The 69,307-nt window shown below is 33.7% G+C and overlaps 8 protein-coding genes across 14 annotated transcripts in view; 6 read left to right on the forward strand and 2 right to left on the reverse strand.

Moving 5' to 3' along the window:
- Positions 1–7,307, forward strand: part of LOC110668685 (50S ribosomal protein L17, chloroplastic-like) — a 12,059-nt gene extending 4,752 nt beyond the window's left edge. The window contains exon 3 of the mRNA XM_058144226.1: positions 6,854–7,307. The gene's annotated coding sequence lies outside the window, so the exon portion shown is untranslated. The remainder of the gene's footprint in view (positions 1–6,853) is intronic.
- Positions 7,308–9,218: 1,911 nt separating this feature from the next.
- Positions 9,219–10,433, forward strand: LOC110668673 (protein LURP-one-related 8). Its single transcript, XM_021829993.2, has 2 exons — positions 9,219–9,599; positions 9,694–10,433. The coding sequence occupies exons 1-2, from the start codon at positions 9,330–9,332 to the stop codon at positions 10,063–10,065; spliced, it is 642 nt and encodes a 213-aa protein (XP_021685685.2). The 5' UTR covers positions 9,219–9,329; the 3' UTR covers positions 10,066–10,433.
- Positions 10,434–13,057: 2,624 nt separating this feature from the next.
- On the forward strand, positions 13,058–14,497 carry LOC110668681 (protein LURP-one-related 8). The gene is made up of 2 exons (XM_021830002.2): positions 13,058–13,424; positions 13,514–14,497. The coding sequence occupies exons 1-2, from the start codon at positions 13,161–13,163 to the stop codon at positions 13,892–13,894; spliced, it is 645 nt and encodes a 214-aa protein (XP_021685694.2). The 5' UTR covers positions 13,058–13,160; the 3' UTR covers positions 13,895–14,497.
- Positions 14,498–17,221: 2,724 nt separating this feature from the next.
- Positions 17,222–22,569, forward strand: LOC110668731 (2,3-bisphosphoglycerate-independent phosphoglycerate mutase). 3 transcript variants are annotated; one of them, XM_021830072.2, is made up of 10 exons: positions 17,222–17,384; positions 17,521–17,694; positions 17,863–17,990; positions 18,537–18,687; positions 18,783–18,986; positions 20,313–20,737; positions 21,022–21,214; positions 21,309–21,404; positions 21,670–21,825; positions 22,170–22,569. In XM_021830072.2, exons 2-10 carry the CDS (start codon positions 17,530–17,532, stop codon positions 22,332–22,334), a joined length of 1,683 nt encoding a protein of 560 aa, XP_021685764.2. In that variant the 5' UTR covers positions 17,222–17,384; positions 17,521–17,529; the 3' UTR covers positions 22,335–22,569. The 3 variants fall into 3 exon arrangements, with proteins under 3 accessions (XP_021685764.2, XP_021685765.2, XP_021685767.2); XM_021830073.2 differs by having other exon boundaries at positions 17,247–17,384; positions 17,504–17,694; XM_021830075.2 differs by having other exon boundaries at positions 17,257–17,384; positions 17,528–17,694.
- Positions 22,570–23,872: 1,303 nt separating this feature from the next.
- LOC110668679 (cell division control protein 2 homolog C) lies at positions 23,873–26,374 on the forward strand. The gene is made up of 4 exons (XM_021830000.2): positions 23,873–24,662; positions 24,886–24,955; positions 25,273–25,411; positions 26,099–26,374. Exons 1-4 carry the CDS (start codon positions 24,011–24,013, stop codon positions 26,189–26,191), a joined length of 954 nt encoding a protein of 317 aa, XP_021685692.2. The 5' UTR covers positions 23,873–24,010; the 3' UTR covers positions 26,192–26,374.
- Positions 26,375–28,544: 2,170 nt separating this feature from the next.
- Positions 28,545–30,934, forward strand: LOC110668676 (serine/threonine-protein phosphatase PP1 isozyme 1). Its single transcript, XM_058144225.1, has 3 exons — positions 28,545–29,150; positions 29,811–30,370; positions 30,527–30,934. The coding sequence occupies exons 1-3, from the start codon at positions 28,982–28,984 to the stop codon at positions 30,701–30,703; spliced, it is 906 nt and encodes a 301-aa protein (XP_058000208.1). The 5' UTR covers positions 28,545–28,981; the 3' UTR covers positions 30,704–30,934.
- Positions 30,935–31,548: 614 nt separating this feature from the next.
- On the reverse strand, positions 31,549–35,425 carry LOC110668743 (uncharacterized). Its single transcript, XM_058144223.1, has 8 exons — positions 34,867–35,425; positions 34,289–34,436; positions 34,013–34,163; positions 33,771–33,896; positions 33,606–33,686; positions 32,982–33,174; positions 32,626–32,896; positions 31,549–32,223 (listed from the first exon to the last, which is right to left on the reverse strand). Exons 1-8 carry the CDS (start codon positions 35,056–35,058, stop codon positions 31,985–31,987), a joined length of 1,401 nt encoding a protein of 466 aa, XP_058000206.1. The 5' UTR covers positions 35,059–35,425; the 3' UTR covers positions 31,549–31,984.
- Positions 35,426–40,218: 4,793 nt separating this feature from the next.
- On the reverse strand, positions 40,219–55,405 carry LOC110668732 (mediator of RNA polymerase II transcription subunit 33A). 5 transcript variants are annotated; one of them, XM_021830077.2, is made up of 12 exons: positions 54,873–55,405; positions 54,668–54,778; positions 54,018–54,371; positions 52,732–53,048; positions 52,480–52,571; positions 52,017–52,386; positions 50,754–50,967; positions 50,548–50,662; positions 44,077–44,238; positions 42,855–43,524; positions 42,414–42,620; positions 40,219–41,739 (listed from the first exon to the last, which is right to left on the reverse strand). In XM_021830077.2, the coding sequence occupies exons 1-12, from the start codon at positions 55,151–55,153 to the stop codon at positions 40,646–40,648; spliced, it is 3,987 nt and encodes a 1,328-aa protein (XP_021685769.2). In that variant the 5' UTR covers positions 55,154–55,405; the 3' UTR covers positions 40,219–40,645. The 5 variants fall into 5 exon arrangements, with proteins under 5 accessions (XP_021685769.2, XP_021685768.2, XP_021685771.2 ...); XM_021830076.2 differs by having other exon boundaries at positions 40,219–41,745; XM_021830079.2 differs by lacking the exon at positions 54,873–55,405 and adding an exon at positions 54,442–54,511 and having other exon boundaries at positions 40,219–41,745; positions 54,018–54,340.
- Positions 55,406–69,307: the final 13,902 nt, after the last annotated feature.

Below are 69,307 nucleotides of genomic sequence, written 5' to 3' on the forward strand. Positions count from 1 at the left end.
TCCAAATTTCACCTCTCTAAGTTTTTCTCTCCAAGTTTCTTTCTTTTCTTCAATGGATCTAAGAATCCTTATTTGATCTTCATGCACTTGAGCTGGTGTCATAGGAAGCAATGAGTATGTTCGACCTTCCTTAGTGACCGTGTACTGTTCTTCCTACCATCATGCACAACACTTCTATCATACTGCCATGGACGGCCCAACAAAAGATGCGTAGCAACCATAGGTACAACATCACAAAGTACCTCATCATTATACTTGCCAATGGTGAATGGCACCACCACCTGTTTTGTAACCCTCAACTTCCCACAATCATTTAACTATTGCAAGCCATATGGTTTTGGATGTGTAGTAGTAGGCAAACCCAACTTGTCCACCAAGAGTGAACTAGCCACATTACAACAGCTCCCACCATCTACAATCAGACTACACAACTTGTCATTCACCAAGCACCTAGTATGGAAGATGTTCTCCCTTTGCATTTCATCACCAAACTCCATACTCACTTGTGCACTAAGTGTGCGCATGGTGACAAGGATATTGCCATCCATAGGTGGCTGATCTCCCTCATCGTAGCAATCATCCTCATGCTCATCAACATTATCAGATTCTTCCTCCCTTTCCTCTTCACTTTCTAACTCTCCATTTTCCCTAACAACCATCACTCTTTTATTTGGACATTGTGAGGCATAATGTCCATTTCCCAAACACTTAAAACACTTCAATTCTCTAGTCCTAGTAGGAACTCCCTTGTTCTTCTCCTCTACTTTCTCCTTTCCTTTCCATTCTTCTTTCTTGAATTTGGGAACTTCTTTCTCCACCCTTAAAGGAGCAGACCAATTTGACTTCCAATTACTCCTAGGAGCCGAATGGTTGGCTGGTGCATATCTAGCCACATTTTTCCTTTTTAGTTGCTTCTCCACTTTAAGTGCCATTTGTAGCATATCCTCCACCTCCACACAAGGTTGCAGCTCCACAATATTAGCAATTTCAGGATTTAACCCATTTAAAAAGCGAACCATTGTAGCTTCCCGATCCTCCTCAACATCAGCTCTAATCAACGCTATCTCCATGGCCTTGTAGTATTCTTCGACACTTTTAGTACCTTGAGTGAGTTTTTGTAACCTTTGAAGCGACTCTGTGGTAGTAAGGTGGCACAAACCTGTTTCTCAAGATTCCCTTCATTTCGTCCCATGTCTCCACGGTTCGTTGCCCATTTCTCCTCCTCCTACTCAACAACTGATCCCACCATACAATTGCATACTCTTTGAATTCTACAGCTGCTAACTTCACTTTCTTTTCTTCAGAATAATGGTGGCACTCAAAAATCAACTCCACCTGTCTCTCCCACTCCAAATAAACTTCTGGATTATCCTGCCCATGAAAAGGTGGAATTTGCATTTTTATACTAGCTAAATTCCCATCAACTCTCTCCTCATTCCCATCTCTATCCCAATGATCACCGAACCTAAAATTTCTGCCACCCCTTCTTCCCCTAGGCCCTCTACCCCTAGGTGGTCTATGCCCTCTTCCACCATAATGGTAGTTGCCATAGTCATAAGCTTCATCATACTCATCATCATTCCATTTAGCTTATTCATACCCTTCATTCCTATGTTCTGCCCGAAATCTACCTTCATTTCTATTCTGATTTCCCACATTTGCTTCCCCATCATTCCTCCTATTTCTATCTTCTCTGTCCCTTCTCATCTCTTCCATAAATCTGGTCATCTCATTTCTCATTCCCCTCAATACATCCAATTCATCTCTGAAGTCATTCATTTGCAAATTCATCCTTTCAAATCTTTGTGCTACGGATTCTTTAAAAATTCGATCATCAGGAAACTCCCTTTTTTCTTCATTACCTCCACTACTACCACCTGTCTCTTGGAATTGAGACATGATTTGGCTGCAAGAAAACGAAGTTAGTAGAAATGGCTCACCCTCTCAAGTGTTTAGCTCAAGTGTTTTCGCACAAATTTCAGGCTCTTACCCTCTTTTGGCACTCACACACTCTTGCCTTTTACCACTCAACAGTTTGCTTCCCTTGTTCCTTTGGGAACTAAAATTCACGAACAAGCACAAATACTTGCTAATTTTATAAAAAAAACAATCAACAAACGAAACTGGAAGAAACGAAATAGCAATAACCAGAAAGTGTGACACTAGAGCCAAAGAAATGGAAGACACCAAAAGTAGAAGCAAATGTGAACTAAATGGTATGATTTTTGAAAACTGTGTGAGAGACAACCCAATAGAATGATATCAAGCTCAAACTTTCAATTTCATAGCCAACTTTGCACAAATACCAGCAGTTCACTCAATTAACCAAAAATATGCAACAATTTTGGTTCACCACACAAACGATTATATTTTGATCTGAAATTTGGTAGACATAGGCATCCCAATACCGACTAACTCTTGGTAAAATTTCAGAGTTTCGGATGAGTTTACTAGGTGAACGAAATTTGACTAGGTCTGCAAAATTTTGGTTTGGTAGGCAAATAATGTCACAAAACCACGAAAATTGACACAAAAGCTCTTGAGATGGAGTATAATCAGCCGCAAAATTTCGGAGCTTTCAGGTTGGTTTGGTGCGTTAACTCAATTTGATCAGTTTGCCGCAAATTTTGGTTCGATAGGCAACAAGGGAATTTTCACATCAAATATGGCATGTGATGTGTCTAGTAATACCCAAAGTTGTTGGTAGATTATCAGGCTCAAATTTTATGTTTAACTCCACAATTCACAATTTCATCACTTATGTCAGCTTGTCAATTTTTTTTTTCAGCACAACACAACTCAGCTTACAATCCAATCTCCTTTTCTTTTTTTTTTTTTTTTTTTTTTTTTTTTTTAAAGATGCAAAGGATAAAATTGCGTAATCAAATCGATACCACTCAAGTATTTTGGCAATCCAAATCAAGCTCTACCCACTAGCACACAGGCACATCCCAAGCATTAATTACCCAATTTAACATACTCAGACTTGATATCATATAACTCAAGAGGCAAATAGCTAGTGTCAAAGATAGGTTTCAGCTTGATTAACTCTAATCCTACAGACAAACTCAAAGAAAACAAGATGAACAAGAGATTTAATCTAAGATTAAGCAAAATCCTACACTAAAATTAAGACTACCAATTTTCAGCCAGCAAGAGTTCAAACAAAAAAAAAGAAGAAAAATCAGTACCCTAAAATGCAGATTTGATTTGGCTACAAAGAACAAGGTACTAGATGATGAAACTAATAGATATCTAAAGGTTCTACAATGGCTGACTATTATAGTTAACCAAACAGAAAAGAAAAAGAAGTTTTAATGGATAAATACCTTGTTAGATGCCAAGGCTCTGATACCAAAATGATGAGCACTCCTAGGATGCCAAGAAACACAACATCTAAATATTGGAACCAAGATCTTTAATCATCCAAACAAGGCAGAATTTCAGATTGAAAACCCAAGTGTCAATACACAAATAGTAACAAGCTAAAGCATATTGATCATCAAAATAAGACTAGCAAGGGGTTCATGCTGCTAGAATCCAAGTTCTTTCAAGAAACATGGAAGAAACATAGAACTAACTCAAGCTCCAGCAATGGAGTTCTCTCCCTAATGCTCACACTTAAACTAGAAAAAATGAAGGCTGCCATACAATCTGAATATCTTGGGTTATATATAGCATCTCTAAAACCCTAAAAGTGTGCCAACATGGCTAAAAAGACAAAAATGCAAGGCTCATCCATCAGATGGGGCGTCTCCATAGGGGGGGGACCATTTGGGACCACTTGCTTTATGGCAGCCCTTTATGTAGTGGGGACCATAAGGTGGCAGCAACACTTTAGGTGGTAGCAACCTTTTTTTAATGTAGTGGGGACCAATAAAAGGTGTCAGCACATGGCAAATCCAAATAAGCATAAGAAGCTCCTCCAATCCACTTGGCCGAATGGTCTTGTGGCGAAGTCACGCTGATGTGGCGAAGTCACGCTGATGTGGCACCACTTGTCAAGTCTCCCATGCCAACTTGTGTGAGAACGATCCACCTAGATTCCAACAATATGCAAGAAAGTCCAACATGACAATTTTGATCCCCCTTGTGCTCACAATGCTCCAACACCAATGCTTGCAGCTCTCTAGCTTTGGCTCTGGTGATGGGTCCTCTAAATAATGGCATAGGCACTGGTGCTTCTTCATCAAGCTGATATGTTACTTGTTTGACTACTTCCGCATTACCTATACCAACATTCTCCGATGGCTGGATATATTGCCATCTCACTGCATTTCTGTTCTGTGTGCTAGGCCATCTCTTTCTTGAGTGCAAATAGTCTTTTCTTCTCTCAATTATATGCTTATTTCTCCAAGCATTTCTAACAATTTCTATATGTGAAAATATCAGTCAATAAATGGAACTATATTTATTTTACTGTTTTGATTTAGTTCTAGTTATTAACTAAGAATCGTACTGGAAGTATACTGAATATGTATTAAACTAAAGTCAAATTGAAAATTATTATTATATATATGACTTAATATTATCTTTTTATTACTTTACTTTTTAAAATAATTTTAGTTAAAAACTATATAATTAAGAAATTGCTAAAAATTATATCATATATGTGTATTAACAACTAATTTAAAGTTTGAATGATAATTCATATATGATTTTCCATGAAAGCAATTACATGAAATTGTTTCGGTAATCGAAATTTGAATCAAATTGAAATGTCAAGAACTAAACCGAACCAAAATTGAAACATTAAAGAATAAAATTTCCTAAATCAAAATTGTAAGTATCAAGAATTGAACCAAACCAGAATTGAAACATCAAAGAATCAAATTAAATTTGTAATGAGAATTTAATTTAATTCTAATTCCAATACCCTTTTGATACCCTTTATGACCATGGACATGGCTTCTTTACAGTGCCAGAGGATGACAATGAGCATTTAATTTCCTCTAGGACATTTTATGCTGAGAAAATTCCATTTAGCATATCACTCACTAGTACCATGTAACCACCATCTAAATCTTCTAAACAGCTTTCATGAAAAAGACAAAATGTTTTTGATATAAAAGTTAATCTAAAGACAATAAAATGGACTATGTCTTACTGTACAAAGCTGCTAGCTTGCAAGAGAAATACTACTGAACCCTACTTCTGAGAATCAAACTCTGGAGGGTCACCACAAAATTCGCTTCCACTAAGTGCCTTTTAGTCTTCTGGATTATTAATTTTTTTTAATTACTTAATTTGATTTGCTGGGGTATCTCGGCCACCACTAGGTTCAATTAATTTGAGCTTTCTTGTGATTTCCTCCTCTTCAGCACATTGAATGCTTTTCTAATTTCAAACGCCCTGCTTTCTTCTTTTTCAGTAAGTTGAATCTTAATTCAGTGGCACCTCTCAACTACTTTTGAGAACCATTGATTATTTTAGGCTTCTCTATACCGCTTTTCAATGCTGTATGATGCTGCCACCTAGCCTTCTTTCCTTGGGCTTTCTCTAATAAGGGGCAGCTTTATGTTCAACTTATTTTCAAAAATCATGCTTTACCACAATTAATCTTCTCATTAATGCTCTCCTGAAATAATTGTAAGTTGGGCGGCTCTTGATTGTGTATATACCATGTAGGTGCTGCCTACTATCAACTCTTAGTACATATCATTTTGCATCTTTCATTTCAAAATGTGATGAGCATTTGCATGGTTGTGACTTGTGAGTGATATGTGTTGATTGATTGCAAACTGCATATAAACCATTACCTCAAATTGCAGCAGCTTTCATTTGCTTAGTAATTTCTTACTCTTAGAACATTATTGGTTTTGTGATCCTTTGAAGGATGCTAGATGGATTTTTTTTTTTTTGGATGCAAATTGCAGTTTCTTTTTCTCTTCTGGTTCAAAGTAATAAGAATTGTGTTCTGTATTATTCGGGAAAACAAGGATTATCATTATTGACTGTCATCATGGTTACTTTCTTCTATATAGATTGTGTTGAGACATTACTATGATAATAATTAAGCTTTCAACATCCTTGCCTTTTTATTCCCATTTTGCGTGTAAAAGTTATCCTTTTTTTTTGTCATTTGCCTGACAAACTTGTGCTTATTATGATGTTTTCTTCTATTGTGTTTTACTGTGTTTCAAGACATGCTTATTTAGTGTTCTATAGGTCAATGACATGTTACTAAGAGCTAAATGATTAGTAGAATTTTATAGAACTTGCATATCTTCTTAATCTCAAACAATCTTGATGGTTTTCAGTCTCTATCAAAGCCATATTGCTCCTATCTTCTCATGATCTATGTCCTGTGACTCGCTTTTACTTTCTATAGTTTACTATTACACAATGAGTTTGGTGCCACGTGTTGGTTTTTTCAACTCACACTTCTAATTCAGATTTTTTGCTGCATATGCTTTGCATTTTGCTAATCTTTCTATTCATGTCTCTATATGGTATATATTGTCCATCACTCCATTGTTCAATTTAAGGAAGTAGTTCCTTAGATATTTGATACCTCAGAGTCAGAGTCCTCTTTCTCCTTGCTTTGCGTGGACTTTTTATCAAACCCGCAAATAGCTGTCTTTTGCTTACTGAAATATCTAGTGGCTTTCGTGTCTTCTTGCTTTCAAGAATCAATCTCTTTCATTCTCATTTTCAAGAGTTGAAACATTCAAATCTTCTTTCTCTAACAACTAGTGCAAGTTGTATTCATATTGAATACGGAACACACACACACACACACACACTATTTTGCTTCTAGTTCTTGAGGGGCTATGTGACTACTTTAAAAAAATTCTGTGGATGATGTGCAAGGACTTTTAAGACGTGTTTGTTGATTGTTTTCATCTTTTAGTTGCAAAAGGCTTTCTGCACATGGGAAAACAAATGGGTCGGTCCACCACATCAATGCTTTACAGATTTACTGCTTCCCAATTCATTATATAGTCAAAAGTAGAACTGTAGAGTCAAAAAAAGACTGGTCTGATATTTTATGTATGAATGTAATGTTATATTTCCACCTTTATCATTTCTCTAATGCATCTACATTTCCAAGGTCGGCTGCTTCTGTTTCTTGTTTGACTCTTGAAAATTGAACTTTTTTGGATGTGTTATTGGAAGTTTGACACATTTTGTAATATGGGTGTATAGGATTGAAAAGAAAGATTCCTTCTTTTAGGTGTGCGTAAACTCGGTTTAACGTCTACGAGGAATAGAGGAAAGGTGAATCTAATTTTTATGCTTTCTGTGCTGTCTTCTCAAGTACAACTAATAATTTCTCATACTATAAAATAATTTTCTTTTCTTTATATTCTTTATAGTAAATATTTTTAAATTTTTTTATATAGAGTTTGATATTACTATCGAAATTGCTGTTGAAAAAAATTATTTTTTTAAATATATTAATTATAAAATATTAAAAAATAATTTAAAATTAAATTTGATAAAATTTAATCATAAAAATATTAAAATAATAAAATATTTTTTAAAATTATTTTTTCAGCAGCATTACTTTTATTTAGAAAAATAATTTTTACCCTCTAAACTTCCAATTGGAATTCAAATTTAATACTTTACAGGTTTTCATAAAGTTGATCGGTAAATGTTTCCAAACTTTGTTGTGAATATGAATATTTTTTTACCATGTCCACTATTGCATTGGATGTGATGAGATTTTTTGAGCCGCCGTCCATGTGTTGGGCCAATTGCAATTAATCCACTGTGTTTGCATCATGAAGAAGAAAACCTTCACTACATGCGTTAATAATAAGTTTTAGCAGATAGAAAAGTAATTAGAGGATTTAATAAGGGTTACGTTGATTAAGACAATTAATTAGAAATTATAAACATAACGAGTTTTCAAGGAAGGAGGAGATGAAATATTGAAGAGAAAGGTGGTGCAGTTGCTTGTTTGATTATAATTAATTAAGCCAATGGAAGTATAAATTTAAATAGAATCATCTTTTCTTCATATAGGGAGAGGAGAGGACGTGCGTGGTGGTGGGATATCTTATCATTAATGAGAGAATATGAATATCAGTCTCTTTCCACTCGCAAATTCACCACTAATCAAATGCTTTTGTAGGTGGCTGTCTCTATCAGCTTGAGCACGTCTCCACCTCCTTCCTCCATTTCAAAGCCTCCCTCCACTCCTTTTATTCTTTAATCATCACTCAATTTCTTGAGCTTCCATTCCTCTCCCAACCCACCCTGCCTATCTATTGTCTACTTCATCAATGGACTGAACCGGATTTGGAAAATTGTTTTGGTATAATTTAAAGTATGCATTCGAGGTCATCAATAGGCAATGCAATGATATTTGGTACAAAACATCGATGGGGGGTTTGGGTCCATCAAGCCAGAAAATGATGTGATAAATTTTGTATGTACTTAGTAAATCACAAGGTATTATTTTGTCTTTGCCTTATTGCCTCGTAGTATGTGAAATGGAATCAAAATATCCTCATATTATTTTCATTTTCAATTGCACCTTCATTATTCTCACCAACGATTATGACATTTCATTATTATTATTATTATTCTTTATTAACTTCTACTTAATGCTTTGTACTTTCTAGAACTGTGTCACATGTTTTATTTTATTTTAATTATTATAAAAAAAATTTCATATCATTTTAATTAATAAAATTTATTCAATGCTATTATTAAGTTATAAATTTGAGTCTTATCAATTCTTAATAAGCATAAAGAAATTAATAGTTTAACTATGCCATATATTGCCAAGCATCTCATTAATTTATTAAAGATATCTATCAATGGACCAACCAATGAATGGGTAATCAGAAAATATAAAAATACCAATAAAATCGAGTCAGAGTCCTCCCACATAATTAAAAACTTGATCCACCATAATTTATTTTTTATTTTGTTGCCAAAATTAGCAAGCCAATCATAACTAAGAATGTGATTAAAATAATATGTATGCCAAAATATCGAAAGCAAATCTCCACCACGAACTGGCCTTCAGCCACATGATTTTACTTTTGATTTTATTTATTTTAAGTCTTTTTAATGTCATCCAAATAAACTCTCCTTCCTGACGTCATAATTAGGGAGGCGCATTTGGCATTGGCTTGGAGTTTCTAACGTCGTGGGCCAATGTGCGTCGTTTGCTATTGTCTAGGTATAATTTGATTAATTCCATAATTCTGGACCCCACCCCCAGAGCCTCCTCTGCCATATATATGTAAGCTCCGGGTGCTCTTGACTTCATCACCAAAACTATTCAATAAAAAACTAGAGAGATTACTCCCTCTCCTCCTCCCTCTTAGGTTGTGAGCCTGGTAACTGTACCGCGTCGAACTCCCAAAATGACCAAGGTATACCCTAACATCGGCGCCACAGTCGTCGCTGCTGAGCAGACGACGCTCAAGTCATATGCTAAATTAGAGGCATCTGATGCTGTTGTGTTAACTGTGTGGAAGAAGTCTTTGCTTTTCAACTGCAACGGCTTTACTGTGTTCGATGCCAAAGGGAACCTCGTTTTTAGAGTTGATAATTACATGGCAGGCTCCCGTAGTAATGGAGAGATCGTTCTCATGGACGGCGGCGGCAAGCCTCTCTTCACCATCCGCCGCAAGGTAGTTATATAGGATTCAATGAATCCACCTTCAATTTGAATTTTATTCCCATGTCTGATTTGTTCTTATTTTATTTGTTTGCTGGATGTATTAGAGGCTGAGCCTGGCGGATAACTGGCTGGTATACGACGGAGAAACGGTGGTGAATCCACTGTTCTCGGTGAAGAAGCACGTGAACATCCTTAATAAAAAGTGTTTGGCTCACGTGAGCTCAGGCAGTTGCAGAACTAGTAGCAATGGAAAGAACGTCGTGTACGAAATAGAGGGATCGTACGCCCAAAGGAGCTGCGCGGTGTACGATGAGAACAGGAGGAGGGTGGCGGAGATCAAACAGAAGGAGGCAGTGGGTGGTGTGGCTTTTGGAGTCGACGTGTTCCGGCTCATTATAGAGCCAAAAATGGAGACGTCGGTGGCCATGGCTATCGTCATCCTCCTTGATCAAATGTTTGGTTCTTCTAGACGCTAACAAAAATCAAAATTTCGCTGTCTATTAGATACAGATATGAAATATATAAGATCTAGTACAGTATGATGGTGAATAGATCCTTGCATTCTTGAGGGTCGCTGTGGGAATCGAGAAGTTGTAGCAGCATCTGCTTCGCCACCACCCCCGCAAAGAGACCGTCAAAGGTGCTTTTTACATGCAAATCCCCACCCATTTTTCCTTTTCTTTTTTTTTTTTCTGTTTTTGTATTTGGAGCTTGGTTTTTTCCTTTTAAATAAAAAACCAAGTTCCAAGTGGGGATGTATAAATATTTTAGTATATTTTACCATTGAGGTGTATATATGTTTGTAAACAGCGTGATTGTATTAATGAACTATCTCCTTATTCTACTTCCTTTCCCTCTATGTCTTGACTTTCGTCAGATCATAACCAATGGCATGATATATCGATCAGGCAGAAGCTTTGAGCTTCGAAACTCACAAACCATGGTGCTTCTCTGTGCTGGACCCCATCTACTTTGCTCGGTCGAGGCGCTTATGAATGTGTGATTAATTGATTCTGCAACCATCCATGGTGGTCAATGACTGATAATGGTCCCAATCTTTAATTTTAGACATGTTTTGTTTGGTGATTGTTTTCTTCTTTTAGTTGCAAAAGGTTTCCTGCACATGGGAAAACAAATGGGTCGGTCGACCTGCATCAATGCTTCACAGACTTACTGCTTCCCAATTCATTATGTAGTCAAAAGTAGAACTTTGGAATCAAAAAAACGTATGCGTGAAAGTAAGGTTGTGCTTCCACCTTTATCATTTCCCTAATGTATCTACTTTTCCAAGGTCGGCTGCTTCTGTTTATTGTTTGTGACTCCTGAAAATTAAACTTTATTAATGTGTGAAGGAAAATTCTAGCATGCACTTGAAGCATTAAAATATAATGTTCTCATAAATATATAATTATAACTATTCTCTGAATTAAAGAGTCAGAAGAAGTATATATTCTATGAACACACAATAATATCTCATATAATAGAAATTTTAAATATTTACGTACAAAATTTGAGTAAAAAGTAATGTGAAAGCTGAAAAAATCTTTGATCCGTAAATTAATTATATATGAAAAAAGATTTTTGATACATAAAAATTAATAAATTAAAGAAAATTTGAAGGATGAGAATATAATTATTAATTTCACGTACTACAAAACAATTTCTCACCCTTATATTCTTCCAAAAAAAAAATGTTACCAATTTTTTTGATTATGAGTTTTTTTTTTTTTTTTCACAAAGTCCACTATTGCATTGGATGATATTTTTTGAGTTGCCGTCCATATATCAGGCCAATTAGAATTAATCTACTGTGTTTGCATCATGAAGAAGGAAACAATCACTACTTGTGTTAATAATAATTTTTCACCAAGTAAAGAAGTAATTAGAGGATTTAATAAGGATTACGTTGATTAAGACAATTAAGTAGACTTTTTCGAATGAAGGAGGCGATGACAAGAAAAGAAATTAAGATGCTAGCAGTTTATATTATATTGAAGAGAAAGGTGGTGCAGTTGCTTGTTTGATTATAATTAATTAAGCCAATAGAAGTATAAATTCAGGGAATAGAATCATCTTTTCTTCATACAGGGAGAGGAGAGGACGTACGTGTGGTGGGATATCATATCATTAAGGAGAGAATATGAATATCAGTCTCTTTCCACTTACAAATTCACCACTAATCAAATGCTTTTGTAGGTGGCTGTCTCTATCAGCTTGAGCACGTCTCCACCTCCTTCCTCCATTTCAACGCCTCCCTCCATTCCTTTTATTCTTTAATCATCACTCAATTTCTTGAGCATCCATTCCTCTCCCAACCCTGCCTATCTACTGTCTACTTCATCAATAGACTGAACCGGGTTTGGAAAATTTTTTTGGTATAATTTAAAGTATGTATTCGAGGTCATCAATAGGCAATGCAATGATATTTGGTACAAAAGGATGGATGGAGGGTTTGGGTCCATCAAGCCAGAAAATGATGTGAAAAATTTTGTATGTACTCAGTAAATCACAAGGTTATTATTTTGTCTTGGCTTATTGCCTTTGTAGTATGTGGAAGGGAATCAAAATATCCTAATCTTATTTTCATTTTCAATTGCACCTCCTAATTATTCTAATGATTAACATTTCATTTTTATTAATATCTATTAGCTTCTACCTTAGTATGTACCTTCTGCACTCAAGAACTGTGCCGCGTGCCCTCTGATTTTCTTTTGTTGACCCCATTGGTTACATCTGTGTCCAGTTAAAATCGAGGACGCCTCAACAATGCCATATATTGCTAAGCATCTCATTAATTTATTGAAGTTATCTATGAACCAACCAATGAATGGGTAATCAGACAATATAAAAATAACAACAAAATCAAGTCAGAGTCCTCCCACTTAATTAAAAACTTAATCCAGGGCTCCAACCACATAATTAACCATGATTAATTTTATTAATTATGTGATTATGAATAATATTATTTTTTATAATAAAATTAATTAGTTAGCCTATCTTCACTAAGAATGCGATTAAAATACTGGGAAATATCTACACCAAGAGTGGCAGCCACTCGCTTCTCCACCACGAATTGGTCCATAGCCACAAGATTTTACTTTAATTTTTTATTGCCTTACAAGTAAAGATAGGGTTTCCGTTTGCTTTAATTTTATAAGGTTGCGGTTTCTTAATTATAATTGTACCTATCTTTAATTATTCATTTTTAATCAATTTATCCCATCTTTGTCGGCTCTAGTTATTAATTTAATAATAATTAAATGACATTGTAACATTAACTATTTCAGTTCAATAAATGTAATTTTATTAAATTTTAAAAAATTTATATTTTAAAATTTTAAGTACAAAATAAATTATATAATATAAAATAATTTACATGAGATGATAAGCATTCCCTTCAAATTTTGTTTTTTCTAGCGCCTGTATGCGTCCTTTGTTATTGTCAAGGTATATATATATAAGCTCCAGGTGCACTGATTTTATCATCAAAACTATTAAATAAAAAACAAGAGAGATTACTCCCTCCTCTCCTCCCTCTCTGGTTGTGAGCCTAGAAGGTGGGACTCCCATAATGATCAAGATACACCCTAACGTCAGCGCCATCCCTTCCGAGAAGACGACGCTTAAGTCCTCTTCTAATTTAGAGGCAGCTGATGCTGTTGTATTAACTGTGTGGAAGAAGTCTTTGCTTTTCAACTGTAATGGCTTTACTGTGTTCGATGCCAAAGGGAATCTCGTTTTTAGAGTTGATAATTACATGGCCGGCTCTGGTAGTAACGGCGAGATCGTTCTCATGGACGCCGGCGGCAAGCCTCTCTTCACCATCCGCCGCAAGGTAGTTATATAAGATTTCAATGAATCCGAATTTTATTTCCATTTTTTATTTATTCTTAAACTTTTTTTTTTGCTGAACGTATGTATCAGAGGCTGAGCCTGGCGGATAACTGGCTGGTGTACGACGGAGAAACAGTGGTGAATCCATTGTTCTCGGTGAAGAAGCACATGAACATCCTTAATACAAAGTGTTTAGCTCACGTGAGCTCAGGTACAACTGGCAGTGGTAGTAATGGAAAAAATATCGTGTACGAAATAGAGGGATCATACTCCCAACGAAGCTGCGCGGTGTACGACGAGAACAGAAGGAGGGTGGCAGAGATCAAACAGAAGGAGGCAGTGGGCGGTGTGGCTTTTGGAGTCGACGTGTTCCGGCTTATTGTAGAGCCGAATATGGAGATGTCGGTGGCCATGGCTATTGTCATCCTCCTTGATCAAATGTTTGGTTCTTCTAGACGCTTCTCCACCTAACAAACAAAAATAAAAATTTCGCTGTCTATTAGATAGAGATATGAAATATATATAAACTAGTACGGTATGATAGTGAATAGATCCTTGCATTCTTGAGGATCGCTGGGAATCAAGAAGTTGTAGCAGCATTAGCTCAGCCGCCGCACCGATGCTGTAGGAAGTCCTTTTCACATTCATATCCCCACCTATTTTGCTGCTTTTTTTTCTGTTTTTTTATTTGGAGCTTGGTTTTTTCCTTTTAAATAAAAAACCAAGTTTCCAAGCGGGGATGTATAAATATTTTCGTGTATTTTTCTCCCTTTCATTCTCATTCTAGCTCCTCGCCATTGGAATGATATGTCGACCAGGACTTATAAAGACTGAAGCTTTAAGCTTCGAAACTCTCAAACCATACAACTTGTTTGTGCATGGGCCAATCTACTTTGCTCAGTTGGTCAAGGCACATATGAAGGTGTGATTGATTTGATTCCGACACCATCCATGGTGGTGAATTACTGATGATGGTGCCACTGTTTAATTTTCTTTAGATATGAGATTTAGAAAAGATTTCATGTTTGCATTTGATATTGAGATGTGAAATTTATTGATATGTGTTTGTGAATATTTTTGGCTGTAAAATTTTTGGATTTGTGAGTTTTGGTTGTTGATTTTGTTGAGAGAGAGAGAGAGAGAGAGAGAGAGAGAGAGAGATTAGAAAGAGGGAAGGAGAGACGGGATGACAAAGGAGGATGGGGGAAAAGGAAAGGTATTGTTTTTTTTTTCATTGCCTCTTATGTTAGATCCATGGTTAAACTATTTAATTAGCTTCTAATTATTCTCTCATACGGGAATCTATTACGGAGACAAAGTGAGTCTCCAAAAGATCGTAAGTACGAACTATCAACAATAGGTAGAAATAATACTTAGTCTCAATAAAAATGTCGGAAATCGAATTATTAATCAGGTGGGAAAATAGAGAGAGATAATAGATAAATGTTAATATATAAGTATTTAATTTTAATGATTATTTTATATATTTTTTGTTAATTTTTATAGAGAGTGAAAAATGATATTTTAAAAAAAAATTTTAAAAATTTAATTTTTCTTTTGATTAAAAAAATATTTTTTAATTTATCTTAAAAATTAAAAAATATAAAAAATATGTTAATGGAGTGTAAACAATAAAATAACCATATATTTATATAAACAAAATAAAAAAATACCCATATATTTATAACTTCACTTTCATATAATTAATAATGTCATATGGCAGTTGATATAGTAGGTGACAATGGCATATATGTATTTATTTATAAAACTTAAGAGAACAAAATTCGATTCTCTCTTTCTTTCTTACGTATATAATAAATAAAAATCATATTATGTCTTATATATGAATCAAATTTCCATTAATTAGATATATTTTGCTAGACTTTATGTAATGGATAAAATTTAGATTTTAAGTTATTCTGATTAATACATAATTACATAAATTGTCATTTTTATATATTATAATTCATAAAAGATAATGGTATTAATAAAATTAATTTTTTAATCTTTTTACGTTATATATAACATAAACCAGGTACTCAATGCAAGATATGATATGTGACGAACAGATTCGAGCAAATGAATTATTTTCTTCTCCGATCTTTAAGTTGGAAGCATTCCCTTTGAATAATTGGATAATTCTATCTTTTTGTCGTATAACAAATTATTATTATTATTATTATTATTTAATAGAGGAATTGGGAAAGCAAAACTTAAACTTGGCACTTGTCAAGTGTTAAGTGAGTGAGATATTTTTAATTATTATATCAAATCAAATTAGATATTCATAATATTAATAATAATTATTATTAGTATTATGTTAAAAGCAGTTAAAATATATATTTTTAAAATATAGTGATTAATTAATAAAATTTTTAAAATAAAATAATAAAATAATAATTTAAATAATATAATAAAAAATTTAATGAAGTGATTAAATAATTTAATGAAAGTAAAATATTCAGACTAAATAATATATTTTTTAAAATATATTATTAAATAGTTAATTTTATTAAAATATAAAATTTAAATAATAATTTTTTTATAAATTTTTACTCTTAAAATTTTTTTACATATCAGTCGCCTATATAAAAGATAAGAAGGGCACCTACCAACACTAGTTAGGGGGGATGATTTTTTTTTTTAATAAGTCGTATAAAAATATTTGTATTTAAAAATATTAAATTAATTATAATTAAATAAAATTAAAATTTTTAAAAATTGTGAAATATTAATTTTAAAATATTAATCAAAATTAAATAAGAAAATATTACACAATATTTATTGGGACTAAATCAAAATGGATGAAGAAGTGAAAATTTTGAAGAAAAGGATGATAATAATGCAAATTGTGAATTTATAATGCCTTTTTATTTCACAAGGAAATTTCAATCATACTTTTATCCAATAAACCAACAAATAGAGGTGATTTCATTAATTAATTAAAAAAAATTGATAGATAACAGTCATATCAAACAGGAAATAATCGTTATGTAAATTAAATAAAAAATTAAATCAAAACATTTTAATTTATTTTTTTTATTATTATCAAATCTCAAAATTTTAAATAATTCATATTGATTTGATTATATAATTTATAAATGTTTCAAAAATTATATTATAAATTAAATTTTTATTTAAATTAATTGTTTCAAAAATTAAAAATAAAATTTTAATTTAAAACATAATTTATTTAAAATACAATAGAGAAAAAGAAACTTAAGACATTAATGGCACGAAAAATTTTCAAAAATAGAAAGTAGTGATTACTGATATGAATTATACTGTCATTATTAAGATAATTTTATTTAAATATCATTCTCAATTTAAATATAATTAATATAATTAAAATAATAAATTTTATTTTTTTAATATGCATTCCATTTATATTACTACATTAAAAATTATATAACTCATAAATTTTACTCTTTTAATGTATATAAAATAGAAATTAATAAATAAATTATTATTATAATATATATATATATAATTGAGACATAAAAAAAAATAAAAGTAAATTTATTTTCCGGGCCGGAGTATATAAAATACTTGTTATTTTTAATGCTTAACGGTGTGGAAAAAACGGTTAGAAGGTATGGCGTCGCCGTGACCCTTGAGGGGCATTGAAGTGAGAAAATAGGATAAACAGGAATATTCGTTCCTTGATGATCAAAATAATCACGTGAATACAAGAAAAAGAGAACATTTTCTAGAAATGTCACGTGGGAAGCACGACATGGGTAGTTACTAGTTACAGTTTGGGAAAAGCCAAGTGTACCCTTAACCATAGCAGGACTATAAAAATCCATCGGCGAAAGGGCCTTGATTTTGCACTTAATTAACCCACAGATCCACAAAGCTAGTGGTTTTCGGTTCTCTCGGTATTGTTTTCGCTGGTTTTCGGTTCTTTCTATATTAGTCCCAGGATTTGGTTTCGTTTTCTTCGGTCAATTCTATTCAGGTAAAGTTTATAATGCCATTGGGTTTTGGATTTTGCTCTGAATATTATGTGGTTTTCATTTGATTTATCGTTGTGAATATCCGGTGGAGTGGACTTGGTTTTTTTGATTTTGTTGATAGATCTGTTTTTGAGGTAGATAACAGAAATGAGGAGCTCTGGAGAATTCACATGGAAGCTCGCGGATCATCCAAAGCTTCCCAAGGGGAAGATTATTGCAATGGTGGTTTTGGATGGTTGGGGTGAGGCTAAACCCGATCAATATAATTGTATCCATGTCGCTGATACTCCGACCATGGACTCCTTCAAAAAGGTCTTTCAGATCATTTTTCAAAACCTTTCAATTTATTGAATAGTTCATTTGTTTCCTGCCTTTCAGAATTCAGATTGATTTGCATGTTTTTTATTTGGGGGCTTTTGAACTTTTTTGTATTTGTGGAAAACAATTGTTTGACATTTATTCTTTATCCTTGTTTTATAGACTGCCCCAGAGAAATGGAGGTTGATTAGGGCTCATGGAACTGCTGTGGGTCTCCCAACTGAAGATGATATGGGCAACAGTGAAGTTGGTCACAATGCTCTTGGCGCTGGACGCATTTATGCTCAAGGGTCAGTTTCTCTACCCCTTTTTTCGTATGCCATTGGATCTAATGCATCTCTTAAGTAAAAATTGTGCACTCTATCCTTATTGTGTTAATAGTGTATTAAAAAAGAATGCTTACTTTGGGTTATTGCGTTTTCACTTGGGCTAGATTGTGCAACTTGGTCAAAGTTTGAGATATCTGAATGTCAATTTAAATTCATTATGGGTGAATCTTTTCTTATTAGATTCTTCTGATTCTAAAAGGAATAATGAAAGCTTCTTAGTTGATTTCTTTCTATACTATGCGATTTCTCTTTTCACCTTCTTATTTTCTGAAAGTGCTGCAGGAGCATCGGCTGCTTTCTTCATTTGTCCTTTGGAAATGCTTATTTTATCTGTCCAACTTGATGTGTTAGCAGCTAGTCAGTTTCTTATACAGATTTATTTATTTATTTATTTAAATTCTTAAGAGTCATAAACTACATGAGTGGACTTCTAAAGATTTTGTCAGTGATGTAAATGTCTTCATCAACTAAGCTTAAAGTTTGAAAGTTATTTTCTTCTGAATGCAGTGCAAAGCTTGTTGACCATGCTCTTGCCTCTGGAAAAATCTATGATGGCGAGGGATTTAAATACATACAGGAATCATTTGCAACTGGTACTCTACACCTTATTGGCTTACTGAGTGATGGTGGAGTTCACTCCAGGCTTGATCAATTGCAGGTGAGTTTTGTAGTTGAGGACTTTTTGTGATCTTACTCTTGCCAGAAATTTTCCCAAACTCTATTTTTCCTCACTTGTTTTCTATTTCTTTGCAGTTGTTGCTAAAAGGTGCTGCTGAACATGGCGCTAAAAGAATCCGAGTTCATGTTCTTACTGATGGACGAGATGTTATAGATGGTACAAGTGTTGGCTTTGTTGAAACTCTTGAGAAAGACCTGGCAAATTTACGCGAGAAAGGTTTTGACGCACAGATTGCATCTGGTGGAGGCCGCATGTATGTTACAATGGATCGCTATGAGGTATTTAGTCTAGATTTTAAGGAGCTTGTTCGCACAATATTTTCCTTTTTAAAGTTGTCTGTTTCTTAAGTCTTGCTTTTGCCTTGTCAACCCCATCCCAGAAAAGGAAATGGGGTGGCTAATGTAAAAGGAAGTTGGTTACCTGGGATCTACTGAATAGTAACTTTTGGGTAAGATTGTGTTCCTTTTGCAATGGTTCAACTGCAGATATTAGCCTTGGTTACTTTGGTCACCTGGGCTAGGATCTAACTGAAAGTTATGGCATGTAGTCAAGCTTGTCTTATGGTATAAATGGACATGATCATGATACATGTAAAGTTGGAGAGGTGATTAGGAAACACCCAGGAGATAATTATAATAAGAATTTTACCTAATTCTCAACAAACCTTCGTGGCTTACTGTTGTTATAAGTGTTGGTTTGTGTCTTCCTTCAATGTTATTGATTTAACAATATAATTATTGTTAAAATCCCATGTTTTGCTTGTATGATTTTATTACTTTACAATCTAGAAGCCATGTTGAAAATTCAAAATATATACAAACACGTTGTCAATTACCGTCGAAAACACTTTTTTCTAATAGTAAAATGGTTATGATCTAGCATGTTACCATGTAAAATTGTATGAACTTATCGCATTGAATTTTGCAATTTGTTCCATGCCTGTAACTTACGCACACGCATTTCCTTTTTGCTTTTAGACTTTAATTTTAAAACGTTAAATTATTTGCCTTAGTATTATCAAATTGCATCTTCGGTTACTGGCACCATGATGCTGTGGTGAGTGTACATGCTTATGTAAAATTTCCTCCTTTGTGTGTGTGTGTGTGTGTGTGTGAGCATTATGATAGACGTGAACCCATATTTAATTTATTGTTTTTCAAAATGAATAATGTACTCATTGTAATACTTTCTTTCTTTGTTATATTTTATTTTTAAACTTTATATTAATAAATATAAATTTGAACAAATATTAAATTGTTGAATTGTTGTGGTTAAGTTATTCTCACATTAACATAGTGATCAAGACATTACTCTCAAATATAGAATAGTTTAATTCTCATACTTAATAAAGCATTAAAAAGTTTATGTTCAGCTTTTTATGAGTATAATTATATTTTTAAAGTATTTTCTATAGTTTGTAAAATGTTACAATTTGACAATCTGGGTTTATAGACCCTCAACCTTTTCTATTAATTTATTTTTAAAAAGAAAGAGTTTAAATTCTTTTGGAGGGTACATAAATTTTATGAGTATTCTTTATTTTAAAAAGAAATAGTTTAAATTCCATCAACTTACGTGTAAATTCTTTCTCTGATCTTTTGAAGAATGACTGGAATGTTGTGAAACGAGGATGGGATGCTCAGGTTCTTGGTGAAGCCCCACATAAGTTTAGGAATGCCGTTGAAGCTGTCAAGAAACTAAGAGAAGATCCCAAAGCCAATGACCAGTACTTAACTTCCTTTGTAATTGTCGATGAAAATGGGAAGCCTGTAGGCCCAATTGTGGATGGTGATGCTGTTGTAACATTCAACTTCCGTGCAGATCGTATGGTTATGCTTGCCAAGGCGCTTGAATATGAGAATTTTGACAAATTTGATAGAGTCCGATTCCCTAAAATCCATTATGCTGGAATGCTCCAGTATGATGGTGAGTTGAAGCTTCCAAGCCATTACCTTGTATCTCCTCCTGAGATAGAAAGGACATCTGGTGAATATTTAGTCCATAATGGTGTTCGTACCTTCGCTTGCAGGTGAGCCAGAAACAGCAATATCTTATTTTATAATTCCATGCCACATGTTCCCTTGTTTGTTATTTAAAATGTTGTTTGGATTACAACTGCATACCATATAGCTTATCCCAGAGCCATTTTGGTGGGCTAGTAAAAAATTCAGTGCTTTAATTCAAATGACATGTTAGCACATGTGTGAGTGTAGTTGGTTATACCATTTATTTGCCTGATCTCATCTGACTATATTCTGCATAATGTTTAGGCCTCCTATTTTTATTTTAACCAATGAATTTGTTTATTTACAGTGAGACTGTCAAATTTGGTCATGTCACTTTCTTCTGGAATGGAAATCGTTCTGGATATTTTAACGCAGAAATGGAGGAATATGTTGAAATTTCCAGTGATGTTGGTATTACATTCAACATCCAACCTAAGATGAAGGCAATAGAGATTGCAGAGAAGGCAAGGGACGCTATCCTCAGCCGCAAATTCAACCAGGTAATTAGTGTACTATTATGTGCTAAACTAGCAGTTGGTACCACAGTTCTAAGTTGAACCACTGAAAAACCTGTTTTTTTGCATATCTATTTAGGTTCGTGTTAACCTACCAAATGGGGACATGGTTGGACATACAGGAGACATTGATGCCACAATTGTGGCATGCAAGGCTGCAGATGATGCTGTCAAGGTATACCTGATCTTTATTAATTTTATGTTGTCATTATTTAGAGTTTAATTGTTCAATCGATCGGATATTGCATTTAGGCTGTATATGATTTGCTTGTTTGGTTAAAAGAACTCTGATTTGGGATAAAATTGTATTACGTATTGGGCTTTTTGATAATTTTGCAAGCACTTCTCCAAATAGCTCCTATTGGAATGCTAATTATGCTTGAAAGTAGACAGAAGTTTGCCACTGGCTTTCTGCTGACTGAAGATTATTTTGATTGCAGATGATCATTGATGCTGTAGAGCAAGTTGGTGGAATATATGTTGTTACTGCAGATCATGGCAATGCTGAGGACATGGTGAAGAGGGACAAGTCTGGGAAACCTGTTGTTGATAAGAGTGGCAAAATTCAGATACTCACGTCTCACACTCTTCAGCCAGTAAGTTTATTTAGGCCTTTTTTTTTCAATAAATTTAATGGAAATAGATTAAATGAAATGTAGTTGTCCTCGGTGATGTTATGCATGCATTGATGAGGGGCTAGAGTACATGCACATGATGTAATCTAATGAACCTAATGCTGTTGTTTACCTGGTGGCAATTCAAGTATATTGGAACACTCACCAGGGAAGGAAACATGTAGAGAGACTGTGTGTCTGTAGTACCGTGGCATCCTTTGAATGTCCAAATTACTTGTGCTGCATTATTAATCTCTTACTTTGTTAGTTATCCATCATGCTGTGCTGATTGATTTGATCTTACCAATTTGAATTTCTCTCTTTAGGTGCCTATTGCAATTGGAGGTCCTGGATTGGCACCTGGTGTCAGGTTCCGCAATGATGTTCCCAGTGGAGGACTTGCTAATGTGGCTGCAACTGTGATGAATCTCCATGGATTTGAGGCTCCTAATGACTATGAGCCTACCCTGATTGAAGTAGTCGATAACTAGGATTAAAGAAAACGTATAAATTCACATAGTTTTGCTTAAATTTTGATCAGCAACTGTGCAATGCAAAAGCCTGTCATGTTCAGCATTAATCTGGTTAAATAAATTGTTTTTGGGTCTACTCGTGGGGGTGTTGGGCTCCCAATTTTGGATTCGGGACACAAATATCAATTCATCTGTTTGAAAGTGAATGAGCACAGTATTTTAAATCTATTTTTGTTATTTTCTTGTTCCCTTATTTCTTCGTGTTGACTTTTGGAAGAATTTCATGAACCATTAGAATAATGACGTTGTGGATTGGTGGTAGCAGAAGAAACGATGTTACTTGGGGTCCCTCTCTCTAGGTTTTCTAGAGAGAGAAGTTTCCCTCAAAGGTTTTTTTTTGGGTTTTGTTTTTCTCAAGTAAGTCGAGTAGTCCTTTGGGTGGGGGAGATTTTCCTGTTTTGTGCCGATCAGGAGCGGGTGTTCCTTCCCTTCCGGATTTGGTGTGTATACACTGTTTGTTTTGGTCTTGTTTTGCTGATCTTTATGGAGTTCTCTTGATGAGGGAGACGTGATCAAGCTCTGTATGTGTTTATTCGAAGCTTGGGTCTAGAAGCCATCGCCGTTTTTATGGGAGGGTTTGTTGCATGGTTAAATGTTGTAATTCCAGGGTTTATAGTCTCTCCACATTTGAAGGTGGTTCCTAAAGGCTAAACGAGATTGAGATGCCTAGATTTTCCATGTTGCTCTCCTTGCCATGGCAGCGGATTGCAACTCGTATGGAAAATAGTGGAAGTCAATTGTTGATATGAACTCACATGGAAAAGAGAGGAAGTCTATTGTTGATAGAAGATTATTTGTGCTAATGGCTTGTGTTTGTGCAAGGTCTCTTTTGAGACTTTTTCTTTGTGTTTATGCAAGGTCTCTTTGAAACCTTTTCTTCTGTTGATGGTCACATCCTGTTGGTAACCCTCTTTGGTGCTTCAAGAAGAAATGGCGGCTTGGTCTTCTTTTTCAAGTTAGGGTTTCTGGGTGGGAAGTGGGCTGAGTTGTCTGTATAGATGAAGTGTTCAGTTAGGTTTTAGGCCTCCTTTCTTTTGTTCTGATTCTGAGCTCAGTGTTTGTACCTTGCCTGTTGGCTTTTGGAATGCATTAATTACTTGAAGAACTTTTAATGTGCCCGCTAATGTAAACAATAATACAGTCGCTAAAATTTATTAATTATTTAATTTTAATCATTATATTTTAATTTATTTTAATAAAATTATATATTTATTTACTTATTTTACTAGTAGTTATTCATATTAAAATTTGATAAAATAATTAATAAAACTCTTACATAATTTGTCTCATGTTTTTAAATCATAAAAAAAATTTATCCACTTGCTAAGACTAAAATTTTACCTAATATTTTTTAAAGTTAGAATGATTATTAAATATTAGTTTTAAGGACTAAAATGTGACTTGCCAACAAAAAATCCAAAATAGAAGTGGACAGGAATGACGCTTATAACCGTTAGATTAGATCTGGCGTGGGGTCTCACAAATTTGAATTTCAAAATAACCACAAAACCCACTCCCTGGTGCTTTCCCTCCCTCTCGCAATTCTCTATTCAGAGACAACCGTTAGACGCTTCAATTTGCCTTCTTCTAGGGTTCACTGCTTCCTAACAGAAGGTAGGGAAGAGAAACCCCCCATGGACAAGTATGAGAAGCTGGAGAAGGTTGGGGAAGGCACCTACGGCAAGGTGTACAAGGCCAAAGACAAATCCACGGGCCAAATCGTCGCTCTCAAAAAGACCAGACTTGAGATGGACGAGGAAGGTATTCCTCCCACCGCTCTCCGCGAGGTCTCCTTGCTTCAGATGCTCTCTCAATCTCTCTACGTCGTTCGCCTCCTCTGCGTTGAGTACGTCGACGCTAATGCCTCCGCTGCTGCTGCCGATGATAATAAGGAAAATTCCATTTCTAAATCTAATCTCTACTTGGTCTTCGAGTATCTCGACACCGATCTTAAGAAGTTTATTGATTCCCACCGCAAAGGACCTAACCCTAGGCCTCTCCCTCCTGGTCTCATTCAGAGCTTCCTCTTTCAGCTCTGCAAAGGCGTTGCCCACTGTCATAGCCATGGTGTCCTCCACCGAGATCTCAAGCCCCAGAACCTTTTGCTAGATAAGGATAAGGGTATTCTCAAGATCGCCGATCTCGGCCTTGGCCGCGCTTTCACTGTACCCCTTAAAAGCTATACCCACGAGATTGTTACTCTTTGGTATCGGGCTCCCGAGGTCTTGCTCGGTTCCACTCATTACTCTACAGCCGTAGATATGTGGTCCGTTGGTTGCATCTTCGGTAACTTCGATTTTCAACCCTCGTTTCCTCTTAGTTACGTTGTGCCAAGCTATTATGGTTCCGAGTTTTGACCCTATTTCATTTCATTTGTTTTCACTTTGTTCGATGAATGAAATTCTCCCTACATCATTTCTGATCTTGACAAATTGACTTCCATTTAGAGCAATTCTTACCATTTCTTGTTTCTGGGTTTCTTTTTTTTTTAATGGGAACTCTTTTTCAGCTGAAATGGTCAGAAGGCAAGCTCTGTTTCCTGGTGACTCTGAGTTTCAACAGTTGCTTCATATTTTCAGGTATTGATTTAAGCTTTTTTTATTATGCTGCTTGCCTACTTTATATTTTCATTTAGGTTATACTATCCGTTAACTTCCATTTTCTTTATCTACTACTTGAATACTGTATGAAACAGTTAAATAAAATTATAATCGCGATCTGTAATGGTTATAGGTCCTAGCCCATAGTTTGCCTTTTCTCAGCTGCTCAAAACTGATTATTTAGCCGTATTGTTTCTGCTAGGGTTGTGCAGTTGTCATATGTCTAATTTTTATTTGTTCCTGTTATCAATAATGGTTATAGTTTTCACAATTTTTTTCCTGCTTCCCACTTGAAGGATGTTGGGAACACCAACTGACAAGCAGTGGCCAGGAGTAACTTCTTTGCGTGATTGGCATGTCTATCCACAATGGGAGTCCCAAAACCTGGCACGCGCTGTTCCATCACTCGGACCTGAGGGTGTTGACCTTCTATCGGTAACTACTAGTTCTTAACTGGATTTCATAATTGTAGGCTTCTAAGAAAGGAAAGGCAACTCAAAGGTTTAGTGTTCAAAATATGGTCTAATAGTTGTAGATTAGATTTTCATTTTTGTTTGAATTGAAGAATAATGTGGCATGCTAGAGGCTATAGATACTTTATCGACAATTGGAATTGTTAAGGTTTTTCTCTACCTATAATAATGTTCTTACGGACAATTATGAGTCTAAAATTACTCAAGCTTATGAGAATTGTGAGGCTGCTAGTTCCAGTAGCCGTGATAGATCTGGTACTATAAACTCAGACCTGGCGTGAGCTGAAGTAAGGCAATTTTCTTAAAATAGGATATGGATCATGCCTACTTGATCTGTCATGATTGTCAAAAAGTTGATGATCTAGGTGTTAGGAAATTTGAATTTGGATAATAGTGCCTGGAAGTGGGAAGTGGAAAGTGGAAACTGGTATTATAGGCTGAAATTGATCTGTACTGTGCTGGTTTAAATGTTATCATAATTTGTTCACGTTGTCAATCTAACACAACTGGAGTGAGGAACAAAGCACGTACATGGCAATTTTGTCCATTTGTTAGTTGTTACCCCTATGTTAAAATAGAATTTCCATGTTCAGAAATCACATAATGCTGGCCCTGTTTTGTTAATGTTTTCTTGTTTTTGATAATGCAGAAGATGCTTAAATATGATCCAGCTGAAAGAATATCAGCCAAAGCAGCTATGGATCATCCCTATTTTGATAGCCTTGACAAGTCTCAATTTTGAAGCTGCTGCCTTACTAGAATTTTGTCATATGATATATGACAGCTTTCGGATGTTGTATCTTTCTTCTTGCATGTGTTCATTAGGATTTTTGTTTATGCTTTAGTCAAACATTACTTAGAAAGATGCTTTGGTTCATCAGCTTGGTGATTTAACAATTGAAACAGCAATAGCATATTCAGGCCATGGCACATGTGTTGGTGATTTAAAAATTAGTTAGTAGAATAGTAGCTAAGTACATGAGTTGCTACACTTGTAAAATATGTTGTGCTGGGATTCAGCTTAGCTGCCACACTTCGAGGATTTCTCAACCAGTAATAGCACAATCAGGCCATGGCAATTTAGAAGTTTATATTGTAATAAGAAATTTGATGTTTGGTTCTGTTGAGTGACACATCAGTTGCATATCTTTCCACGGGAAAAAGGTTTTGACAATGTTCACAACAGTGATTGATTTCTAGATTTGCTTAGACTGCTTCTAAGTTTGCCAATTGAGACTGACATTGTATCTGAGTTATAGAGATTTCCATGTTGGCTAAGAAGCAGGATTAATTGATTGATGCATAAGTATCACCAAAGGATGTGTTTGTCTGGTTAGTGGGTATCCATATTTTTGGTCTGAGGGATAGGATTGTTATTTGTATATGGTTGATTTGGGTGGATTCACTATATTTTACCAAACTAAACTGATAAAATCGATTTTGAAAGCATTTAAATTGAAATCAACAAATCAAATTACAAAATTACATTTATTTGATTCTCATATTAAACTGGTTGAGTTCAATTTTTACAGTTTTTACTTTTTTCTAATATTTTTTAAGTTTTATAATTTAACACTTATTGAACATTTTGATGGAGTAATGATTTGAACATAACAGATAGCTTATACAGTGCTGCATTGTGGGCTTACATGTGATACTGAATGAATTGGGGAAGTGGTTGAAAATAGAATGTAAAGACTAAGAGTACGACATAATTGTTTGTTTTTCATATGTATCTATCTCATGATTTCATCATAACTCGTCCTACTAAAAATAGTGTATCCCTTGATTCATTTGTCATTAATTTTTTTGAATTTTAATAAATAAAATAATTAATTTAACTAAATAATCTTTTTTAATTGGATAAGATATAATAGCTTACCACTTAAAAACAAGTCAAATATATTGTATTTGAACTTAAAAAATTAATGACACCTCAATTCTTCTTTTCATAACTTAAAAATATACATGATAGAAATATAATTTCTCCCTTAAAAAAAATAATCATTATATTCTTTTTTTTTATTATAATATAGAAGGATAATCAAATATTTTAGTATAAATAACATTCATTTTTCGTTATTTTATTATTTTTCATCAATTTAAAGGAGAATATTTAAAATTAATTACAATCAATTAAGAAATGAATTTTTTTTTTTTAATTTGATGTCTAACTAAAAAAATTAAAATTTTTTTTCCTCTTCATTTTCCTCGACGTAAATAAAGAGTAACTTATAATTATGGACTCCACCTGTATAGATTTAGCCACGATACGTGTTGGAATCCGAGGTAGATAGATTAAATTTCATCTTAAATTATTGATTATTTTATCTCTCGAAAGTAAATTAAAATTAAATTAGAATCAAAATTAAACACTATAATTTCAATTTCAATTACTAAAACTATCAATTCCTATTTCGATAATCTATTCACTAGCTTCTTTGTGCTTGTATTTACACTACCCATTAAAAAAAATACAATAAATCAAAAAAATTTTAAAAAATTTGTGGTGTTTAATGAGTAAAAATTGAAATTTTTGGATTAAAATACAAATGTCTCTTTATGCATTTGATCACTAGAAAGTTGCATCTTTGAAAATGAAAAAGTATTGACTTTTTGAATATGGCGATAGTTGTTCGCTTAATTGAACTTTTAATTTAATTTAATTTTATGAGAAAGAATTTATTATTACTTTAATATAGATAATTTAATAAAATTTTATTCTTATAAAATTCATACACGCACAGATTACATACCCCAACTCATAAGAAGAGATTTACGATCATTTTAACAATAATAATAATAATATATCAATTAATTAATCTTTGTATTATAACAAATAAAATAATTAATTTAATTATATATTTATTTAAATAGCTAAATTTATCTATAATTGGATGAATTTAAAGATTTTTTTTATAAGCTCAAAGAGTAATGGTCAGATTTTTTTTTTAAAGACAGATTCAAAAACAGATCACTACTCTTAATAAAATCACAGATTTATTTTATTTGAACGAAAGAAGTTGACAACTCCACATAAAAATCTGGAAGCATTTATTGATTTGAGTTAGAAAAAGAGAAGGGTTGGAATGAAATGGGTGGGGTAGCCATTGAAATTCGGAGGGAAATGGATGGGAGCTTATGAAAACCCTAAAGTCCATTACTTGGCAAAGGCTAAACCGCATTATCACAACTGTAAAAACTAAAAAGAGAGTCTATTTTTCAGCTGCTGCTAAAAATAATCTAGCCCTCTCGAATCTCAATTCCCGCGGTTCTTCTGCAATCTCTCTCCCTCCTTCTCTCATTCTAGAGGATGAGATTCAGTTTTCATGTATCAAGAATGAACAAATAAATCAGACTTGGGTTTGTTTTTTTTTCACTTTTCTGAATTCTTTGTATGCTTAACACTTGTATATGTTCTTGTGTCAAGGAGGAAATAACCAGATAGCAAGAACCTATCATCAAGAGTAGAAGAAGAAAGAAAGAAAGAAAGAAAGAGCAAGAGGAGTGAAGTAGTCTCCTCTTGGGTGGCATGGAAGGATTGGAAGGGATAATAGAGAGGCTTTTGGAAGGAAGGAATAACAGAGGGAAACGCATTCACCTTACTGAACCTGAAATCAGAAACCTTTGTCTCACTGCCAAGCAAGTCTTCCTTGCTCAGCCTGTTCTTCTTGAGCTAGAAGCTCCCATCAACATTTGTGGTATATGAAATCCACTTTCATTCTCTTCCTTGATTCCCTGATTGTTCCCTTTTTCTCTTGTCTTGTTCATATGTTCATCTATTTCATTGTTACTGAGGATTCTCTTGCTCCTTTGCCTGTTTCGTTTGTTTCCCTTATATGATTATCTCGTAGGAAATGCTTTAAAAATTGAACTTCATATGGCAGATTTGGGCCTGGGACTCCCGAGCCTTTTGTTCTAGGGCTTTCAAGCCTCCAAAATATATTGAAATCATGGGAAAGTATGAAGCAACTGTGTGCTGTTGTCCATCAATTTTTGCTTGATAGCTGTATTTCTTGGTTGTTCGAGTAAAAGGTCGAAGCATTGAATCTACAAACTTACCTGTAATTACTTGCATTCTGAACAATAAACTTACTAATTTAGCCAATCCCAATTCATGACTTGATACTTGCATGCTTTACTCGCTAATTCAACTAATAATTTAGACAAATGCGAGAATTTGATTATGAAGACTCCCAATATCCAAGCACAGTGCCACAGAAGTCATGTCTTTACAAGAATTAAATGTCATTAATGTTCCATGTGAAGCACCACCCCATCAAGAATGATAAATGGGTAGTTTTGATACTTAATAATCTGTAATTGCTTGCTACTATCTGGAATTTGTCTTGGATATGCAGGTGACATACACGGCCAATATCCAGATCTCTTGCGGCTGTTCGAGTATGGTGGGTTTCCGCCAGATTCCAGCTATCTCTTCCTTGGAGATTATGTAGATAGAGGAAGACAAAGTATAGAGACTATATGCCTTCTCCTAGCTTACAAGATCAAGTTCCCAGACAATTTTTTCCTCCTCCGAGGGAATCATGAATGTGCTTCTATAAATAGAATATATGGATTCTATGATGAGTGCAAGCGTCGTTTCAGTATCCGTCTGTGGAAAACGTTTACTGATTGCTTCAATTGTTTACCAGTAGCTGCAGTGGTCGACGACAAAATCCTCTGTATGCATGGTGGTCTCTCACCAGAAATGGAGAGCTTGGATCAGATCAGAGCTATAGAAAGGCCGGTTGATGTGCCAGACCAGGGCCTTTTATGTGACCTCCTATGGGCTGATCCTGATAGAGACATCAAAGGGTGGGGTGAGAATGATAGGGGTGTCTCCTATACCTTTGGAGCTGATAAAGTGGCTGAAGTTTTGAAGAAACATGATCTTGATCTCATATGCCGAGCTCACCAGGTCTTCCTTCTTATTCTTTTCCATTTCTGCACTAGTTGCTAACTTACGGTTCAAGAATTTCTCTGAGGGCAACTATTCTAGTTTCTTGTTGCTAACTTTCACTTAAAACAATGGCTAAAAGACAAAGAAAATGTTTCTGTTTAAAATGATCGACAGGTGGTTGAAGATGGATATGAATTCTTTGCAGACAGGCAGTTGGTAACCTTATTCTCAGCACCAAATTACTGTGGAGAGTTTAACAATGCAGGTGCACTCATGTGTGTCAATGAAAGTCTGCTCTGCTCATTTCAGATTCTCAAGCCCTGGAAAGGAAAAGCAGGACAATTAGAATAGTTTCCAAGCGACAGAGAGGCACCTCTCATTCACCACTCTTGCCTTTTTTGACATGTACAATATTCAGCTTCCAATTGAAAACAAGCCTTTATATCATAGGTTAATTCCTGAAATTGAGATATTATCATGAAGAAAGCTGTGTGTATAATACCTTATAAGTGCAACTGTTGGTTTGTACCTTTGAAACAAATAGCTGAGTGCATGCCTGCTTGTAGCTTTCTTGATGATAAAGCCCCCAAATACGCATTGCATTCACTTTACTTATTCCTTTACACTTTTCTGAATGCATTTCCATTTAATAACTACGTAGCATAGGCTTTGGCGCATTGATAAATTTAATGCATAACATTTGGGGCAAAGCTTGGTTAGCTTTTAGTGAAATTATCAAATATCCTCCTTTCTTACCCTGTTCACCTATGAGGTTTCACCAGCTGAATATTAAGGACTTAACCTAAAATGAGACTTGCTGTGAGAAGGGGAATTCTTGAAATATTGGTGTTTTTAATCAGTCCTCTCTTCTCCAGTTTAGGGGCCAGGCAATGAGAATAAATCTCATACCACATGGTCATACCTTTGGTGCCAATTGGGAGGCAGAGATCAACTAATATAAATATGAAGAGTAAACGAAATGGCTCATAGAACAATACCAACCCAATTAAAGCACCCGGTGACCGCTGTTATGAATTGGCTAATTCCTGGAGGAATAACATGGGAGCAATAAGTTGAACAGTACCCCAGATTCAATCATCAATGAGCATGGAAAACGAATTAATTCCTTGCTGCTCATTTTTGTTCATCCTTTTGACGTCTTGCTAATGGAAAACGAATAAATTGCGTCGCTATGGTTAACAAGCAAACGACTTGTTTACTTGGTGAACACAAAAGAATATCAATTAATGTTGCGTAGTCTTGAAAAATATTAACAAGTCAACAAATTTAAGCCTTCTTTTGCATCTCAATCAGACATCCTAAGAACTCCCAAAAGTAGATCTACAAATAGCTACACAAGAAGCTAAAAATATCTAATGATACAATTCACTCTGATGCAATTAAACAAGAAAGTGTGCTCAAGTCATCCAATCTGCTGAAGTAGTGTGCAGGCACGACCCAACATCCTCTGGTAGGGGAAATCATAGCAACTAGATTGAAATGATGAAACCTGCTCTTGAATTTGCGAATCATGATCCAGATTATTAACTGTGTAGATCTCATTGCAGGCATGACAGAATATCCTTAAGTAGCATATTCATCTATTGATGACAATGGAACATGCTATTAACTTCAGTTGGACCACACATGAACCAAACCATGCCTATTACCAGTGTAGATCTCATTCCGCTCTTCGTCATAGAAAAGTGCAGTTATGTCTTCCAAAGCCTCTGCAACTGTACTTCTGATAGGTGAATGACTGCGCTTAGAGCTACTGCCACTGCACTCATCACGTTTGGGATTGCCATTGCCTGCGTTTATTTTGGCCAAGCACTTACCTGTCAAGATGTTGCTGACATTGATAGAACCAGCTGCATCAAAAAAAAGCAAATTATGATGTGAAATGAAATAACTTCCCTTATGCTAACATTCTCTTTGGTACATCACAATGAAGAAAAGAGCCAAATAATCTTGAATGAGCCAAGAAACAATCAGAATGAGATCAAAATATCTATTAAGATCCAGCAATTTATCAACCACCAGGCTATCCGGGTACTCTTCCACTACATTGACATGCTCCTCTTTATATCTACAGACTGTCTCCTTTATAATAACTCTCAACATTATAGGAAAAAGAGGATAAATAGTCTGATAGTTTCAACCAATTAAATGATATTCAAGTTAGCAAGATTCTGGCACTCTGCCAGCGGAAATCATAAACTGCCTAAACACTGATAATAGTTGCCAACCAAAACAGTAGCATGAAAAATTACCATTTCCTTCCATCCACTGGTCCTCAGATTCAGCTTTGCAGTAAGAAATAATAAGATCCTGATCACTTGTTATATATATGTTATTTGTGTTACAGTCAGGATGCCATAACAGGTGATCCTCAAATGAAGTTACAAGCTCCCCACGAAAATTCCATACTGCAACAGTTCTATTTCTGAAAGTTAAGAACAACTGGTTCTCGTAGAGAAAGATAAATGCAGAGGGAGTCATGAACTCAGTTCTGCTAACTTCCATTAGCTCTGCATTGCGAACCTGCATAAAGGAATAAATAATTATTGATATAAAAAAAATGATAATGGCTGTAAGAGGATTGTTTAAACAGACACAGATAACTCACATCAAGGATCTGGAGATTCTCATTTTCCTGCTTAACAAGAAGCTTCTCATTAAATTGTTCAATGAAGTCCACCTTTTTATTCCGATGAAGCAGATGGTTGAAGGCTTTTAGAACTGTACCATCTTCTATTGATAAAATCTTAAGTGGAACATGGCTACTTGCTCTATTGAAAATCAACAACATAATTCCTGGACTGATGCGAATAACAAAACACATTTGTGAGTAAGACAAACAAATAGGAGGAAGAAAAATAAAACAAAACAAGGACCAAAACTTGGCACACATTTCAGAACTCATTTAATCAAGCAACTGAATAAGAAATACAAGGCATTAGTTTCTGAAAAATGTCAGAAGAAAATGTACATACTTATGGAAAGACAATGATGAACAAGGTTTGTTGCCATGCATCTACTCATGCAAAAGGCTAAGAGACTGAGTGTTCCATTATAGTAATAACTTATAAATTAAAGCTCCATTACAATGATAACGAGACTAAGCATGAGTCTTTAAAATGAGAATGCATCAGACCCACACCCATTCACAGGAGTGTGGCACATGCGCACCCGCGCACGCGCACACACAGAGAGAGAGAGAGAGAGAGAGAGTGAGAGAGAGAGAGATTACCTGATTTTAATTTCTTGTACATGTTTATCTGATATAGAGTACAACATTGTATAGTTTTTAAGGTCAAAAACCTTGTAAACGCTGACCACAAAAATTTATTAAAAAAGAATGTTAGAATTGGTAATGAAACATTTTGCAATCACACAGAAAGAAGATGAAAGGTACCTGTCTTGGGCAGAGTATGTTAGGACCTTTCCATTAACATCATCAAATTCTACAAACCCTGGCCACTTCAAGGACTCAGACTCAAAAAGAGCAAAACCAGCATCTGGCTTGCCCCTCCTTATATACCTAACAATTTAAATCAAAGCATTAATTTCACTATTTAACACATACAATAATAAGATTGACATATAACAAAGAAAAGATATACATATATATGTAATGAAGAAAAGATATCGCCATACTCAATTCTAGTTGATCTGCATTTCAAGGAGCTAAAGTTGTCTGAAGCATAAACTGAAACTGTGATGAGTGAATCATTGTTCTTATTATAGAACAAGCTTCGAATGACTTCATCAGGACTCACATTCAGAAAACATATCCTTTGATTTGACTCTGCATGTATAGTAGTCATCAAAAGTATGAGATACACCTTAACTTAATAAATAAATCTTAAGTACAAATAAAGATCCTTAACAATAGTCATTATTTCCTTGCAATGTCATAATCTCTGTTATTACCTCTACTAAAAGCTGCACAAACACCAGAATGTGCAAGAGCAAAGACAATGTCACGTGCAGCTACAATCTCAATGACTTTTGTTCTCTTCATCAAAAAGGGCAGCACTACCGAACAATGGCCCTTGGGATCATGAGTATCATACTCCTCCTAAATGAAAGTAAACCAAACACAAGTAAGTCTTTCTTGTAACAGAAAATAAAAATAATAATAATGAACATTCCATAGCCATGTTAAAGAGATGCACCAGATCAGAACTTATTTCTTTCCTGATGCCCCTTATTTAATATGAAAAACAAAAACCATAAAAAGTAAGAGTGAACATGAATCAGCAGCATTCTCAGTTTATAAACAAGGCTCCAGCTTGAAACAACAATAATTAAGTAACAATTCAGACATCTGACAAAAAGCAATAATTAAATCAAAATTTGAATAGACTCGTAAAATTATAATTTTTTTTCTTTCCCCATTGTAATGGAAGTTGAGGATTTGACCAAAATTTTGTTAAAAGAAGAAAAAAAAAATGGATAGAGTGGTGAAGATGTGAGCAAAAAGGGTGAGAGAGAGAGAGGGAGGATACCATCAAACTCATATTGCGAAACCTCTCCTGGGAATTGCTCATACTGAAAGCACGATCTCGCTTAGAAGAAATCTCGCGTCTCTGCAACTTCTTAACAGTGTTAGAAAATCCATTGGTGCGAGGCCTTTTCTTCGCCAATATCCTCCTTCCCGAGCATGGCCTTGGATTCGCCGATATCCTCCTTCCTTCCATCCTCCTAAACTACTTGTATTTCACCGCCAGACCCGAGAGACGGAGAAGGAAAATCAACACTCCCTCCCTCTCAATCTCTCTCCACCTTTAATTTTAATTCTATCCTAGTAACAAAAACCCTAAAACAGAAGAAAGAAAGAAAGAAGAATACCTCACTGCTCAACCTCGAGGCCAAACCCTAAATTATAGAAACAGAAAAGAAAGCAAAGAAGCCCAATTCAATTGCCTGAGCAAAAACCTCTCTCTTGCTGTTCGTGTCGGTCACAGTGCGCCTGTGAGAGATGAGACGATTGGGAGGAAGAGTAGCATCTCTACAAGAACTAGAAAATCAGGGAGAGGCATAAAAGCCATTAATATTATATTCTTTTTCCCATTCAATTTAAACTTTTGAATTAATTTTAAACTTTCATTTAAAAAGAAAATAAAAAACAAAAATAAACACAATATACATTCCCTTCCAAACTTCTATATTTTTTAAGATTAATTATAAAAATTCTAAAATTTGTCTTAAAATATATTTTTATTTTAAAAAGTAAATATTTTTAATTTTATATTAAAATGAAATTGACATATTAATAGAATTTTTGGAATAAAATACATCATAGTGTATTTTAATACAAAATCTCAAGAAATTTTTATAATAAATTTATTTTATTTAAATATGTTAATTTTGATTATTATATAAAATAGATGTTTTTACTTTGTATATCTCGTAGATATAATAGCAAATAAAAACTATGTTTGGAATTTGTTTAGCATTATTATTTAAAGTTATTATTAAGTAAAATATTTTTTAAAATATATTAATTAAAATTATTAAAAATAATTTAAAATTAAATTTAATAAATTTTAATTATAAAAATATTAAAATAATTAAAATTTTTTTAATAATATTTAAAATGATGCTTTTATTTTTAAAAAATTATAATATTAAACTGATACTTAATATGATCAAATTATAGGAAGAAATTATTAGAATTCAAAGTTGAGAGGGTCCCATAAGATATACAAGATTTTTATGTACACAACAGAACATATATTTAATTTTAGGACAGGATGGTCAATTACTAAAAACATGTTTTTCCCCTTTGCTCGATCCCTTTAATATTGAACTAACCTTTTTTTTGGGTTTTCCCATTCTTGAATCTTAGTCTCTTGCTCTTCAATGCTCTTGCCAAACGAAGCACATGGCCTGCATCCCAACAAATGGTTGATTGTCGGCATCTTCTCGCAACTTCATTTTCGAGAGAAAGACGTCTATCAGATCTCCGAGGAATTTTAGACCAATGATATTTCCAAAAAATTTTAGAGTTCATCGCCTATGTATTATAGTTGGACTTAATTAGGTGTATAAAAATTTATATATAAAAATATATAAATAGGGATAGTTTAATAAATTTATGGTAACTTTTTAATGTATAATATTTATTTAGCTTTTTATGATTTTAATTTTAAAATTTATAATTTTTTTTTTATTATTGATCATTCAATTAAATATCATTAATTTTCAAATATATTATGTTCCACTAATTATTTAACTAATAAGAGGCTATTTCACTATTTATTTAACCTATCAGAACTCATCATTCTTTTAACTTATCAGAGTCCATCATTACTTTAATCAATAATGACACATCTTAACCTTTAATTCCATAACTTATTCTCGAGTAAAAAACTCTATACCCATCTGAAATATTTTTTTCATGTATGTATTTTCGATTTTTTCTCGAATTAAATTTATATTTTCTATCTCATACACCCTTTAATTTTTATAATAATGGAAGATGATTCGATTTTCAGAAGAGAAAGAAAAAAAGAAAATATTATATTGTCTCTAAAATCAAACCGAATAATCTAAAAAATTCAAAAATAATAATTGAATCTAACCAAATTTCTACAAAAATAAAACTGAATTTATGAATTAAATCAGTCCGGCTGATTATTACGGTCTGAACTAAATAATGCTTGACCTTATCTAATTGATTAATTATGATATACTTGATATAGTTGCTTGATTTATGATTTATTTTACTAATAGTTACTTGATTAATTAATCTAATTGTTAATAATTACTTGATTAATTGATCTAATTAATTATGATCCACTATATCATAATTACTTGATTTATGATTTAATTAATTAGGTGATTCGATTTTCACAAGAGGGAGAAAAAAAGGGTTTTATATTATGTTTTCTCTAAAATCAAACCATATCACTAAAAAATTCAAAAATAAAAACTGAATCGAACTAAATTTGTACAAAAACTAAACCGAAATTTCAAATTAATTATGTTCAATCAATTACTTATTTCGGTTGGAATCAAATAATACTCACCCCTATCTAATTGATCATGTTGTAATTGATCGTGGCTGATTTATGCACTAATTGAATATGATCTATTTAATTAATTTATAAAATATTGGATAGTACTTGATTTAATTGTTAATAGTTATTTGATTAATCGATTTAATTGATTGTAATATAATTGATCATATTTACTTGATTTATGATCTAATTAATTGTGATACACTTGATTAATTGATAAAATATTGATAATACTTAATCATGATGTAATTGGTCATGATTAATTGATTTAGATCTAATTAATTATAGTATATTTGATTAATTAATAAAACATTCGATAGTACTTTATTATAATTTTATTGATAATAGTTAATTAATTTAAATTTGAATTAATTAATCATTACTTGATTAATTGTTCTAATTGATTATGGTGTAATTAATCATAATTACTTGATTTATGATCTAATAGCTTAATTGTTAATTGATTAATTAATCTAATTATTAATAGTTACTTAGTTAATTGATCTAGGTAATTATGATCTAATTTAGCATAGTTACTAGATTAATGATCTAATTGATTAGGCAGTCTGATATTCACATAAGGAAGGAAAAAAGAAAAAATATGTTATCTTTAAAATCGAATTGAATAAATCAAAAAATTCAAAACTAAAAATTGAATCGAGCTGAATTTCAATAAAAATAAAATCAAAATTTCAAATTAATTTAGTTCCATCAGTTGGTTATTTCAATCTAAACCAAATAATGTACATCCTTATTAATTATTTATGATATAATTGACAATAATTACTTAATTTATTATCTAATTAATTGTGATCTATTTAATTAATCAATAAAATATTCATTAATATTTGATTATGATCTAATTGTTAATAGTTACTTGATTAATCGATCTAATTGATTATGATATAATTTATTAGAGTTACTTGTTTTATGATCTATTTGATTAATTGATAAAATATCCGATAGTACTTAATTATAATGTAATTTATCATAATAAATTGATTTATGATCTAATTTATTAATTGATAAAATATCGATAGTACTTGATTATGATTTGATTGATAATAGTTACTTGATTTATGATCTAATTGATTAGGCAATTTGATTTTTATAAGAGGAAAAAGAAAAAGAAAAATATTATGTTGTTTTCAAAACCAAACCAAATATATCGAAAAATTTATAAATAAAAATTAAACCGAACCAAATTTCTATAAAAACCTAATTGAATTTTTGAATTAATTTGGTTCAATCGGTTATTTCAATTTGAACCAAGTAATGCTCACTCTTATCTAATTGATTAATTGATTATGATATAATTAATCATAATTACTTGATTTATAATCTAATTAATCACAGTTACTTGATTGTGATATAATTGATTATGATCTACTTGATTAATTGATAAAATATACTATAGTAATTGATGATGATGTAATTGATTATAGTTACTTGATTTATGAGGTAATGGAATATGATATACTTTATTAATTGATAAATACTCAATTACACTTTATGATAATGTAATTGATCATGGTTACTTGATTTATGATCTAATTGATTATGATATACTTGATTAATTGATAAAATAACTAATTGGTTATAATTACTTGATTTATAATCTACTTGATTAATTGATAGAATATCTTATTATACTTGATTATGATCTAATTAATTATATTACTTAATTTATGATCTATTTGATTAATTGATAAAATACTCAATAATACTTAATTATGATCTAATTGATCATAGTTACTTGTTTAACATCTAATTAATTAATTGATCTAATTGCTATTAGTTACTTGATTTATTTATCTAATTGATTATGTTGCAATTGAACATAGTTACTTGATTCATGATCTAATTATTAATAATTACTTGATTAATTAATCTAATTGATTATATCTATTTAATTTATGTTCTAATTAGTTCACCGGTTACTCACCCGATTTGGATGGGTCAACTCCAATTTGCTAAATAAATGGATTAAAGCTTGAACCGAACCAGTTGTTGATCTGGTTCTCATTTAAATCGGTTCAACTAATCTGATTTGATTCGATTTTAACATACTATATAAATCAGTTGTGATTATTTAAATTTTTAGTGTGGTTAGACATAATTGATTGAAATTTTGATGAGCTATAAATTGTTGAGAGATTAATACGAGCGATTGATTGGTTAAAAAATTGGTGGGATATAATTAATTAAAAGATTGATAAGACCTTATTGGTCAAAAAATAAGAGACTTATGATTGGTTAAATTTTAGAGGGAAATGATTTTGAGGAGAAACCAAATTAATTTAGAGCCTAAATAACTTAAGTTTAAAGTGTACATTTCATTTCATTTGTACAACTTTTGTAAGATTTTTTTTGTACACCAAGCATTTTCTATTATAGTTATTGATTATATTAGAATAACAATCAAAATCTATTGATTATATTGCATAAAATAATTTCCCCACATCTTTTTTAATACCCATGTGAATTGGCTAGGATCTAGCTCTAAACAGAAATAAAAAAAAGGCTAGTATCTAAATTTTAACATGCAACTATGCTCATAAATGAACATTCTGAGATCTATATGAGAATTATTTACACTGAACCAAGCTCATCCTATAATATCATGCAAATGCCCCACTCGAACTTTGTAAATGTGAATATTTGCTTTACTGTGTAAACACATGCTTACATTGGAAACCTAATAAAATGTTTCATACTAATTCTTGCACAATATGTAATTATCTTTACAAAAGTTGACGAAACTGTAGAGTAAGTTATGTGCAGAATAGGCACTAAAACAGATGCAAATAAGTAGAAGAAAAGAGAACAAAGATGTAACAGATTAAAAAGAAAACTGGAATTGGAAAACATAAAGATGCTTTCTACAGTTTTTTTCATCAAATCATCAAACATTTGTTGTTTCCTAACATATATACTCTATGTAACGAACAGTGTGCCGCTCTTCTGATGAAAATGAAGAAGAAGAACAACAATGACTAAGCCTTAATAAAAAAGAAGTTAAAATTCTAATATTTCCCAATGATCTGAGCCAATTACCCAGAAAAGTTTTGTCCCCTTGCCACTAGCAAAACTCAGAAACTCGCTCTCTATTCCAGAGTCCAGACATAGTTGAGCTGCTTCCAACAAACAAAGGCAGAGCAGAACTTTTGTTATCATGCTCTAATTGGATCACGACAATTTCATTCAAAAGAATTCAGGGTGGAGAATGGATACTACATTTTATGATTCAGAACTCAATTAACTACATTGAGTCATTGACCAGTTCAACTACTGAACCAATGGCTGCAACCCCCCCTCTTTCAAGCAGAGAGAGAGCCAACTCACATTCATGCCATCCTCTCAATCCACTGGCTAATTTCTTCAGGGTTTCCAGCCTCACTTCTTGAATCCAGGCTGGGGTAAAACTCACCAGTAAATGTACTAAACAAGAGACATAAGCTTTCCAAGTGGCTGGGTGACAGCCAAGTGATATGTTTCCTTCCAATACCCCTGCCAAAAAGTCCATGTGGGTCCCAACTATATGGGCCCTTCTAGACAATGCCCACGCTGGAGATCTGACCCCAGCGGCCCATGCATATGACCCTGTCAAAATCAACATGTATGCCATCGCATATCCTTCCACTATACGGGAAACAACACTCACCCCACCATGTTTCTCTTCCCTGGACGAGAGCAACCAGGTTGGGATAGTCTCCACGTAAAGCTCTTGCACAAGATTCATCCCCCCTGACACGCAAACAAGACTTGCACCCAGAATGGCTGCCTCCCTTGCCTTTGTAGCAGCAAGGGATAAAGAAGCTTGACTAGACTTCAGGCAAGAGGAGTTTGTGCTTGGCCATCTTGCAGCTGATTCCCTAGCATGTTCTCCTACAAGACTTGTAATCACGCCATTCACATACTGAATATCCTGTATTGTATGACAAGAGCGAAGGTAAAGAAACCCTGGTGCCAAGGATCCAATACCACTAGAAACCCCTATAGTGCTACCCAGTAGGCCACACACACTACTCTGATAGGTTAGCAAAGATGTTGAAGCATTAGCTGATCCTAAAAATGATGAGAAGCAACTTTGTAGGAGCTGAGCAACTGCTTCTTTATTTTGCCTGAATACTGAGCGAGCACATGATAAAACTATGTAATCATGCCAGCGACGGACCTTTTGGGCCCACAGAGAACCAATGATAGGAACGCTGGGCCAAGGGCAACCTGATGCACAATTCTCCAAAGCTGGCCCAACTACAGAATGAATGTGGTCAAGGCCCTTGTTGAGTTTGAAAGTAATGGTTAAACTGACCAGAGCTGCCATTGGCAATGGAAGCATGACAGGTGAAAGCCCTGCAGCTACAAAAAGTTAGTAGCAAAGAAAATAAGTAATCTTAATCATTAGCAACAGATCTATATGTGTTATCAGTTAATTTATAATATGCATCCAATTATTAGAAACGGTTTAGCCAAATGGCACCAAAATCAAAAGGATTCCACAATGGCAAGGAGAAAACCAAAAAAGACACTAAATACAAACTAGCAGGTAGCAACAAGTTTTCACCAAGGAAAGGCCCCAACAAAACAAGGCTCACTCCAAAAGGAGCCATATCCCAAGCAGTTGTCCTGAACACCATTAATAGTCAAAATAAAAAGGGAATAGTCTAATTGATCTCTAGCTATAGAGACCATTGTTTAATGCAGTAGTAAAAGTTTAAGGCTTGCAACTGGAAGGAGCTGCAGATCAAATCTCAAGAGCATAACCACTTCAAGCAAAAACATCAAAGATAGAATTCTCCCATCTAAAGAATCTTCTTCAGACCATAACCGAGCAGTGACCTTACCATTTATAACCCAGAAATGCACAAACTAAGGTGCACATTTCATTGCACAATACTTTGTTGTTGCTCATGTGAAATTTGATTTATATATTTACCCATATATAAGCGGTCAAGTCAAAATGAAATTAGAATAGATTATTGTTATAGTAGGACAACATAAAATTTAAAGTATCCAGTGAACCCTACCAGAGGAACAGCTTGGAAATTTAACTCCTGCAACAGAAAGTATTTCTTTCATTTCAGACTCGACATATGAAAGGACAGCTGCTGGACTAGGCCAATCTGTTCCATTCATTGGAACTGGTTTCCATGTACCCCGAGTAACTTCTGCAGTAAAGTAACTGATGATAGCTCCAATAGATGCAGGAAGAAAGTCAATGAGGTCCCTCAGGCCTGCAAGCATCCAAGAACTTTTTAGGTGCTGTGTTCATATCCTGATTAATTGAAAAAACACATCATACAGAGACTTCAATTTTACTTCCAATAAACATGTCCAGTTTTCTGCTAATGACAAAAAGGAAATTTCAATCCAAAGCAATGCATTAATCAACAGTCAACACAATCAAAAAGAAGAAAAGAAAATCTAAAAATTTATTGAGCAAATAAGAGATGCTAGCCTTTATTAACCTGTTGTCAAGTCCCGAGATGAAAGCCTTCCATGAGCACAAGCTGTCAATACTGCCTCAAGCACAAAAGGGATGGCCTCTAACACTTCCCATGCAGGAAGCATGGGTCTCTGGTAAGGATCTTCTCCACTACTTGACGCGGACCCAGATAAACTGTTGCCCGATAATGTTGACGAATTCCCCGAAGAAGACACCGTTTTAGTCATTTTTGAGTAAATCATGTTTAAAATTTTGTTAGCAACCTGATGAACAGGATTTCCAGTAGAGAGTCCAGATACTGTTGAAGCAACACAGGATTTGTTTTGACAACACCAAGCTCGTAATTTGGGATAAAAATCAATATATACATGCTTATCAGATGTTGGTTGAAACTGGACTGAATCATTGTTGATTTCATTTGAAGCAGCAGAATTATATGATGCAATGCGGCTATTGCGCAACAGTAAAAGATACTCCAAGGTAAGCCCACCTCCAAATGCTCCTCCTTCCGACAACCACTGGTCGAGAGGGGGTCTATAGAATTTCCATAGACGAAGAAGAAAGAGAAAAGCATTAGAAAAAACCATGTAAATCGAGGGGTCATCACCTGAGCTTGATTTGTTACTTGATGTAGGAACAAGGGACCCAAATGCCTCACAAAGAGGCATTAAAGAAGCAGCTACTTCAGGAATCTGTATAAATATAAAAAAGATGAATACTTCAGAAAGCAAGGATATTCAAATTTCAATGATTTATTGATGCCTATAAATCAATGGAAATAAGAGATCAGTATGTAAAAATAAATCAGTATGTAAACAACAGCATAATCCAGAGTAGTTGAAGCACCAGCTATCCAAGGGGTCAGCATATATGCTTCAGTTCCTGTTGGAACCATAATAACACAGTATAAACTGTCTATCGGAAACCTACATTGCCCACTAAGCAGCTATATTTTCAAGATATCCATCTCTTGGTAGTTCCAGTACATGGTTAAAAGATTATGTATAAATGTTACAGAGTCACTTGAAGACTTCCACATGGATTCGAAGTCACTTTAGCAGATTGTCTAGCCTGATGACTAGGTAATAATACCTAATATGCAATTCAAAATGATTCCATATCTTTTTTCTTTCTTCCTTAATAAAAATTCTTTTTACATCCAGGAAAAAAATAAAAAGAAAAAGATTCCATATCAGGAAGAGTCTAAAGGTGCATCCAAAAGACAGTCATAGTATTTTACTTACAACACCATGTAAAGAAAGTATATGGACATTGTCAATTGTTGAAGCTCCAAAAAGAATGGCACTCAGCATAGGCACATGATCAACCAAGTGACTTCTTTGTCCACTATGTGTAGAAGGAATAGGAGGAGAAAGAAGCTTCACCACATGGTGCACCACATGTTCCTAACAAAGAAACATACAATGTCAACAACCTATAAGAATATCTACATGTTCCTAACAAAGAAACATACAATGTCAACAATACATAAGAACATCTACAAATATGAAGAAGTGCTAAAACCAACTGTTCCAGGTCCTAAAAAATAAAAACACGTTTCAATCAAGAATTTCCGAATCAACAAACAGATAACAGAAACTCTTCAAACAGATCCCAAAATCATCTTTAGGAAGAAGAAAGCACATTCAGTTACAAATATACCAGTCAGGGGATTATTCTAGGTAGGCTAGGAAAATAGTAGGCTACATTTACTCCAGCTACAATCTAGACCAGGTAGGGCTAACAAGAGAGCTATGCAAGCAACATACAAGTGATTCCAAGCTTTTATTTCACATCCAGGGATTCTCTGTGAGTTCTTTTTATCTTCTTTCCATGGCTCTGAGTACTTTGGATTCTGCTTCATTTCATTTTGGTCTTTGCTGGTATTGTTGAAGTTAATGGAACTTTTTGCTAGGAACTCTGCAGCAGCAGACATTTTAATATTTTGATATTATGTATTTTGTAATCTCCAATCAGAGAGCCAAATCTGGTTTGGTAAAAAATATGTGATGCTCCATGTATTTAGGAAGAAATTTAGGAAAAGTAATGTAATAGTTGATGGTATGGGTTTGAACAGAAAAAAGTATGTAACTCTCCTATAAAAGGAGCTCTGTTTCAGTAATGAATAAGATTTTTCATTTTCCACTCTGATTTTATTTTTGCTACAAATGGTATCAGAGCTTTTTCATGTTCTTGAGGGACTGGTGAGGTGAGAGAGAAATACCAGAAAAAAGAGAGAAGAAAATTAGTGAGAGTAAGAGAGAAAATCCAGAAAATTTCAAGATGTCATCATCTTCATTTCCAGCACCTCCTCCTTTCACAGGAGAGAATTATCAATTGTGGTCTGTAAATATGAAAGCTTATCTCAAAGCTTTTGATCTCTGGGATGCAGAGGAGAAAAGCCAGGACCCTCCTCCATTGCCTAATGATCCATCACTGGCACAGATTAAGAATCATAGAGAAGAAAAAAGTAGAAAGTTCAGAGCTCTTACTTGCATTCACTCTGCTGTGTCAGAAACTATTTTCACAAGAATAATGACTTGTGAAACAGCAAAAGAAGCATGGGATGAGATTAAAGAAGAGTTTGAAGGAACTGAGAAAACAAAGCAAATGAAGCTGCTCACTTTGAAGAGAGAATATGAGAATTTGAAGATGAAGGAGACAGAGTCCATTAAAGATTATACAAGCCGACTGATGGAGGTTGTAAACAAGATGAGGTTGATGGGAGAAGACATTTCAGATGAGAAAGTGGTTGAGAAAGTTTTGATTAGTTTGCTAGAAAAGTTTGAATCTAAAATTTCCTCTCTTGAAGACTCCAGAGATCTCAGTACTATTTCCTTGGCTGAGGTAATTGGAGCTCTTGAAACTCAAGAACAAAGGAGAAATATTAGAAGTGAAGGAAGTGTTGAGGCTGCCTTTCAAGCAAAGATGAGGCTCAAGCCATCTACTTCCAAAGATGGTAAGAAGTTTACTGATGATCAATTAGAAAAAAAACAAACAGCCTGAATTTGAAAGGCAAACAAGGAGGAAAAACAAGCTCCCACCTTGTGGAACTTGTAAGAGAACAAGTCATCATGAGAATGATTGTTGGTATAAGGGAAAGACTCCACCTCCTTTGCAACGCAGATTTTGCAAAAGGACTGGTCACATTGAAAGATATTGCAGACAGAAGCAGCCGGGGCAGCAAGCTCAACTTGGGCAACAGACTCAGCAAATCAATTTTGTTGAAAAAGAAGTTAAGGAGGAGCAATTATTCATGGCTATGATGATGGGTGGATCTGAAAATAAAGCATCCTGGTTTCTTGATAGTGCTTGCACTCGACACATTGACCAGCAATGCAGAATTTTTTAACAACCTGGAGCCTATTAGTGGGTCAGATGATGCAAAAAGGCTATTCTTTGACATTCAAAAATAATCATTGTGTAATTGTGGATCCTAGTAGTAATGAGCTAGCTGATGTGTCTATGGAAAATCGAAGTTTCCCTTTGAATTGGAATTCAATTTTCTTGCATGCTTGTAGGAGTAGTAGAAATATTGATGAATCTTTTTTATGGCATAAGAGACTTGGTCACTATAATTTAACATCAGTCCAATTTGCTCAAAGGAAGGGACTTGTTAGAGATTTGCCTGTTATTGAAGTTCTATCTGATGTATGTGAAAGTTGTCGGTTAGGAAAGCAACATAGATTGCCATTTCCCATTTCTGGTGCTTGGAGAGCCAATGAAAAATTAGAGTTGGTCCATTCAGATGTTTGTGGGCCAATGAGCACTCCTTCACTCAATGACAATAAGTATTTTATCCTTTTCATTGATGATTTCACAAGAATGACTTGGGTCTACTTGCTCAAGCAAAAGTCAGAAGTGTTTTTCTGTTTTCAAAAAACTTAAAGCACATGTTGAAGCTCAAAGTGGCTGCAAATTAAAGAATTTGAGAACAGATAATGGAAAGGAATACACGTCTAGTGATTTCAATAAGTTTTGTGAAGACTTGGGAATTCAACACCAATTAACAGTTAGCTATACTCCACAACAGAATGGGGTGTCAGAAAGGAAGAACAGGTCAGTACTTCAGATGGCCAGGTGCATGATCTTTGAGAAGAAATTGCTAAAGTATTTTTGGGCAAAGGCTGTAAATACTGCTATCCACTTGCAAAATAGACTTCCTACAAGGGGCTGTGCGTGGTATGACTCCTCTAGAAGCTTGGGGTGGATTTAAGCCTTCAGTCAAACACCTGAAAATCTTTTGCTCCATTTGTTATGCTCATATACCAGATGTAAAAAGGGACAAGCTCGATGAAAAGGCTGAAAAGTGTATTTTGATTGGCTATAGTTCTCAATCTAAGGGTTATAGAGTTTTCAACATCAAAACAAGGAAGGTTTTTGTCAGCAGAGATGTAAGGGTAGATGAAGATACTTATTGGGACTGGAATGATTCTCAGGTTCAAAAGAGGTCTGCAAAAACTATTGAAGATAAAAGTTTAAACTCGAATTTAGCACCTAAATCTGGAAGTGATGATGAGTATGCTGTTAGAGGTACTAGACCAATTTCTGAAATTTATCATAGATGCAGCAGAACAATTGTTGAGCCTTCCACGTTTGAAGATGCTTGTGATGTTGAAGAATGGAAGTTAGCAATGAAGGAAGAAATAGCAATGATCGAGAAGAACAAAACCTGAAAGTTAGTTGATAAACCAAAAAACAAGCAAGTCATTGGGGTTAAATGGGTGTACAGGCTAAAATTAAATTCCAATGGTTTAGTCAACAAATATAAAGCAAGACTGGTAGTGAAGGGATACTCTCAGCAGCCACGAGTTGATTTCACTAAGACTTTTGCACCGGTAGCAAGAATGGACACCATTCAAATTTTGATTAGTCTAGCAGCCCAATTGAAGTGAAAAATTTGCCATTTAGATTTTAAATCAGCATTTTTAAATGGCTATCTTGAGGAGGAGATTTATGTTGCTCAACCTGAAGGCTTCATTGTCCAAGGAAGCGAAGATAAAGTATATAAACTGGAGAAAGCACTATATGGTTTAAAACAGGCACCTTGGGCCTGGTACAGCAGGATAGACACCTATTTGTGCTGTAAAAATATCAGGAGTGAGAATGATGCTACTCTATATGTGAAGAGATTCTCCAATGATGATGTTCTTATTGTGTCACTCTATGTAGATGATTTGCTGGTGACAGGAAACAATATGGAAGAGTTGATAAATTTCAAGAATGAAATGCAGAAGCAATTTGAGATGACTGATCTTGGTGATATGAAATATTTTCTAGGACTTGAAGTTCATCAGTCCATGGATGCAATTTTCATTTGTCAACAGAAGTATGCTCAGGAAATATTGAAGAAATTCAAGATGCAAGATAGCAAACCAATTCCAACTCCACTGGTTTTGAATGCCAAGCTTTCTAAGGAAGATGGAGATGAAATGGCAGATGCAAGAAGCTATAGAAGTTTGATTGGATGTCTCTTATATCTAACTGCCACAAGACCAGATTTAATGCATTCAGCTAGTCTTCTTTAGAGATTTATGCAACAGCCATCAAAAACTCATTTTGCAACAGCGAAAAGAGTGTTGAGGTATTTAAAAGGCACAACTCAACTTGGAATCTGGTTTAGATCGATGAAGAATGGAAGCTTGAATGGATTTGTGGATAATGACTGGGCTGGAAGTATTGATGACATGAAGAGCACAACTGGCTATTGTTTTTCACTGGGGTCAGGCATGTTTTCATGGGGTTTCAAGAAAACAAGAGGTTGTAGCTCAGTCTACTGCAGAAGCTGAGAATGTAGCAGCTGCTGCAGCAACAAACCAAGCTATTTGGTTGAGAAAGATTCTTAAAGACCTTGGAATAGAGCAACATGAAGCCACAGAGATCAGATGTAACAACAAATCTACAATTTCCATTGCTGAAAATCCAGTTCATCATGGAAAGACAAAGCATATCAATGTTAAGTTTCATTCAATTAGAGAAGCTGAGAAGAACAAAGAAGTTAAACTTGTTTATTGTAGCTCAGAAGTTCAGATTGCTGATATACTGACCAAAGCTCTTCCCAAGGCAAGATTTCATAAGCTTAGAAGTATGCTTGGAGTATCTAGCAAAAATTCCAAGAAGGAGTGTTGAAGTTAATGGAACTTTTTGCTAGGAACTCTACAGCAACAAACATTTTAATAATTTGATATTATGTAATCTCCAATCAGAGAGCCAAATCTGGTTTGGTAAAAAATATGTGATGCTCCATGTATTTAGGAAGAAATTTAGGAAAAGTAATGTAATAGTTGACGGTATGGGTTTGAACAGGAAAAAGTATGCAACTCTCCTATAAAAGGAGCTCTGTTTCAGTAATGAATAAGATTTTTCATTTTCCACTCTGATTTTATTTTTGCTATAGGTATTTTTTTTGGTTTTATTATTCTTCTTTTTACTCGAATAGAAGAACAAATTTTACCTTTAGGTGTCCCTTTTTTTGGATTCTGCATCCAGTCTAGAGCTTCACCCGGCGAAAAAGGAAAAGAAAACTTGGGGTTACTTGTTAATCTGTCAAATGGTTTTGGTTTAGTGTATATAATGGTTGATTTAATTCTACCTGTAAGATTGCTTGTGGATTTTCTACTCTGGTTTGAGTTCACTTGATCTCTGAGTCTCTGTATTATATTTTTCTTTTTGGCCTCTTATTTACAGTTATGTGATTTTGCTTGTCTACATTAACTTTAAATTTGATTTTAGAATCAACTAGAAATATTTTTTTTCTTACAATTTATTTTACATGATTAATTAATCTTCATTGAATATGATTTTTGGTTTATTTTTCTTTTTGGCACTTGTATATCCTTGTTAGCTCCTCACAGTGGCTTGAGTTTGAGTAATACAGATAATCTTGTTCAACGTTATTCTGTCTTACTGGGGATACATCTCAACTATACAACTCAGCATCTTTCTTGGCCTCTCAAACCTTCTGGAGCTTTTATTTATTTTCTGATTTATTATGCTTCTTAAGTTTTGATTTAAGAGACTTTCTAAAACATACACTATTCTTTTCGCAAATGAACTGATATGCATTTGGTTTCTTTCCCATATGAACTGATATGTATTTGGTTCTATAAAGCATGGCTGGTCAAACTTTAACAGACAAATAAAATAAACAAGGAAAGCAAAACAAAAAGTTACAATACTGATGTGCTTATGCATTTTCCATAAAAATTCTTTGTAGAAGGTACATGCCACTATGCCATCTTTACAGTTCATATTTTTTACTATGCTCATTTCCTTTTGATTGAGATTTCTATTAATTCATTAGTACATCATTTTTAAGTATCTTGGCCCAATGTTCATCTCACCATCTTTACAGCTCATGCTTTCACTACGTTCATTTGAGAGTTATATTGTCATTCAAAATGTACATTAAAAACGGTACCTGACTTGACTTTTCTTTCAAATTGCACTACATTGAAGGAATCAAGGAAACAAGGGTTACTTTACTCATCTGAACAGAAAAACATTATCATTATCAAATTTCCATGAATTTTGTAAGATTCAAAATGCATTACCTCCAGTTGTCAAAGAAATTTTACAAATTATATACATTTAATTTTTCGTTGAATTAGAACTCTCTATCTACACATGATCATGTATCCCATAGAGTTCACATATAAGAAGTTCTGATGACAGCTAAATTGGAATATTTCAGCATCAGTGAAGTGCTATGCTACCTGAATGTTCCATCCACGAGTTAGGGATGCACCACAAAGAACCTTGGCAGCTGCCGACTTCTCCTCTGCTGACCCATTTAATGCAATATGATATAACTTCTCTATCTCTGCTAAACTTTAGCAGAAGCAACGAAAGAAATCAAATTAACACATTAACAATTTTTCTAATCTGAAATTTAAATTGGAAATTTTTTTTCTCATTTTACCATGGAGCAGGAGTTGTAAGAAGTGAATTTACAAGAGAATTATTCAATGGTGCTCCTTCCATAAATGTTAACCACGGAGATTTTTGAACTGGTGGTAAATCTGACACCAGTGAGATAACTGAAGCAGACACATAGCCAGGCCAATAATATGCAGATACATCAATTAAATTTCTTGCAATGCAAGCTTCTACAATGAGGTGCCACATGTTTCCACCTGACAAGCATAAAAAATAGCTAAAATATCATGAAAAGATTCAGAAAGTAAAAAAGATCAATGGTTAGTTGAACCCATGTATTATTTATCATAGTTGTTAAAGGTGCCAGTGCCTCCTCTAGGTAATGGAAAGGCAACATCACAGAGGCACATGCATCGCTGCCAAGGCATGCCTACAGAAATTTCATCACTGTCAAGTTCTATAACCGTTCAAGTCCACCACTAGACTTGCAACTTTGCATATCCGCCAGAAACCAGTATCAATTCTCCAGAATTTCCCCAAAAACACTGTCAGCAGTGCAGGAAAGTCATTGGATTTCTACCTGATCACGAACTCAATAATTGCCTGCTTCCAATACTATTGTTTCCATCATGATACACACCTTAAATCTCACCAAAAAAAAAGGCCAATTTTTTGGAGCATCGCGTCGAGGTAATCTCTCTCTTTCTATCCATCCCCATCCTGCCCTCCCTTGGCCCCTTCTTCAACTTTTTTTTTTTGAAATTTGAACAAACCTCTTTCATCACCTGTTAATCATTTTGATGCATTTCATATTCTCTTTTTTACCCTGTTCATTTTTTGTTTGTGCAAGCAAATATTAGTACTACAGACAGAAGAAGAGTCACAATTATCACAAAGGTTGATAAATGCATTGGGATTAGGAAAAAGCCCTAATATTACATAAATCACAATTTTAGGTGGCTTATTAGTATGTTCGCAGCATGGACCAGTAAATAAAAGCCTCACAGCTATTTAGATATGCATATAATTTGTGCACGTTTTAAAAAAAAAAAAGTTCATGAGGCTGGTTGTTCTTGGTTCTAATATTCTAAATTTTTTATAACTATTAGGTATTCTTTTATGTTATCAAACTTATACTTTGAATTTATTATGAATGCCTAATCCTAATTTTGAATTCCCTTTTTTTTTTCATTTGCAATTAATATATGTTAGGTGCATGCCAACACTTTCTGCCAAGGCTCCAAGATCCCTTTGTGCCTCTTATGAATCACAATACGAAGAGTCAACTACACTATTCCCAAGTTACCTGCATTGACAGAAGGATCAGTACGATTAGCATCGCCTGAACCACTCTTTGTGTTTTTGGAATTAGAAATGAAACTAGCTGCCATTAGAGCTGCATTATTAGCTGCACCCATGACAGATGAAGGAGGGCACAAGAGACCAGAGAAATCTCCAAGGACCTGGAGAGATAAAATAAGTTCATGTTTCCTTGAAGTTTGACCATTCCCTTCCACTTGACGTTCTAACCTATCCATACAACCAGATTTTCCAGCTCCCTGAACAGAAGATGCCTCATCCTCCAAAATTTTAGCAATTGCCAAGGGTACAATAGTCAAAAGGACACAAAGACGAGATTCAAGATGTGGAATAGGACCTTCCACAGGGTCGCGTTCCTGGGAAAAAATCACGGAGCTTAAAATAAGTATTATCTATATGTTTAGAATATATTCTCCAATAAACAAATGTTGAAATGGGATCATCTCAACTCGTTGCACAAGCCGAAGAGCTGAAAGCCAAAGTGCTAGAAAAGTTTCTTGCCAGCTGGCACGGTTAAACACTTGGAGGGTCTTAATTGTTTCTGCAATTATAACATCCAAATTAGGAAATAAAAAAAAAAAAGCCCTTGCAGCTTTCAAACACAATATTTTTATTTAATCAAAATGTAAATAAATAAAGAGAGCATTTATATCTGTGTTTATGCAACTGGCCAGAACAAGATAACTCTTCAAAAGAATTACCTGTAAGTATAGCTACAGATGGTCTAATATGAAGTTGCTTCCCATCCATCGCATTCTCCATGTATATATCAAAGGGAACCCAACAAGAAGATTGCCCAGACTCTGAATTGCAATAAGAAATAGGCTTGCTTGGTTTAATATCAACAAGCATTTGAATGATCTGGTGCCTGTTTAACTGGTATTCAAAATCATAAACTCTCTGAATATTGGCTGACAATCTTTCCAAAAGCTGGTTAGCAGATTCCATATTGGAGGAAACCAATTTATTGGCTTTGTAAAACAACAGCCTCTGCAGGAGGCCATTGAATATTTCAGGCCTACAAAAACATAAAATAAAATAATAATTATAATTATAATAAAATTCCTGAATGAAGATAATTTCTGTAGATACAAGTCTTTATCGCAGGCAAACAACTTAAGAAGTAAGATGATTTTTTGCCCAAATTTAGTTAGACAAAAAGTCAAAAACTACGACTGCAATTGTAGCTAACAAATAAAGATGGGAGAAAAGTATATGTCTTTGTCTTTCCTACCCTACTATTGAATTCTTAACAAAAGCATAAAACAGAAACACAACAGCCACTGCCTTCTCATTCCACTTGCTGCAGCCCAGATGTTGAACCAAATGCCAAATGGTCTTGTCCTATCTATTTAATGTAAAATAAATGTGAAAAAGGACATTTAATTTCAGAAACAAGTTTGGTAGATCTTGGAAATTCATACTGGGTACACGTCAATTATAAGAAAGCAAATATTATGCATCACAGAATACAATAAACAATGGAAAATATTAAAAATGATTAATCACATGCATGATGCATTGTGACCTTATTGGCAATTTGTGTTCTCTTTCATCATGATTTGCGCATAAATGATGCTTATTTGTTCAAACTCTTATAAGTTTGGACAATATAACATTTATGGATTTAGCAAAATATAAACAGTTGATTCACGTGGATATGTATGCATAAATTTATATAAATCCCTAATGTAATACACCTGCCTAGGAAACCAAGCTCAAAGGTATAGGAACAAAATTAAAATTCAAGCCGTTACAAGATACAAGTTGAGAACCCACAAAATTAATTAAAAAATTGATTGTGGAAATTAGTGAAGAGCCGGAAATATGCTCGGAATAAACTATGCGTTTTCAGCACAATCCATGCACATCATAGTATAATCTCTTTTGACTTGAGAATAACAAACTGCAAAACGCAATTCAGGATTTTTTATATTTTTTTAAAGTTCATGCAAAGGCAAATTGAATGGAGAATAATGTACCATACATGTTCAAGTAAACAATGCGGAGTAGAACCATGGCCTTTCTACTTTCTGTTAGTTTTACCAGCACCTCTATGGCAAAAAGAGAATTTGTTTTCCTTAAAAGTTCACGATGCTCATATCTTCCGATATTATAGTTCCCCCAGGCATCAACATCCATATCCTTGTTATCAGCATTTCCTAATGGTCCACTTGGTATATCTGAGGACTTCATCCGCAATCCCCAATCATTGAATGTGCTATCAATTAAGCCAACAACAATACTAAAAAAGAAGAGCACCAGAACATGTCCAAGCTCCTGAACCTGAACTCTATAAGTATGGGAAAGCTGCAGAGCAACATCAACAGATTTTATTATCCTACAAAACCAGCAGAGGATGATTCCCATAGTTAAATTAGCGTGATTAAATAAGAAATAGTACTACATACTTCTTAGCCAGCATTCTAACCAATCAATGTCGTATAAATCAGGCCAATCACGATGAGAACTGAAAATTCACTTAAAATAAAAACAAATTTAACATTATTTTAAAAGAAAAAAAATAAAAATCCAAGAATGTTATTAACCATTTCTTCGTAATAGTAAAATCTCAAGTCAAACCACCTACACCTACAAGTACATAAACAAGGACAAGAATAGGATTAAAACACATACTTCTGTTTGCAAGCTTCTTCGCCAATTGAATCAAGTGAAAATGCATATCGGCTGAGCAATTCAAGGTAGAGTCTATAAGCCTCTGGTTGAGACCGTCGATTAGGAATAACTCTGCAAAAACGACGCGTCATTAAAGGAGGACAGAACTAATGCAACGTCGTCCAAGCAAACAAATATACTGAAATTAGATAGAGAGGAATGGAACCTGGCGGAGAGGAGGGACAGGATATGGATGGGATAGAGGAGGCGAGAGGAGAGAGCTTGTTGGAGGAACTTCCAGAGGGAAGGGTGGTTATTGTTGAAGCAGAGATAAGGGACAAGCACATGCCCCAACTCAGGGCTAGGCAATCTCATCCCCAAGGAAACAAGGCATTTTCCAACCTCCATAGCCCAAAGCAAAGGAGCTTCCTGCCGCTGTTGGCAAGTCTTGATGGTCTCCAAGATTGTTTCCTCCATTCCGCGGTCTCTCATGATCTCCATCGCCATCAAAGCATTTAGTTTCTGGTGGTATTGGATTTGAATTTGAGTGAGCAACGGGATAGATCACTGTAGGAAGGACTGCGCAGAAAGCACAGGAAGTGTACATAGAAATTCACAAATGGTTTGTTTGGATTAGTGTCACGTGATCAGCACCCAACCCCGGGCGGGCGCCGTATCTGCCTTCTCTTGTTTCCCAAATTTCGTTTTCGTTACATTTGGCTCTGTACGCTGGAAAAATCACCTAACCATAGTCCACTGCACGCCACTTTTACGGTCCATCCATGCGATCGCTTTTCAAATTTCAACCACAAAAATAAATTTCTTAGGTTTTAAACCCTAAAATCAGATTAAAAAAAAAAACTCTAAAATCTGATAAATTTGACTTAAAATTTATTTTAAAAAAATTAAACTCATTTATAATTTTTTAATAAATAATATACTTTTGATCAATAAATTAAATCAAACTACATGATTTATTTATAAATTTATAATTAATTTTTTATTATACTGTTCGGTGAATTCAAACTTCTCCTTTGACATATCCATAATTAAAGTTATTTGAAAAATTATTTTATTTAAATTTAATTTTATTTAATAAAATTCATAAATTTAAGAATTCATAGATAAATTTTTCCCTTTCTAAATTTAATGATTTCATTATAAAAAAAAGGTAAAATTTTAAATTTTCTAAAATTACCATTTTTGAATTTCTCATTAATTTTTTCTTTTTTTTAAATAAAAAATTTGTTGTGTTAAATCCTCAAATACTTGCTTAAGTTAAAATTTTCAAATTTTAATAAAAAAATTTCTAAGGAGGCTCATTTTAATCTAAACTCACATATAATTGACAAAGAATTAGAAAAAAAAAAAAAAATATATATATATACACTAATTTATTTCAAAATTTTATTTTAAAATTTTATTGATTCGAATAAAAGTTTTTGCAAATATAAAATTAAACATTGATGTCCATGGTTTTCTGTTTTCAATTAGGGACTAATTTCCGTCAGTTTCTAAATAGATTGTAGGAGGAAATTTCACTTCAGAGTTGAAACCTGGAGCATGAACCTATTCTTTTCTATTTTACTTCTAGATGTTGTTGAACATGTCAAATAATATGTAATTTTTTAGGTTCTTCTAGAACATATTTTTTATATTTTTTTAGTGTTTATAACACTTAAAAATTTTAGACAACAAAAAATATTTTCTATTCAAAAAGAAAATTTTATCATTTTTAAATAAAATAATATATTTTTTTAAGAGATAAAGTTATTTTCTTGATTTTAACAGTTTTATAAAATATGAAAATATTTATACATATATAATATAAATACATATTAACAATGCTCCACTCAAAATCAATTCAAATAATTAGCACTTGATCGAAGAATCCAACTTAACAATTAACAGTGTTTATGCTCAGTCAAAAAGTTAGAGCAAAGAAGAAAAATTATCATTAGAGAGCTAATTAAACCATCACGTGCCTTGGTTTAATTGTCTCAAGCAAGCAAGGTCTATACTACCCAGACCGAGTAAAAGAAGTCTCAGATAACTCAGACTACGCAAAATGATGCTCATGTCAATGAGGCCCAACAGGCACAAGTAAACATAAGAAAACGAGTGGAGATGCTCGCCCGATAGACTAAGCATCAACCGTACCGAGCATTAATAATATTGGTTAATGGTAAAGTCAGATTTTTAAGAGTAAACTTTAGAATATTAGTCATATATTTAAAATTATTATAGATAGTTATAACAGCTACTTAGATTTTAATCTATAAATATGAAAAATAACTATTAATCATGTACACTTTTAAATTGATTACATAACTCTTAATTACTCATTCTCTCTTTCTCTCTTTCTTTCTATCAATATCACTAATTTGAGCACTAGAGTAGTTGACTATTAAGCTACCTTACTATTTTCTTTATTTACGGGTTGATTTGAGCTATGTGACTAAATATTTAGGATTTACGGATATCAATAATTTAATATTATAATTAAATAATAAAAAATATTTTTATAAAAAAACTTTTAAAAATAATTTATTTAAAAAATACTTTTTTACATATAAATTATTTTTTCACTAAATATACGGAAACTTAAATTCATTCATTATTTTATTTATAGAGCATTTAGTTTCAATATATGTATGGTATTAATATTCTTATAAAATAAAGAAAATTTCAATAATAAATGAAGAATTAATATAATTCGGTTGACGGTTTTGAGTCACATCATCGTCGCTGTACCTTTTTTTGACTTATATGACACACTTGGCACTATCTTATTGGCAATCACAAAGAATACAAAAAAGAAGAAAAAAAAATTAAAAAAGCGCCCCGATGGAACCGGAAACGGCCGCTTCTGGAAGCACAGAAAATCTGACCCAAACATGGGAAAGCTTAGCCTGTTACACACTTGCACCACGCGAACCCCAACGCTGCTCCTTCATGATCCTCAACTTCCACGTGGCAGTCCTACGCCCATGACCCTTTCTAAGCATTCTTCCAACACTAGTTTGACTCCAGCGTACAGGCAAAATTTCATCAATAAATAACTATATTATATTTATAATAAAATTTATTTCTTCAATTTAAAATATAATTTAGAATATAAAAATATTTATTTTATCACTAATTTAATTTAATGTTGAAATTATAATATTATTTTCCTAATAAAAATATTTTGATTATTTTTTAAATATTTCAATCAAATAAATATTTTGATAATTTTTTTATTTATTTAAATAATTTAATAAATAAAATAATTCTTAATGAATTGTAGCAATAAGCAATCTATTAATACTTAGAGTCCTCCTCGTTATTGGCAAGGGTTAAACAGATAATCGGATTATCAAACTCTAAACGAATAATATGCTAATTCATCCACTGAGGCTTGAATTAATTTTCTTCTAAGGCTTTGGTCCACTGTGCTTGCTCATTCATCCATGATTGATTGCTGGAATGAACTTTGTTCTTCTCTTTCGCATGTGAAAAAGGAACATGAGTTATCTAGCAATCAACTTTTATCTAGGGTAGGATTGCATTAGTTAATTTAATGGTAAAGATATCACCTGTCAAGAGATCATCAACGCGGCCATGCATCATTATGAAGATTTTCTAATCGCCATTGCACATGGTCCTCGTCTAGTAGGTACTCCATCATCGCCTCCTACTTCATGGCAACCTCCACCCGAGCATTTAATCACCAAGCTAAACTTTGCTGCAGCGGTAGACAAAGACAACAATAGGGTGGCGGTGGACTTTGTAGCTTGCAACCACCTGGGACATATCATTGACTAGAGACGTAAAATGTGTCATCCAATTTAAGGTCCTTTTTTTGTTAAAAAAGTGAGATTAGGGATAATGAAATTATCCCCTAAAACCTCAAGAGAATCATCCCCTAAACTTTAGGGGATAACAAATGTTATCCCTCCCCTTAGCAACTATTCCCAAATCCTCTCCATTTTTAAGGAAGAGAGTTGTCCTCATTTTTCAGAGGATTATCATCCCCTAACATGGTGAGTAGAGTAGTCCTTATATTAAGAAACAATAGTTTTTCTCATATTTGAGGACGATTATCATTGTTTAATATGAGGACTAGAGTTCTCTCCATATTGAAGAATAATAGTCATCCTTATTATATAAGAGACAATTGTCATCCTTAATTTACGAAAATAATTGTTATTCTCTCTTAGAGAGACTATTATAATCTTTATAGTATTGGAAAAGACTACTATCGTCCCTATATATTATATTACAGTGGATAACTAGATTTAATTATTTCTAAATTTAATGTTAATTTAATACATTAGGGATGTTATCCCTGATACTAATCGAGAAAATTATTGTTCTCAAATATTATTTTTATTTGGTATATATTTAGCATTAGAATATACATTCGATTAATTAAATAATTCACAAATAAAAATAAATTAATCATCACACAATCACATTGGCCAATGGAATTAATCACTCATAATTGAATAAAAAGTAATTATAAAATCCACATTTCAATAAACTAAATATTTATTCATGAGTTAATTTCAAGTAATTACAATTGTTAAAAAGAGTATATACAAATTAAATAGTCTTATTTAATAAATTGAATGAGTACAAAAATATTGTCAAAAATAACTTAATTAAAAAATTAATCAAAATACCATAGCGAAATTTAAGGGCTTCAAAGTCATAAACTAAATGAATCAAGCTTCGTTCGTCAAACATGATTCCATAAATCAATTTCTAACAAGAGAAAAATAAGCAATTATATAAGATTTAATTTAATCATTAAAAAAATATAAAACTATGTATGACACGTGGCTAGCTTACTATGGATATTCATAATTAAATAAATCATTGCTATATTTATTAGGCTTCTAATCATAGTTGTGCGTTAATTAATGGGTAATATAATCAAAGAGGAAATAATCAAACTCTTCAAAACATATTAATAATTTTTCTTAAGGAATATGAAAAATTAAAAATATAAATTTACACACTTTAATTGAAAAGTACTTAATAATTAATCATCTCTTATTTAAGTACATCAACTTGTTAAAATAGCCTAACCACATACACGAATTGAAGTGGTTCATCAAGTAAAACAATCTATGCATGCCTTTAAATATTTAGAATCAATTTCAATAACCTTTAATTAAAGCATTCTATGTTGACCTAATATAGTATGTGCAAACACACAATTAGCCAAGTAAACAGCTTCTGACCATTTGATTTAAAACTTGGCCTAATCAATTAACATTGATAACAATTCTATCTAATTTAGTAACTTGAATTTGAAATATATTTGTAAGATATATACAATTAAAATTTCAGAATTAATTTGTTTCAAAATTTTATTGATTCCTAATAAAAGTGTTTGCAAGTATAAAATTAAACATAGATGTCCATGGTTTTCTATTTTTAATTAGGGACCGATTTCCATCACTTTCTAAATTGAATGTGTGGGGAAATTCCACTTCAGAGTTGAAACCTGGAGCATGAACCTATTCTTTTCTATTTTACTTCTAGACGTTGTTGAACATGTCTAATATATAATATGCAATTTTTTAGGCTATGTATGTTTTGAGAAATGTTTTTCATATTTTTTAGCTTTTGGAACACTTAAAAAATTAATCAATTAAAGAATTTTTTTATTTAAAAAAAATTTAGTATTTTTAAGGAAAATGAAATATTTTTTGAAAATATAAAATTATTTTCCTAACTTTAACAGTCTTATTAAAATATGAAAACACTTATACATGTATAATATAAATGCATACTGTTACTACTTCTCCAAAATCTCGGTTAAAAAATTTTATCTAATTTAGTAACCTGAATTTGAAAAATCTATATAAGATATATACAATTATTGTGGAAGCTTTTTCTTAAAGGATTTTTTTTTCCTATTAATTAAAGTTACTATATTTTCTTGTATGGTAATATTTTCTTTATTGTGTTTTCCTATTTAATAAAAGTCATGAGATTTTTTTATTTTTTCTCATTTAATATATGTACCACCCCAAATTTTTAATATAATTATTTTACATATTAATATTTTATTTTATTAAATATTTTGGGAATTTATTTGAAATTTTCTGAATTTTTAAAATCGGATTTATTTTTTAAAAACAATAAATTTTATCAATTTTTAATAATTAATTTAAATATCACGTGGCAAAACTAAAAATATATTTGGACTCTAAAACTTTTTCTGAGATTTTGATAGATTTTTTAGAATTTTCGAGTCTCATTTTGAGTCTTAGGGCAGAGTAAAAAATTTAATTTTGGATATCCTGAATCGAATCAGCCGAATTAAATTGGGCTGAATTGGACCGATCGAATCGAATCAACCCAACTCTTTTTCTCCCCCTCCCATCGCACAATCAACATCTCCCCTTCCCTCTCTCTTTTCTCTCTCCTCTCTCCTCCCCCTCGCGGGCTAACCGCAGCCCCTCCCTCCCTAGCTTGCATGCGCACCTCCAGGAGCCCTCCTCGCCGCCAGCCGACATCCCAACTGGCCAGAAAAAATGCGCCAAAGTGCCCCCTTGGAGCAGCTCAACTCTTGAGTTTTCTAAACAAAATTCGGCCTATCCGGCCACCAATCAAGCCGAGTATTGTCTCAAACCTCATCTGCACCTCAAGAGCTTTCCATAAGTACCAAGATCACAAATTTTTATCAAGCGATTTGTCCAATTTTAGCCCGGAAAGTTTTAACACATTTCGACTTTTGGGCTAAATTTCTCCCAAATTGAAAACTCCATGAAGATTCTGAGAGTACCGCCGTGCTCTGCTCAACGAGAGTTTCGCAGCAATATAAATTCTAAAATTTTTCGACACTAAAAATTTGATGGGTCCCATGGACTTCGCAGTGATTTTTCGAGCTTTAAATGAGCTTATTTAATTTCATAAATATTTTATTCTAACTTCTAGTGTTGTAGGTTTCACGTAAGTATCTTCGTTTCACAAAAATTTGACCGATGCACGAATTGCATTTCGGGCTAGGCAGACAGGCTACAGGAGCTATTTCGGAATCGGGTCGAAATAACGGTCCTCCTCACTATTTTCAAAATGCCTTGAACGCATTTTAAGCATCAGAATTAGCATAGGTAAACCCAAACCCTAAGTTTCCTTATTTACTTAGTACTGGGATTAGAATAAAAATCTATAAAATTTCATGAGGTTTTAGAAAATTATAATTCCTTTTGCAATAGCCTTATAACATTGTTAAGGACCGCGAAACAAAATTTTATAATTTTTAGAGCTAGTTTGAATAACTTTTGCAAAATATCCATTTTAAGCCTTATAATTAAGTTGTTGGTCTGTGTGAGACTTGCCTGGTTTGATGTGTTGATATTGAGTTGTGGATGTGAGAATATGACTTTTAGAAGTGTTATTTGAATCACTTTGCAGGTTGGGTAGGTCTTAGATATAGGGAGAATTCTACCAAATTTTTAGCAAAACTTGGGCTATCCTTTGACTCTTTAAAGTCTGTTTTAAATAAATATTGATAAATTTATGATATAATTTTTAGGTAAGTTGGGTCAACCTTCCTCCTCCGTTCAGCCGTCACATGACTTTTAGAGTACTATGAGTAAATATTGATTTCAATTATAATTTCAATATCATCATTTTATATTCAAAGCATGTCTATTCATCACATATAAATATATGTATTTAACTATCATAAGCACACTTTGTGTTGCATTATTACTTGATTATATGAATGTAGGTGTCACCTTAGGGTAATTTGGAGCTGTATGCATGTATCAACGTGCGCGTGATGTACTTGTAATGGATATGGGTAGGATAGGCAAATCGGCTTGAGCTAGTCTCCCTTGGGGCCCGGTCTTTTTAGTGACAAGTTGAGGTGAGTACAACTTTGAGTTGATCTCGTTGACCCCCTGTATTTAGATTATTAAGAGAAAGTTTGGCTCGAATTGATCTCACTAGCAGGCATTAGATTAAGAGAACTGTATAGGGGATCAACTCTCATATTATATATATTAAGATGATACACAGGTGTGTGAGTGCTCTAAATTATTCATTGTGTGAATATTGTCTGAATTTGGTTAAATATGCTGATATGTATTGCATTTCATTTCTTAGGGATGCATTAGTGCTAGATAGTTATAGAAATTATAACTCAAATCAATATCATACTCTATGAGTTGAACGCTCACTCCTGTTTAGCCATTTTTTCAGGTTACAGGAGGACTTTTTCATTATGATTAACCTGCTTTCTTCCTTGCAGGTGTAGAGTTGCAGTATCTATAATTTATGTTATTGTTTTGAAATCTAGAATTCCGCATGTACTAGGAGTATTTTATTTGGTTTGGGAAGTGTAACAGATTATTATTTTGAAATTGTAAACTTAATATTATGCATGTAAGGTTGAATGGGATGAATATTTATATTTTGGATGAGGGAGCTGAGCTCCCATTTAATTAAATTGAGCTCTCATTTAATTAAATTGATTGATTGAGGATTGTGATTGTGAGCTGAGCTCCCCATATATATATATATATATATATATATATATATATATATATATATATATATATATATCACAGATCGGATGAGCTAAAACTTCTCGTTTGATGGTCCAGATTATAGCCGGACTCTATCCGGTTATTTTCTTGAAAATGGGCTCAAAACATGGGTTTTATGGCCCATTTTCGAGAAAATAACCGGATAGAGTCCGGCTATAATCTGGACCATCAAACGAGAAGTTTTAGCTCATCCGATATGTGATATATATATATATATCACAGATCGGATGAGCTAAAACTTCTCGTTTGATGGTCCAGATTATAGCCGGACTCTATCCGGTTATTTTCTTGAAAATGGGCTCAAAACATGAGTTTTATGGTTAGGCTAGAAAATAGTTAGGTTTACTATGGGTTTTGAGGGTTTTGTACTGACTCAAATTCTAGTGTCAATTCGACCCATTGTTTGGGTTGTGACAATATAATAAAGTTATTGCCTTTTTTTATGGGAACATTTTTTATATGGAAGTTTTTCTATATAATTTAGTAACTTGAATTTGAAATATGTATTTAAAATCAATAAAATTGTCATTGAAGGATTTTTTTTTTTGGAAATTTTTACTATTTAATAAAAGATAATGCATATTTTCTTGTAAGATAATATTTTCTCTTATTATTTTTTTTCCTATAATGGGATTTGTCTTTTTTTGTTATTTAGAATATAATAAAAGTTATTGTTTTTTTCTGATGGGAATGAAAGTTTTGGTTGCATGATTGTATTGAAATAAAACTATTTTTTTATTTGGTAATTGATAAATCAAATATTATAATAATAATTGAATTTAATAAAAATATTTAAAAAAATAAAAATTAATCAACATTTAGAATTATATAAGAAAAAAAAATCCTCAAAATGGAATAGAATTTATATTTAAATAAGAAATCAATCTAATTAATCAAATTAAAAAAAATAAAAAATAATCCATTTTTATATTATATTTTAGCGGATCAAAATAGAGGGCATCTTGTCACTATCAAATTCATCCATTTACATTTTTGATCCATCTAATTGTTCCCTTTCCCACTCATATATATATACATATATTGTTTTAAATTAAAATTTAGTCCTTAATTTCTTAGTTTTATAGAAATAGAGACAACAAAATATTTTGTACCTTATTATACTTAATATTATTTAATTAAGATTGATTATTAGGCCGCCCTTAATTCTTAAGTATTTAGTATTATATACATAAAAAATATTTAATCGTCTCCTAAAATATTTTATTAATTATTAGGGATGATTTAAATATTCGTCCTTAATTTTTTTAAATTTTTAAATTTTTTAATTTTTATCAACAATTTTTTACTCTTAACTTTTAGTGTTAAAATAACACTACAAAAAATATTAAAAATAACTACGAAAATTACCAACTACAGAATTTCGTTGATAATTTACTAGCTGGATGAATACTCACCGAAGTGAGAAAATTGAGGAATCGCCACTTTAATTTTGAGGAAAATTAAAGAAAACGATTTGTAATAATAATAAAAAAAAACCACTTCGAAAACAGAGATTCTAGGTTTTGGGTCCGTATATGGGTGGGAAATGTATTAGACACCCCACCTCGTCCCTCAATGAGAGTAAACAGATTTAATATTATGCTCTTTATAAAGTAAAACTGATAATTAGGGGGTTAAAATGATAATGTCAATCCTTTGTTCGGATAAAAGGAATATTTAATATTTCACCATTTAGGGTTACCCAAGAACACGAACGGCCCTTCAGTGAATAGTTGTTACGTAATGGATTTTGTTGGGGGTTAATTTGAATTTTGAAGTTATGGTATTTTAGTTAGGATTTAAGTTAAGACTATTCGGGTAAGAACTCTCTCCCGATCTCTTGATGTATTTTGTTGAGAATTTTAAGCGAGATTTTGGATAAGAACTCTCATCCGATCTCTACATATTTTATTAAGATTTTGGCTGAGAATCAGGTAAGAAGTCTCCCCCGATCTTTTAAAGTATTATGTTTAAAGTTTAAGTGAAGGATCTCGGATAAGAACTCTCCTCCGATCTCCACGTATTTTTAAATTTTGGCTGAGGATCGGGTAAGAACTCTCCCCTGATCTCTTAAAGTATTCTGTTAAAAATTTAAGTGAAGGATCTTGGATAAGAACTCTCCTATGATCTCCACATATTTTAAATTTTGGCTGAGAATAGGGTAAGAACTCTCCCCCGATCTCTTAAAGTATTCTGTTGAAAATTTAAGTGAAGGATCTCTGATAAGAACTTTCCTCCGATCTTCACATATTTTATTAAGGTTTTGGCCGAGAATACGGATAAGAACTCTCATCCGATCTCTTTGATATGTTGTGTTTAAGAATCAAGCTGAGCTCAGGTAAGAACTCTCCCCCCGATGTCTCAGTGTTTAAAATTTTAATTGAGAACTCTGGTAAATACGCTCCCCCAGTCTCTTTATGTGTTGCGTTAAAAATTATATTGAGTTCGGGTAAGAACTCTCCCCTCGAACTCTTAATGTGTTTATTAGAATGGTATTCGTAAGAGCTTTGTAATTAAGGATTCAGATAAAAGATCTCGTTTTGGAGTATTGACTATGAAGGAAACCCGTGAAAAGCTTTTCCTAGCCTACAGGACCTTATAACTAAAAGGAGGACAAAAGACTGAACTCCTTTTCGATCTTCTGCGTGATCGCTTTATCTGAACTCTTTAGTCTGATCTCTTTTAGTTGCTCGCTCAGGATCCGAGCTTATTTTGATTTTCGATCTATTGCCTCATCCCTTGGGCTCATTCCGAGGCTCAACCTCATGATTTATTTATTCAACATAATCCTGTTCCCCATCCTATTCAACCCTTTTGCGATACCCCTTCTTATTCAGTCCCAAAAACTCTTGTTAAGATACTCTTACCTATGCTCTTTAGAGTATTTACGAGCCGTTGAGGACTCGAACATCTACTCTTAAAGGGATTGAAAATTAAATGACGATAAATGATATAAAAGAAGATACTGGGAATAACTATTGACCTAAGTAATCTATTTTGAGATGTAGTGCGACTGAATATCAAAGAAATTTTAAAGGGAAACTGGAAAAAAAAATAAAACGAAGATATTCATCAAAATAACGGTTTAGACGCTTACCTGTAGGAAGTTGAGGAGATAAATGAGTTAACTCTAGTGTCCACAAGTCCTGCAGAGGTGAAAGTTGATGGCAGGACTCGAACTTGCTCGATGTAATGGGAATAGATCGGAACCAAGTTGAGCTTGGAGAGTAATGTGTTGATAATAGAGCGGTAAAAATGAAACTGAATGAAAATGGCTTCACAGAGTAATGAACAAGCACTGAAAATGAAAATCTCAGGGTTCAAAGCTCCTATTTGTGAAAATACTTAAGAAAACTGGTTTCTAAAGTTTCTCAACACTATGAAAGCTCAGAATGATAAGTAGCAAGGCTGAATCAAATTTCAGAGTCTTTCCACTATAATCACCACCTTCTCTCTTTTTTCGTCCGTCTCCCTCTATAGTATTGCATGTAGGTATTTATAGGGAATGGGTGCCTATAATGAAGGGTCAGGATCTCACCAGGGGAGACGGAGTGTTCAGATTCAAAAGGACATAATCTGATGTCTGAGAATTAAAGAGAATCAAGATGGAGGGCTGGGATCCCTTTTAGAATATTCGTCCTTTATTCTTTTAATCAAACGACTCAGGGTCTTGCCTTCTAAGATGGATCCGAGGGCTGGAAATAAAAAGCGCCAAACCTGTCGTCTACTTTTTGATCCAAGGGCTCCGGATCCATCCTTACGATTATGATCAACAGTGGAGATCGAGATGTACAGGACTGCCATAACTGTTTTGGCGTCTGTCAGCTAGGTGGGCATTTTCTGTAGTTGAGGCGTGTGGTGAGGACCTGATCATGCCTGCAATACCTTAACTAACTCGACTCTAATGATGAAGAGAGTTGATTGAAAGTTATTTAATCTTTCTATGCTTTTCGATCTCTATTTTCTTCGATCTCTCTATTATGACCCTCTCCTTTTCTGATCTCTCTCTTGTATCGGGTCCCTTCTCATTTTCCGATCCCTCCCATTCTAGATCTTTCCTCTTTATCTGACTTGCCTCTATCAAAGCAATTAATTCTTCAGTTACCGATGCATCCGCTTCGGTTTCTGTATGCAATAAATGCCCAGGCCCTATATATATACACCTACGGGAAATCCCCTTCACACTTCACTTTTCCTCTTTCAGTTTGTTTTCAATGCTTTATTTCTCCAATCCTAGCTTCTTCGATGATAATTCTGAGTATGGCGGCTGCTTTTGATCTTTTTCCAACTATTTTCTTTGCCCTTCGCCTGAAAATTTATGACCCTGGTGATCGAAGAATTATGGGGACATCATCTAATGACAGTGATGGAATCAGACTAATTTACAGATCAAGATCGAAAGTGACGATCGTGCCGATCTCGAATCGGTCTACTGGTACAATCAGTAGACCGATCTTTAGCAAAAGACTCCTAATTTCAATCTTAATATCAGTGACCGCCTCTTGAAGTTCATTTGGCTTCCAACCACATCGGGTGTCCCGACTGTAGCTCGGTTCTGGTCGATGGCATCGGCGATGACTCTGCTCAATATCATGAGAGTCATAGTCACCCTATATGAGCTGCACATTTATCCAATACTTGTGGCTAGCTTTATGATCAAACACATCTTTTGATTCAGCCGCAAGACTAGGCTTTGACATAAGCCAGCATTCGGAGTAGAATGTAGTGCTAATTTTGAAAGATCGCCAAAAGGATATAGCCCGATCTTTTGAGATCGCCCAAATATAATCCGATTTTCGAGATCGCTCAAATGTAATGATCTTTGAGATCGCCCAAATGTAATGATCTTTGAGATCGCCCAAATGTAATCTGATCTTTTAGAAATGAAATGAAATTTTATTTGAATATTTTGTTTTGTTATTGAATTAGTTATTTTTCTGATCTCTGATAAGTGTAACCGATCTCATCCCTGGGCGAATCGCCATGTGGTGATCCGTGGCTTCAGAATTTATTCAATTTGATGACTTTTGGTTAACCGCTTGTTTATCCAATTTTTGTTATGTTACTGGAACCTTCCTGCGACGTGTCAAGAAAGCAACCCGATTCCGCTAACCGATGCGTCGTTTGGGACTTCGCGAGTATTTAATGCTCATACAAGTATAAATAGGGGAGAGGTGAGTCAGTTGTTTCCTTATGCCATTTTCAGAACTTCCCTAGCAATCTCAGCATTTTCTCTCATTTTCTCAAGTTTTCAGGCGCCGATCACACTCCTGTAAGGGTTTTGATTTCCTTTCTTGGTTAATTTCTTTTGCTTTTCCGAAAATGAGCGGTGCCGAGGGTCTGAGAGCTGCGAGCCTGCCTTTCGTCCATGTTTCGTGGACCTCAAAAGAAGGCGATGCGACTGGGCCAAGCGAACGTCCCAATACAGCCATCGTTCCGGTTATTGGTTCGGCCACCAGACCAGGGTGAGGAGCGTCTTTGATAAGAGAAAACCTGACAGTTGATGAGTTGCCTTCGGTCCTGAGAGAAACCGATCTCCAATCTATAAGCCAAGAGTTTAATCTGTGGATCGACTCTTTTGAACTGATCAAATGCCACGGTGACCATCGGGCCAATAACTTCTTTGATGAAGGCGATCTCATCATGGTATATGAAGAGCAGCTGAAGGCCAGGCTCCGTTTTCCTTTGGATGAATTTTATAAGGCCATCCTAAAGTTCCAACATGTATCGATAGCTCAAGTGCATCCGAACTCCTGGCGGGCTTTAGTAGCCTTCCGGGGCCTCTGCCGAGCTAAGAGACTGGAGCCCATGGCTAAAGTCTTTGCCGAACTGCATAGGCTTGCCTGAAGGAAGGATGATGAATTTTGGTTCTTTCAGGCAAAGCCAAACTGCGGGCTCTTCACCGATCTCCCTTCTTCGCTAAAGAACTGGAAGAACCGGTTCTTTATATTGAGGAATAAGATTCTGAATAGCTTTGAGGGTATCCCACGGAGTTGGCAACACCTAATCGCTCCGATTCTAAAGAAGATCACCTTAAATAAGGAAGAAGATGCCATGGTGAAAGAGTTAAAGTCTCAGGCATCCACCCAAAAATTCTCGTGCTTAG

This window comes from Hevea brasiliensis, chromosome 3 (assembly GCF_030052815.1).
Source record: "Hevea brasiliensis isolate MT/VB/25A 57/8 chromosome 3, ASM3005281v1, whole genome shotgun sequence".
Taxonomy (NCBI): domain Eukaryota; kingdom Viridiplantae; phylum Streptophyta; class Magnoliopsida; order Malpighiales; family Euphorbiaceae; genus Hevea; species Hevea brasiliensis.

Bases quoted from the DNA above. Each gene is read 5' to 3' on its own strand.
- LOC110668673 (XM_021829993.2), top strand. From the start codon at position 9,330: ATGACCAAGGTATACCCTAACATCGGCGCCACAGTCGTCGCTGCTGAG. The intron at 9,600-9,693 runs GTAGTTATATAG...TGGATGTATTAG, and splicing joins TCTTCACCATCCGCCGCAAG to AGGCTGAGCCTGGCGGATAA.
- LOC110668681 (XM_021830002.2), top strand. From the start codon at position 13,161: ATGATCAAGATACACCCTAACGTCAGCGCCATCCCTTCCGAGAAGACG. The intron at 13,425-13,513 runs GTAGTTATATAA...CGTATGTATCAG, and splicing joins TCTTCACCATCCGCCGCAAG to AGGCTGAGCCTGGCGGATAA.
- LOC110668731 (XM_021830072.2), top strand. From the start codon at position 17,530: ATGAGGAGCTCTGGAGAATTCACATGGAAGCTCGCGGATCATCCAAAG. The intron at 18,987-20,312 runs GTATTTAGTCTA...GATCTTTTGAAG, and splicing joins TTACAATGGATCGCTATGAG to AATGACTGGAATGTTGTGAA. The intron at 21,405-21,669 runs GTATACCTGATC...TTTTGATTGCAG, and splicing joins CTGCAGATGATGCTGTCAAG to ATGATCATTGATGCTGTAGA.
- LOC110668679 (XM_021830000.2), top strand. From the start codon at position 24,011: ATGGACAAGTATGAGAAGCTGGAGAAGGTTGGGGAAGGCACCTACGGC. The intron at 24,663-24,885 runs GTAACTTCGATT...ACTCTTTTTCAG, and splicing joins GTCCGTTGGTTGCATCTTCG to CTGAAATGGTCAGAAGGCAA. The intron at 24,956-25,272 runs GTATTGATTTAA...TCCCACTTGAAG, and splicing joins CAGTTGCTTCATATTTTCAG to GATGTTGGGAACACCAACTG.
- LOC110668676 (XM_058144225.1), top strand. From the start codon at position 28,982: ATGGAAGGATTGGAAGGGATAATAGAGAGGCTTTTGGAAGGAAGGAAT. The intron at 29,151-29,810 runs GTATATGAAATC...TTGGATATGCAG, and splicing joins AGCTCCCATCAACATTTGTG to GTGACATACACGGCCAATAT. The intron at 30,371-30,526 runs GTCTTCCTTCTT...AATGATCGACAG, and splicing joins TCATATGCCGAGCTCACCAG to GTGGTTGAAGATGGATATGA.
- LOC110668743 (XM_058144223.1), bottom strand. From the start codon at position 35,058: ATGGAAGGAAGGAGGATATCGGCGAATCCAAGGCCATGCTCGGGAAGG. The intron at 33,687-33,770 runs GTACCTTTCATC...TTTTGTGGTCAG, and splicing joins ACATACTCTGCCCAAGACAG to CGTTTACAAGGTTTTTGACC. The intron at 33,175-33,605 runs GTAATCTCTCTC...TATTCGCATCAG, and splicing joins GTACAAGAAATTAAAATCAG to TCCAGGAATTATGTTGTTGA.
- LOC110668732 (XM_021830076.2), bottom strand. From the start codon at position 55,153: ATGGCGATGGAGATCATGAGAGACCGCGGAATGGAGGAAACAATCTTG. The intron at 50,663-50,753 runs GTAAAATGAGAA...CTTCTGCTAAAG, and splicing joins CTTACAACTCCTGCTCCATG to TTTAGCAGAGATAGAGAAGT. The intron at 44,239-50,547 runs GTAGCATAGCAC...TTTCTTTGTTAG, and splicing joins CTCGTGGATGGAACATTCAG to GAACATGTGGTGCACCATGT.